Raw genomic sequence first — 60,948 nt, forward strand, 5'->3', positions numbered from 1 at the left:
CCCTCCTCAAACAGACAAGTCCCTTCCTGATAGCAAAATATACCTGGAAACTTCCTAAACCCTGTGGAAATTCTACCTCAGCCTAAATTCTGCTTTCCTGTGGATCTACACCCCCCCATCCATCCACTTTCTGTCATACCCTGTCCTGCTCATCTGTACCCCAGCCTTGAAAACTTGAGAAGGTGACCTAGAGGCATGACACAAGAAGTACAGAGTTCCCATGGGATGCAGTCCACTCTGTCACCTGGTACAATGGGAGGGTGTGAGCTGAAAGAAGAGTCATGGGACTCCCAATGTACACATTCCCACCCCTTTCCCATCCTGGCAACAATTTAAAAAAAGAGAGCCATGGGAACCTCACGACCACATCTTCCCTTAATGAATCAGGGCTTCTCAGGGACGTTGGAGCCCGGCTGCACCTGTGCCACAACGTCTAAAGAAGAGAGGACTCCCTGCCCATCTTTCTGTGGGCTGACTCACTAGGCTGTCACCCCAGCCTCTCCTTACCAGCTTGTTCCCCACTTACCAGTCCCCTTCATTGAGGAATTATTTGTAGCCCCCAGCCCATCACTGTGGTTGCCTTTGGTACCCTCTCATCTGGGCAGCCTTCCAAACTCCCTTAGTTATTTTGGACCTTAGCTTTCTAGCAAAGTGTTGTTTTGTTCACTCCTTCCCCACCAAAAAAAAGAAAAAGAAAAAGAGGAAAACCTCATAAAATATAGCTATCTAGAGTCTTTTCAGACAAGGATGGACAGTCCCAAGTTCAATGAAACATACTAACCTTTTTAAAGTTGAAACTAAATGTATAAATAACATATATCAGAGTATAGGTATTTGATTTAAATGTATCAAAGAAACTATATCTCTGTAGGCATGCTGAATATGAATTGTCACATTCAAGTAATTTGGATAAAAATGTTTTGCCTTCTTTTCCCAGTATGAGGATGTTTGTGAATTATGAAACTGCAGAATTTGTTCCAAATTGGAACGAGACTTGGAAAGGGAAAAACAGAGGGGCAGCAGGTGGGTGGAAGAAGCATTGCTACAGGAATCTTTCTGGAAACTTGTTTCCATTTTAACATGAGTGGTGGATGAGCACACACTTCCACCTGGTGGCAGGATTCTGACTCGCAGAGGCAGTATTACAAGGTTACAAAGCACCTTTTGAGGCTGCATGTGCAATATTATGATTATGAAACACACCCTATTAATGGCATCTAAGTTGACCTTTCAAGACAAATCTAGGTGAGTAACGACAAAATGCATGGACAAAAACTGGGACAAGAGAGACAGCCCACTTAGAACCTTCTGAGATGACAGAATGATATAAACTCATTTTCCAATGATGGACTTCTGCCTCTTCCATTGTCTTCAGTTCAGTGCAAAGGCAGACCTCCAAGGAAGCCCCAGTGAATGACCCAACGTGATAGCAGGGCCAAAGCAATACACTAGGCAAAGCAAACACCCCTGTGGATGTTTCCAATAAAACCCTTCCCAGAGACAGCTTTGTTTAAATAAATGTCACGTAATTTCCAAGGAATGCTGGTTAATGTTTAACAAGATATCCTTGGTCTCATTTTTTTTGTATGAACACATTGAAGTCAGGAGCTAGAGACTGAGGAGAGGAGATGGGACCGGGAATTGACTGGCTCAACACTGGTAGATTCTGGAGATCCTGCCAGGCCAAAATGGTGGCGTAGTAATGTCCAGTAGCAGGAATCCCCACCTCATGTTGGGAAATAACTTATAAGACTGACTGCAGAGAGCATCAGGGTTTTGTGCAAACAGAAGCTCCTTAAAGGACAAAGTCAGAGGTGCAGAAGTCAAGCTGAAACCCCCAGGGGTCTGGAGGCTAAGAACATGGACACCTCTGGCCTTGCTAGTTGTCACAGTCTCGCATTATCGTGATCAAAAAGTGATGCTGAGGAATGTCCTTGCCTCGGGGACATACAAAAGGGCTCACGTGGGCACTGACATTCTCATCATACAACCCATTAGTCAGCGTTTCTCTAAAGAATGTATGCTATTTCTCCAAAAGAATTTCCATGCTACTCTTTAAAGAATTAATATAAGGAGATTTGAGGTCATCTGGGTGACCAGTGACCGAATTTGCTTGTGTCCATGAATGCAGTGGTGCCAAAAGGAACAGGTTCTTAATTGTCTCAGAGCAGCTAAATAGAATGTAATACGTAAGTGATAAACAACCAAGTGAAGGCAAAACAAAGTTTCTGTAGTAAGGAGAGAAAAGTAAAATTTTACAAAAAGAGAGAGAGAAGGGGGAAACGCTTAGCTCGTCACACAGCACACAGTGATGCAGCCATGCCGATGCCAAAAGAACCACAGTGGTTCATACCAGGTTCATGCTGAAGCATTTAGAATAAGAGCTAATACGTGGTTTATTGTACAGTTAAATCCATCATGAACGCCGCATTTTTCAGGTCCTCTGTAGTATGAGGCTAAATTAAGCAAACGAGAGGACATTTCGACAAATGTGCAGGACTACCTAACATAGGACAAACACACAGTCTGACCTCCAGAAACTGGAAAACTGCTCGAAGCTCAGAAGGACCCTCTCCCTCCCCCATCTCTGCTCTGACCACAGATTCCTTCTCCCCTCTCTCTACAGATCATCTTCCTCTGCTCCCAGCCTACAGTGTGGGATATGATTGCCCATCACTTCCCAGGTTAAGTTAATAGGCCCAGTAGCATGAGGAGAATGCTTCTCAATTCCTGTTCTAAATTTCCAGTGAATGGATTAGGTCAATTTGGGTCAAATTTTTACCCCTAAGCCAAGCAACCATGGCTTTATGAAGAAGGAAGAGATATTTTATATCCACATGGCAGCTGGGAGCCCATGTCATGAATTGAGAGGGGGCAGTTAAGAAAGTTGCTGAAAGTTAGGCAGTTCTCTACAAATATATTCACAGTAAATAATATACAGGGGTTCTGATTTTTGTGCAGTGAGTGCATGGAGAGAAAAACAAAGCTTCCTCTCTGCAAAATCTTGGAAACACTACTTCTTTATAAGGATTGCAATGAACTCTAACCCTGTTTTCATTTGCTTAAAGGTTAAGCGTGAGTCCTCTTCAACTATATTTCTCTCTTCCTCTTAAATTTTCTGCTACATCTCTGCCATTTAGTTCCTTAGGAATGGCTTCTCTCTTCATCAGCACGATCCTGGAGCTGCCCCTAGCCCCTCTGAGCTCTGTCCCAGGTACTTCTGCGTTCTCCAGGAGCCACTGTGCTCTGTCTTCTGCCTCTGGCTTCCAGGGTCAGCTCCTTCACTGGACCTAGCCTGAATTAGGGGCCAGGACACCTCCTCTGTATCACCCACAAGATGCACAGTTACTCCAACCAACAACCACTCAACAACCTGTGGGTACCACGGATGCTGTAGATATAGGAAGCAATGACCTCATCTACAAATCTGCCCAGTCTCTTCCGTTTTGGATTGAGAGCAAGCCCCACAGAGCATAGGAGGTTGGGAGCATGTTTTTAAGCTTATGACTTTTTGAATTCACGCGCCACAGATTAAAGAAACTTTAAAAAGTAGAAAAGGGGGAGCAGTGTGATGTTTTATGCAGGTAGTCATTTCAGAATATTTTACTACAATTTCCGATTTCAATCGTGATGAGAATGATTGGTTCTGCCCTAGTAGCAGTGATTGGCTCTATATAAGACGACCAGATGGGCAATCTCCCCCACATAGAGCAGGTGCGCCTCCACTCTGTACTTCCCTTGTATAATATCTTGAAGTGTCTTGTCAGGCTGTTTTCTGCTATCCAAAAAGAGGACAGAGACCATGTCTTTTCCTCTTTTTATCCCCATCACCTAGAAAAGTTAGCAGCGCATAGCAAGTGCTATATATACATTTACTTGGTGAATGAAAAAAAAAACAACTACAAAAGGCTTCTATAAGAAGCAGGACTACGATCGCTAAACAGATGCAAGTAAAGTAAACCCCACACTTGGGACACATTTTTTAAAATGCACTCCCAGCCGCGTATAATTTGTGAATTTTGAGTGCTCTCTGACGGGTAGGAAGGACTGTGCAGCTGCTTTGAAATAATGCAGTGATCTAGATGTTTTTATAATAAGACAAGAATATTTCTTTTCACTGCTGACAAATGTTTACATTTTTCCACTGTGAGGTTAACCTAATCTTGTACCTTGTCATTTTTCCCTCTTTTGCAGAGCTAAACCCTCTGTCTATAAATGTATACAACCATAATCCCATGAGCTTCACAAAGACAGCTTGACAGTTTTGACTGAGTAACATAATATTTAGTAGCTCAAGGGGGAGCTGATAAAGAAGTAATTAAGAGAGAATAGATTTGCCCAAGCAGATAAAAATTCTTCCCATAGCGTAGTTTGCTAACTACAAAGGTAGGACTTAATAAATCCAGAGATAAATATTAGAGATAATTAGCTTCGGGCCCTTTCAAAAATAAGCTGAAAATAAATTTGTGCTTAAACCCACTGAACGTAATTAATGTCAGTTACATCTCAGTTTCCTTATTTCTAGGTATTTGTAGTTTCTTAAAAGTTGGCATTAAAAGATGATCAGAAAATGCTAGAGTATGTTTAACTTTGAAGCACTGAATTCTTTCAGTATTTGTGGAGCCTACAACATTCTATACACTGTCCTTGACCCTGGGGTACAAAAATGAGTAAGACATGGCCTCTGCTCTCAAAAAGCTTACAATCTAGGGCAGATGAGCTTGTGATTCTATTTTCTTTCTTCTTTTCTTTTCTTTTTTCTTTTCTTCTCTTTTCTTTTTTCTTTTCTTCTTTTCTTTTCTTTTCTTTTCTTTTCTTTTCTTTTCTTTTCTTTCTTTTCTTTTCTTTTCTTTCTTTTTTCTTTTTCCTTCCTTCCTTCCTTCCTTTCTTCCTTTCTTCCTTTCTTTCTTCCTTTCTTTCTTTTAAAAAAATTTTTTTAATGGAGGTATTGGGGATTGAACCCAGGACTTCGTGCATGATAAACATGCACTCTACCACTGAGCTATACCCCACCCCCCATTTTCATAGTAAGTATTCAAAATTGAGGGACCCTGGAATACCATAGACCTCTGGAGTTTATTCTCTGGCCCCTCACAGTTCTCATTTAAACCATCCTAAGTGTCTATGCATGCTTGTTTCTCTTGGCAAGAGCTTCGAAAGATATAGTAAATGTCTACTTCGGTACTATTACTAATATGTGTCTTTAATAGTCAGTTAAAAACATCAAAAATAAAAGCAACATCCAGTAGATGGTGAGTGTAAGCATGATCAAAAATTCACTAGTCTTTTATCAGTGACTCAAAGTTGATGTATTAGTAGCCACATTACAAATTTCCTTTAAATTTTTCTCAGAGAACTCACAAAATCCATGGGGTCTTTGAAGTCTAGCAACATTCCATCCTGGTAGGATGATTTGAGATATGAGATTCACTTTCCTTAGCAGGACTTTTTTTATTTCTGTAGCCATATGTAAGTGTCACAGCCACATAAAAATGTCTCATTCATAGTTTCTTTACTAACTGCAGCATTCCCATTGTCTCACGAAGGTCTCCAGGTAACTGTAATGGGTTAGAGTTGATTTTAGGATTTTTGCTGCTTTTCCCTTACTCCCAAAGCAAAAATGCTCCTCCAAAATACAAGATGAAGAAAGAGTTTTGATAACAGTGCAAAGCCACAGTCATGCTAGCATGAGAACTTCGATGAGTAAAGGTTAGATATTCCAAATATTCTTCTCAATACAGCAGGAGACCATCAGTCCTGCTGCTTTGGCAACTAGGTGTGGGCAAACCAAGATGGTGCTATCCAAGCAGTGCTTCCATTCTTGCTTCTGGCCTTTCCCCTCTTCCCAAGTCCTGGCTTTAGCCAACAGGTAAGGTAAGTGATAGGATAAAGGTTACAAAGTGAGGGAAGGTCTTAAAAGTGCAATTTCAAGAGACTCTAGGGAACTTAGAAAAATGCAGTTTAAAAATACTTCAGAAACATTCCATTGTGCCCACCAATGGGAGACCTGTGACTTTCCCTGGAGGGGTTGGGGGTGAGGAAAGCATATAGAGCAAAATAAGGAAAGTGTTAAAAGCACAAGGAAAAGAAAACATAACAAGATGACAGAAGAAACACAAATTATATAAATTAAGGTAAATAAATTAAACATCCACTTAAAAAAAAAAAAAAGGAAAATGCTTGTATTGGGTTAAACTGCAAATCCAGCTCTAGGTGGTTTAAAGGAAACATATCTAAAACAAAATGACCTGGAAGATTAAGATTAAAATAATTGTCAATGTTATAGCTAGAAAATATGAAAAAAATGCAGAGTTTACTTACATTAAAATTAGATTCAAAAGAATTTAAGGAAAAAAATTAAATGGTTTCTACTGATTAAACAATACAATTCAAATGAATTAAAACAGCCATGAAACTGAGGCTCATCTATTGCACTCCAGATGTGCTGACCCCTGCGATTCCCCCCAAATGTGGGAAACTCAACTGCATAATTTGTGGTAGTGGGGAACTGTGTTTACACTCCCCCCTGAAATTTTTGTCTTTCTAAGAAAGGTTAACTAGATTCTGTGATGTTTTTGGTGGCTTAGTAGCTTTTAATAGATTAAAGCTAATGCAAAGTTAAGGTAAAAAAAAATAGCCATGAACCTTTAGCTCAAAATTTTACTTTAATATATAAGGTAAAATAAGTTAGAAATCAAGGAAAACCTAACTAACACCTATTGCTAGTGGCTGCTGTTCACTATATCATGGTCTATAATTAATAATATCCCTAGAGTCTGACAAAATAATATATAAAACCAATCTGGTGAAAACATTAACAATCTAGGATACACAAGACTCTCAAAAAAAGTTATAAAATAAGCTTCACGTAAGATGATCTGACAATCAAAAACTATAAAACACATCAAAACATTCTGTCAATAAAAAGTATCAGAAAACAAAATAAGCAGTGTGATTAACTACCCAGGCTGTTTTTCATCCATTTTTCCATATTCAATAAATGTATATTCAGTGTCTATGACATGCTAAGCGTTGTTCTAGGCACTGGGGATCCAACAACAAAAAACAACAAGAAACATTCAATTGAGGTAGTCTATAAATAATAAACATTTAAATATATAATAGGATGTTACATGTTAAGGATATAAAAAAAGCAATGAAAGGACAAACAGAATGAGATGCAATTTTAGATTGGGCGGTTAAGGAAGAAGTCTTACATTAAGTTCACTCAAAAACCAGAGTCTGAGAGGCTTGTGTGCAGATGGCTTATCTGGGAGGTGATTCCAAGGAACAGGAGTGATGAAACAAAAAAAGCAGACACGGAAGGAGAAAAAACCCAATGTAAGTGTGTGTTATTGCTGCCAAGAGCAGCAGGGTTTTGCTTCCTCCCAGAATTCTCTGCACAAAAGACAGTAGCAAGGGAATTTATCCATCAGCTCCCATCTATCACTGACTGAGGGTTGTCCACGGCGGTGCTACTCCCAGAACTTCCACACTGTATATGTGTATGGGCCAAGTGTGCTAACACCAGAGTGCTAAGCATTGGAGAAGTCCCTGAACACAAAGTGAGCGACTTGATGGGTGAGTTTGAAGCCCAGACATACTGTCCACTATAGCTGTAGCTGGAACTAGAGATGAAGCAGAGAGGGTATGAATCAGAGCACCAGAGGAGTCTGCTAAAAGAGCCCTCCTTGAGTAAGTGACACCTGAGTAGAGACTTGAAGGAATGGAGGGAGGGAGATTCATGATATCTGGGGGAAGGAGAAAAGAGGCAGAAGGAACACCGGTGTGCATTTGTGATTATGGTGGAAAACATTTAAAGAGATGTGAAGAGGGGAATAGTATAACCCAACTCTCATTTAAAAATAATCATCCTAGCTGCTGTGTAGAGAATAGACAGAGTGGAAAAACAATCAGATAGAGACTCTAAGGTAAGTGTGCTTAAAACGATTAAAAAGAAAAAAGAAGACATACAACCTTTTAATGTCTTTTTTAGCATGATGTCTTTTTTATACATGAATGTATAAAAGACTCTGTTTTAAAAAACCACACAGATAATGGAAAATCAAAGAACATTATGATAATTGAAATTATTTAAGGAATTATTTAATTATTTCAATTATAATTGAAATTATTTAAACAGTAATTTTGACACAAAGAAGGCAGAATTAGAAAATTTAAAAATATGTCTGAGGAGAGGGGAAGGATATAGCTCAAGTGGTAGAGCTCATGCTTAGCACACACAAGGTCCTGGGTTCAATCCCCAGGACTTCCTCTAAAAATAAGTGAGTAAAGCTAACTGTCTCCCCCTATAAAAAAAAAATAATAACAAAATACATTAAAAAAAAGATATTTCTGAGGAAATTATTCAGAATGCAGCATGGAAAGATAAACGTTTGGAAAGCTAGGAAAGAGAAATTAAAAGGCAGGAAGATTGGAATAAAAAGGTCCAGCATATGCCTAATTGAGTCCCAGTGAGGAAAAATAGAGAAAGAGAATAAAAATATTTGAAAAGAAAATGGCTGAGATTCTTTTAGACTTAATAAATGATATTAATTCTTATATGCAAGCCACATACCCCAAGCAAAAATCTTAAATCCATGTAATTCATCACATTATCAGAATGAAGCAGGAAAACCTTATGATTATTTCTACAGATACAGAAAAATCATTTGCTAAAATTTAACATCCATATATGATTTTTCAAACTGTAGCAAACTAAGAACAAAAGAAAATATCCTTTTACCAAAAAAATAGAAATATGAAAAAACAATAGCTAAGCTTTTATTTTTTTAATGTTTTATTGAAGTACATATTTATCAGCTCTAGTAGTTTCTGTGTGGAGTCTACAATTTTCTCTACATGGTAATATGTCATCTGCATATAATGAAGAATGTCTTGTCTTGTTAAGCATGGAATTTAAATTTGGCACCATAAATGTGTTAGTATTTTATGGTTTCACAGGAATGAAAACTTCCTGCCATCTGTAGTTATTCAGTGACCAGCAGGGATGATGACCAAGGTGTCTGGATCCCTGGAAAGCAGGCTCTTTGAGCTCCAGCTCTAGCTGCTACTCACTTTAATAAATCTACAACTTAAACACTTAAAAGTTTTATGCTTCAGATGTGAACAGTTTGACAAATTCAGGCTAATTGCAATACCCCACAGGATGACTATTTGCAATGAGTGATTGTTGTAATTCATTCTCAATTTCTGCAACAGTGAAATTATTCTTGTTAACGATCTCAGATTTCTATTAGGTAAGAATAGGGGCTTATTTCTGTGTTAAATACATTCCATTTTAAAATTTCCTTCTTTATAATCATCTAAGTCCAATTTTCTGCCCTTGGGAATGTGGTAATGGATGTTTTGTGTCTACTTGACTTTTTTAATTTATGAGATGACTTTTTTTCTTTCTAGCCTTGATTTGCTTTGTTGTGTAGTCGTTTGCTATTAATATTTCACAATATTCTTAACAGGCTATCCCTAATGAGTAATACTTTTTAGAAACCAAATTATCCCTTAGCTATTCTTTTTGCATAAGGAAAATATAAATTGTGTAAATTAGCTGGAGAGATGTGAAAAATCTTAACCTTTAGCCATCTAGTAATTGGCAATATTTCCACCCTTACTAATAATGTTAGTGGCTCTCAATCCCCTTTATATCCTTAAAACCATTGAAGACTCCAAAAGAATTCTTTATGTGAGTTACACCTATTGATATTCCCATATTAGAAATTAAAACTGAGACATTTTAACAGCATTTACTTGTTTATTTAAGAATGACAATAAACTCAATGCCTATTAACATAGACCTATTTAATGAAAAATAAATACCTTTTTCAGAAGAAAGAATTTTTAGTGTAAAGAGTGGCATTCATTGTTTTTTCATTTTGCAAATCTCTTCAATGTCTGGTTGACAGAAGACATTCTAATACATGCTTCTGTATTTAGTCTGTTCCAGTATGTTGTTTTCATTGAAGTTTATAAAGGAAATGCAGCCTAGCTTGGGCATGGTTGGAAAAAGGAAGCATATTTTAATACTCCTTTGCAGATAATTGAAGCTATTCCTCTTTGATTTTAAAACAAACCCCTACAAGTGATAGCTCCTTACAGATTATTTGTAGCATAAAATCTGGAACTGCCTCAATGAGCTGTTTGTAGTCTTATTACATTAAAATCCTTCGGTCTATCTTGCACTTTGAACGCATCTGTTAACTATGTATACTTTTGTAGAATCATGCACTGGTTATTTAGAAAATACTGGTTTCCTGAGTTGTCCAGATTTTCCAAATGTTGACATTATATCATTATACAGTATCAAAGAATCACATTTCTCATCAGAAAAGCCTTTAAGTATTGGGAAGCTATCAAGCTTATAGTAACAAATACATGTTTTCCAATATTTGAATCTTTGCTTGAATGCTGTCACTTTATCATTGACAACAGAGGCTATCAGTTGTTTTCCTTGAATTGACAAGCTTACTCCATCCAGTTTTTAGAAAATATCTTCAGGCTATCCCTAGCGAATAATGCTTTTTACAAACCAAATTATCCCTTAGCTGTTTTTTGCATTTACACAATTCATATTTTCCAAGTCAAAACAACTGTAGTTTACATGTCAATTCTTCCTTCAAATAAAACTGATGTTTCAAACAACCCAATCCAAAAATGGGCAGAAGACCTAAACAAGCAATTCTCCAGTGAAGGCATACAAATGGCCAATAGACACATGAAAAACTGCTCAATATCACTAATTATCAGAGAAATGCAAATCAAAACTACAATGAGGTATCACCTCACAGCAGTCAGAATCGCCATCATTAAAAAGTCCACAAACGATAAATGCTGGAGAGGGTGTGGAGAACAGGGAACCCTCCTACACTGTTGGTGGGAACATAGTTTGGTGCAGCCATTATGGAAAACAGCATGGAGATTCCTCAAATAACTAAAAATAGACTTACCCTATGATCCAGCAATCCCACTTCTGGGCATATATCCAGAGGGAACTCTAATTTGAAAAGATATATGCACCCCAATGTTCATAGCAACACTATTTACAATAGCCATGACATGGAAACAACTTAAATGTCCATTGACAGATGACTAGATAAAGAAGTTGTGGTATATTTCTACAATGGAATACTACTCAGCCATAAAAAAGAATAAAATAATGCCATTTGCATCAATATAGATGGACCTGGAGATCGTCATTCTAAGTGATGTAAATCAGAAAGAGAAAGAAAAATACCATATAATATCACTTATATGTGGAATCTAAAAAAGATAAATGAACTTATTTACAAAACAAACAGACTCATAGCTATAGAAAACAAACTTATGGTTACCAGAGGGGAAGGGGAAGGGAGGGATAAATTGGGAGTTGGAGACCTGCAGATGCTAACTACTATAGATAAAATAGATAAACAACAAGGTGCTACTGTACAGCACAGGGAACTATATTCAATATCTTGCAGTAACCTATAATGAAAAGGAATATATGCGTGTATATGAATGACTGAAATATGCTACACACCAGAAATTAATACAACATTGTAAACTGACTATACTTTAATTTAAAAAATGACAAAACGTAAAGAATGTGACCAACGGTATTTTACTCCCAATTGTCTACTTCTTCTCTTGTAAGAGCACTATACTTCCAGGATACCTGATGTACCAACATGGGATCCTGCACAGTGTCACTGCAGACCAAGATGACATATCACCACTAGCCAGCTGGATGACCACAGACAAGTTACTTGCCCTCTCTGAGTTTCAATTACCTCATCTACAAAAAGAGGTAATTAATAATAATTGTATTGGTTATAATGCAAATAAAGGCATTAATATATAAGTGCAGTGAATTTTAGTTCTTTGTCCTATCTTCATGTTTTATTTGGCCTCCCCACCATGAGCTTTCAGGGAGGGGTGGTAGTAAGGGCAGGGCCTGAAGCCCAATAAATGTTAGCTGTTATACTGGAATCGTAACTTCTGTGAAGACTAAAACCAAATGCAACTTCATGTGCTGACTGATGTCTGGCATTCCACAGTTAAGGTCTCTCTTCCTTCATCTTGAAGCTAATGTAGGAAGATTCCACTTTGCTGAAAATGTTTGTTTCAATTGTTTGTCCCCAAAAGAAAGCTACTAGTATATATAAGATTATGTAATAAAATAAAATAGCTTTCAAAGTTGTAACCTATGGTTGGAGAGGAAATAAATAAAATAGAGACAAAAAAAAGATCAATGAAACCAAGATATCTTTTTGAAAAGGCAAACAAAATTGATAAGCCTTCAGCTAGGCTCATCAGGGAAAAAATAGAGATCCAAATAAAAATAAGAAATAAAAGAGTAGAAATTACAACCATACCACAGAGATATTTTTTAAATCATAAGAGAATACTACAAACAGTTATACAGCAACAAATTGGACAGCCCAGAAGAAATGGACAAACTTCTAGAAAGACACAACCTGCCAAGACTGAATCAGGAAGAAACAGACTGTCTAAACAGACTGATCATTAGTAGTGAAATTGAATTCATCATCTAAAAACTCCCAGCCAAAAAAAAAAAAAAAAAAAAAAAAAAAAAAAAAAAACCACATTCCTGGACTGGACTGCTTCATGGGGAATTCTACCAAACATATAAAGAACTATTATCTATCCTCAAACTATCCCAAAAAAGTTGAAGAGGAGGAAACACTCCCAAATTAATTCTACAATACCACCATTACTCTGATACCAAAACCAGACAAAGACACTACCAAAAAAGAAAATTATAGGCCAATATCTCTGGTAAGTGTGGATGCAGAAATCTTCAACAAAATATCAGCAAACCAAATCCAGCAATATATAAAAAGGGTCACATGGGATTTATTCCAGGGATGCAAGTCTGCCCTTATTACCTCTTTCTATACGGTATTTTTGTTAACACATTATAGTAGATATAACAGTTTTCAATACTTTTACTCTTTGACCTTTATCCTATAGCTAAGTGATTAACACACCATCCTATTGCAGATGTAGAGTTTTCTAGACCTGATTGAACGTTTACTTTTACCAGCATGTTGCATACTTTTGTATGTTTTCATGTCACTGATTAGCTTTTCTTCGTTTCAGCTTGAAGAACTCCTTTTAGCGTTTCTTGCAAGGCAGTTTAAGTGGTGATGAATGCCCACAGCTTTTGTTTGTCTGGGAAACTTTTTGTTTTTCCTTCATAACTTAAAGATAGTTGCCAGATAGCAAATTCTTGGCTGGCAATTTCTTTCTTTCAACACTTTGAACATGTCATTCCTCTGCTAGAGCTTCTGCTGAAAAATCTGTTGATACTTTAATGGGGATCCTTTGCAGGTTACAATATTTTGCCCCCAGTTTCTTTTAGAATTCTTTATCTTTGGTTTTTGACGGCCTCATTATAATGTGTCTTGGGGTAGGTCTTTTTGCACCGAGACAGTAGGGTTAACTGCTAGCTTTACACAGTTCAATTATCTTTAGCTTTACATAGTTCAGTTATTTCCTTAAATAAATTTTCTGCTCCCTTCTCCCCCTGTTCTCCTCCTAGAACCCCAATTATTCAAATATTTTTCCTTTTTTATGGATTCCAACAGATTACATAGGATTTCTTTACTTTTTCACAGTCTTCTCTTTTTCTTTGTTCACCTCTAACTGGGTTATTTCAAAATTCCTAGCCTCTAACTCACTTATTCTATCTTCCATTTACTCTACTCTGCTGAAGATGCTCCTTATTGCATTTTCTATCTCATTCATTGAGTTCTTCAGCCCCAGAATCTCTGTTTGGTCCTTTCTTTCTTTCTTTTTTTAAAAATTATATCTATCTCTTTGGAAGAAATTTCATTTTGGTCATATATTCTTTTTTGAGAACTTGTGGAGTTGTCTTTCTAAGTTTTATCACAGTTTATTAAGTTTCTTTATAACAGGTGTTTTGTATTCTTAACATTAGGCCACAAAATTCTGTGCCTTTGAGCTCAGTAACTGGAAAAGTATTATTTTCTTTTTGTGATGGCTTATTTCCTAGGTTTTTCATATTTCTTGTAGTTTCGTGTTGCTGCTTTTGCGTCTGAAGTAGCAGACACCTCCTTGATGTTTGCCAGTTGCTTTCAGATGGGCTATTCTGTTCACGTTGTTGTTATTATCTGGGGTTTAATCTGTTTTTGTATTGCTACACCTGCTCCGCTCTTCTTGCTCCCTCTTGTGGTAGGAGTACTTTTTATGTCTTCTTGGTTCTTACCAGTACTAGGCTGGCTACTGGAATCCTCTCTTTCATTTTCCAGAAGATGGTGCTATAGTTCAAGTTTGTGTTTTCTTGCCCACAAAGCATGGCCTGTTTTCTGAATTCTCCTTGTCTGCTGGAGCTCTCTGTCTCTCTGCCTCCTGTGTAAGTGCACACAAGGAGCCAGTGCAGAGTAGGGGAAGGTGTGGGGCCAGCACTGGAGCATTGGAAGCGCCCACAGATCTGGTAGAGAGATCCCAGGGTGCGGTAGACCCAGAGGATTGTGGGTAGACTTCCTCCTGAGTGCAGTCAGCAGGAATGAAGTCCCTTATCGGCCTCTTTCACAATCTCCTCCCTCCCCAAGTCATGGAGGTCCCACTTCAGAACTTTGGGTGCTGCTGGAGAGAAATGGGTTTCTCCAGTCACTTCCTGCACAGCTGGGGTAGCCAGGCACTCACACTCACCACTATCCTTTTTCCCCAAGGGAAAAGTCACCACCTGGATAGGTCTGCCCTTGTCCCCACCCCCAACAGCATTGCCTTCTAAGGGGTGAAGGGGCTAGGAAAGTTCCTCTTACCACCACCTACATTGCAATCAAACTCATTTTTTTTCTAGAATGGGATTCTGGAATCTCTCCTCAGGAAAGATGGACTTCTGCAAGTTCTCTTTCATGCGTGGGTATCTACCCAGGCCAGCACCCTCCAGGTTTTTTCCTGGCCATGCTGAGAGAGGTCTGGGCAGGTTTGCTGGCTCCCCTGGTTCCACAACTCATAGCAAGATCTGTGCACCTATTGCTGTATGCACAGGTGAGCAAGTCTCCTCCCAGATTCCTTGGCATAGAGCATTAGACCCCACAACACCCACAAAGGTGCTTTTGTTCATGGATAGATATCTATTCATTGTTTAAAAGGGAGGATAAAAAGGAGAAACGTTTTACACCATCATGATGCTGACACCACTCCAGGCAGCACTTCTGGTGTCTTGTGGAGGGACATTAACGCAGCTGCAGTCAGACAACTGGTTGGCTAGGACTTGGCTTTTTCCTGATGGCCTCATTCACAGATCTGGTGGTCAGTTTGGGCTGCCACACCTTGATTCCCCTCCACATCACCTCTCTAGCAGGATAGCACAGACTTGTTTTCTTGGCAGCTGGGCTCCAAGAGAGCCAGTATCAACACGTGAAAGCTTATCCAGCCTCTGCTTGCTTCAGACTTGCTGATGTCCCATTGGTCAACACAAGCCCCAGGGCCAAGTCCAGAACTGATGCAGAAGGAGACCACGTGGGGGTGGGTCCTGAGAGGCAGGATGCCCTGGGGGCCAGTAATGTAGCAATGTGCCATATTCGAGTATAACGCAGCAGGAGAACTGGGACGGGAAATACCCAACTCCAGCCCCGTCCTCCTGTCTCACTTAAGGGGGAAGGAGGAGAAGCTGAAAAGCACTTGTGAAGGTCAGAGCCCAGGAACACAAGCTCATTAAAAGGCTGAGACTTAATCACAGCAGCACGGGCTTTACTGATGCCCTTGATGGGTTGTGTCATAGAAGAGCATTAGGGGCAGAGAGAAAATAAGATTGGACAACGTTCAAAAGCAAAGTGGAACATGGGCAAAGGAGAGAGCAAGGACAGACAACCTAAAAGGGGCTTGTGGTAAAAGAGAACAGAAAAGGTACCTGGAGGGAAACATGACATAAAGAGAGGGTTTTTTTCTTTTAATGGGAAATATTGTAACATGCTTTTATGCTTATAGAAGAGACCCAGTAGATGGTTCATAGGACCTCTATTTCTCTATAACCTTTGAAGGACAACTGTTAACATCTGCTTTAAAGTTTCTCGAAGCCAAAATTCCTTTCCCACACTTGAAGTTTAGGATTTTAAGGATTCCACCAAGCACGTGCTGAAACGGATCCTAAAATTACTTCAGAAAGAAATGTCTGGCTTTGCCTGCAGGGGCCCTTCTCTCCAGGTCACTTAGTTTTTGTAATTTTGTCACTGGATGTCAACCCTGCGCCGTGCTGATGTGGATTCCAAAGCACGTGGACTCTTCCTGTTGGCAATAAAGACACCAGCATCTCAGTCTCTCGTTAGCAAACTGTCTCCTTCTGAGCTCCTAGCAAATCTTGGCTGGTAGTAGTGACATTCAGAGAAGACTGACCGACAAGTTAGCTTTCAGCTACTCCTCTAAATTCTCTAAATTCACTCCTTACATCAAAATTTGGACACCTAACGGATAAACAGTGTCATCCATTTATCACTTCACTGGATCATCTTTACTGAGTTACATTTCAGTGTTATTCCCTCCACTTTTCCTAAGAAGCAACCATATTCAGGAGTTACATGTGTGTCAGGAGAATCTCACGTGACTTTTATTCTTTCCCATGAGTCGAAATTTTCTTTTTCCCTCATAAGAAAAGAAGTTTTTGTCTGACATGGAATGGGCTTAGAAGTGGTTGTTCCTGTCCTCCCAAGAAAGAAAGCTGAATAGACTGAAAATCAACAACCTTTCTTAGCTCCGTGAGAAAACTGAGGTCACAAGGCAAGTCGTCACTGAAAATTATAGAGAGGCAGGTGAACACAGAGTCACAGCTTCCTGGGAGCAGAAGCCCACTGCTGGAGCCAGTATGGGCAGAAAGGCTTGCTGGAAGCGCAGTGTGGACCTGCTATAAGTTACAAATCCCAGGAGCCCCATCTTAGCGGAGCCTTAAACATTCATAAGATTTACCTTCAGGAGCCCCTCTGGGTCCTCAGAGTAGAGATCAGAGAAAATTACCCTCATGTTTCTCACAAGGGGAGAGGACAAGTAGCTATTTTGAAATAAGTCCATAGCATTCTGTTCCTTTTAACAAAATCCTGCCCTCAAGAGAAACTATTTAACCAGAGCCTAACCAGCTTAGGTTTTACCAGAGCCCAGCTGACCTGAGGAAAGGGAAATAACCAGCTCCAGCCTTCTCGTCCTGTGTGACTTCAGGGGGAAGGAGTGCGACAGACGCTGGGGAGCATCTGAGAGGGTCAGAGCACTCTTTTCACGGCTCATTAAAAGACTGAGACCTAATCGCGGGATCCTAGAATGCTTCTCCTCCCCCGGTATCTTAGCATCGCATCATTTGGGCTCCTAATAACAGAGTCAGCAGAAAAGCAAATAAAAAATAGGTATTTGTGATCAATTGCTATGAGTTATTGGTCCCAATTCTTTATGCCCCTGTGGTTCTTCACACTCACACGCTTGCTACGGCTTCAAGGTACGCAGGGTGCATGTGTCTCTGCCCCTTGACTTGGGGCTTGGCTACGTGACTGGCTTTGGCCAATGGGATAATAGTAAATAAGTGAAGAGTGAAATCTGCTTGTACGGAGGGTCTTGCCCTCTTGTGTTCCTGTCATCCACCACGAGAAGAGTTCCCTTCCGGGAGCTGCTGCCCCTTCAATCTGGAACCCAAAGCAAATACACATGGGCACACCTTGGCCTGGCCCATAAGCTGCAACCACGTGCAGCCAACCCACTGCCTGAAGCCCAGCTACCCAGGGAAGCCCAGCGGAGGTCAGCTGAACAATAGTTGACATGCAGGTCTGTGAGCATAAAAACTAATGCTTGTTTTTGCAAGACACTGAGTTTTGGAGTATGTGTGGTACAGCAAAAGCTGACCAATACAGAAGTTTGTAGCTAGAAGTGAGCTGCTGCTGTAACAAAAATGTAAAAATATATTTGGGACTGAGAAGCAAGTGGCCAAGAAACTGTTATAAGCTGGAAAAATGATGGCCTATGTTATGCAGTAGTAAGATATTTGATAAAATTGTCACCTGCAATTATTGAAACATAACGTACCTAATGAAATGAGGAACAAAGTTTTAAGCTGGACTGTTGGCTGTGGACTAGCCACTACTAGCTACATTTGACAAAAGTCCTAGGGCAAAGAGAGCTAGGAAATGAGCTTAGGGGGAAAAAAAAAACTGGCCAGATTTCAAGCAGAGATTAGAGGGACTATGGAGATCACAGAAATTGCAGAGTTGGGGAAATGGAACTATTTCTCTTCAAATCACAGGAGTGGCTATTAAAACACAGCCTTGAGAAAAGGACCAAATCAAAAGTATAGCTCTTTATAAGCCCTTGGAAAGGACTAAGGGAGCACAGAGCAGATCCTTCCAGCTGCACAAAAGGACCACTAGAAATACAAAAAACCTTGGCCCAGGAGCCTGAAGGGCCCCCAGATTTCCTTTTCCGTGTCTAAAGAGAGCCGTATTCCCAAAAGAGTGGTAGGTGTTGCTTTGGGCACATGATACAGATTGTAATCAAATACTTAGAAAACTCACCAAGTTTTTAGGAGAACTGTGTGGGCAAAAGTCACCTTACAAACCTGGACTATTAAAAAAAAATTCTGAGTCTGTTCAAGATGTAGAAGGATGTGTGGGAGTCTGTATTTTAAAGACAGGGAGCAGGTTGAGAAGGCTGCTCTGCCACCAAGAAGGGCATATTCCTCCATGGCCTCTTCAGAAGAGGCTAAGGAGAATGACGGACAGTCATTCCGTGAAGAACGTGAACTTTGGAGTCACTTCCAGGGGCAGAACCAAGGGACATTCCCTGCCCCCAGGACAGGGGGATCTGACAACACTTATGGAGGGGCTTTCAGAATTGCTAGGAATATGACGGCTCAGCCTGTCACTCCTCCTCCTTTCAAATCAACGTGTTCCTTGTGGTTATCCGGTCCCTGCGCCACCATCCTACCTAGGGGTGGGGAGAGGGATAACTTGCCTTCTGAGTTCATAGGTCTCCTGATCAAGTGGACCTGATGGAAGTCATGAAAATCTGGACTTTGAACTGATGTTGTGATTTAGATGAGACTTGTGAGGGATCTTGGAATGGGTGTGAGTGTATTTTGCATGAGGGAAGGTCGTGAATAATTTTAGATCGAATCACTGGTTCCAATTATTGACTCCCTTGTGGTAGTACCATACACTGACACCTACTATGGATTGACTTGGCCCCTAAAAATTCACGTGTTGAAGCCCTGACCCCCAGTGTGACTGTCTTTGGACACTGAGTCTTTGGGAGGTAATTAAGTTTAAATGAGGTTATAAGAGTGGGCCCCTAATCCAGTAAGACTAGTGGCCTTATAGGAAGAGAAAGAGAGGAAGAATTCTCACTCTCTATCCACATATAGCATTGAAGAAAGTCCCCGTGAACACGCAGTGACATGGAGGTCACCTACAAGCCAAGAGAAGAGGCCTCAGAATGAAACCTACTTTGCCAGCATCTTGATCTTGGACTTCCCAACCTCTAGAACTGTGAGAAATAACTGTCTTCTTGTTTAAGATATCCAGGCTATGGTATCTTGTTAAGGCAGCCTGAGCAGACTGAGACAACACTCTTACCATGGCCTCCTGGTGGGCAGAGAGTGTTTCTCCAGGTCTTGACTTTGGGCCTGGCCATGTGACTTGCTTTGACTAATAAGATGTTAGGGGATATCATATGAGTAGAGGATTGACATGTACTTACACAGCATGGCTTGCCTCTTATGCTCAAGTGATCCCTCCAGCCTGGTCCTTCCCCACAAAATCCAGTGGTTTACATAAAAAGTATTTAATTTCATGTTTACTGGTCTTTAGGTCAACTATGGGTCAGATGATCTAGGCTGGGCTCCACTGGCAGCTCTTCTGCAGGCAGAGAATTGGTTGGGAGTGGTTCCAGGCTCTGGGTTGAGTTAAGGTCAGCTCCCCACGTTGTCTGAAGACCAGGCTCAAGGAGCAGCTACCCAGGAGAAACTCTTCATAGCCACTCATAGAAGCATCAGAGGCAAGCCCCACTGTGCAAGCACAGGTCAATTCTCTGCTCACATTCCGTCCACTAACATCCCACTGCTGTGCAGCAAAAGCTGACAACGACATTACTTGAATTTTGAGACCACATTTCCTCAAACAATGCTGTTGTCCCTCTACCCTTGATATCTCTTCTTCGTAAATTTCTGTCCACTGATCCCCTCACTCTGCTGTGGGCTATAATTCCCCAGATCATCTTTGCCGGATTCAGAATTGAGCAGGGTAACTCTCCTCCATTGAGATGGTCTTGTCAGCTGTCTCAAAAATCCTGAATAAAGTCCTACTTTTTCGCTTTAACAAGTGTCAGTATAATTTCTTCTTTAATGAGTTTCCAACAAAAACCCAAACCCAGGATCTCGTTTCTGGAATGAGAAGGGCTTGAGGCCTTCTCCGCTCACTTTTATTGTATTGTCCACAGAGCTGCAAGCAAACAAATCCTTTGAACATTCTGGAGAAGACCATTCTATACAGTTACTTCCTCCACAGCATGACATTCTTGGGATGTAACAAGGCAATAACTAAGAAAAGCAGGAAGTTCCTTCTCCGTGTATATTACATACGAAGTTCTGAATATATGCCTGCCAGGATACCAGCAGGCTTCCCGAAAGATCCCAGACCCTTCCTCACCTTCCTCCACTCCTTCGCTGGTGATCTCTTCAGAACGCATTCCTTGAAGCGTGGCGAGTGCCTTGAGTGCTCAGCCAAGCAAGTGCAAAGCACTGGTTCATGCAAATGAGCACAGGAACGCGTACACCCAGGTTACACTCAGTTCAAACATAAATCCAGGCTCTTCCTGCCTCATCTATGCCGAGGTCGCACCGGCGCGCCGGACGCCGACAGAGAGGGAGCAGAGAGGGCAGAAGGCACGACTGTCCAGGCCGGCAAGGTGGAGCCGGGCGGAGGGTCGGGAGCTCCGCCGGGAGGAGCGCGCGGCGCAGACCGGCCGGAAGCCACGCCGGGAGGAGGGTCGGGAGCTGGCGCGGGCGCCGTCCCCCCGGCGCCGCCGAGGCCTGCTGACATCAGCCGCGCTCCTCCCCTCGCCTCCCAACACCCTCAGCTCCCGGCCGGACCCTCCCTCCTCCCACCACGTGTCCTCCCCGCTCCCTCCCGAGGGGCCGCGCGCACTGGAAGCCGGAGAGACGGAAAGGATGGCGCTGTGACAGCCGGGCCGGAGCCCTTGGCGTCTCCACCCGCGGCCCCGGCCCGCGCCCCGGCGCTCGGCCCGGCGGTGAGTGCGCGCGGGCGGGCGGAGCGGGGGCGGGGACCGGGGGCGGCGCGGCCCCTCCCGCGGGCCCTGGGCGGCTCGGCCGCGGCGGGGACGGGGGCGGGGGCGCCTAGGCTGCAGCTGCAACCGCCGCCGCCGCCGCCTTTGTTGCGGGCCCGCCGGGGGAGGCAGGCGGCGCCGGCCCCGGCAGCTCGGCAGGTGCGCTGGGGCCGGGAGCGGGCCAAGCGGGGAGGCGGGCTGGGCCGGGCGCGGGCAGGGGGGCGGCGGGAGCGCCCCCGGCGCGGGGCCGCGGAGAAAGGGAAATGGGACAAGATGGCTGGAGAAACCCGAGCGCGCCCGGGGGCGCGGCGGCGGCGGGCGGGGCGCCGGGCAGCGGGGGTGGGCGGCGGCGGCCGGAGCTGCGGGCACCTCTTCGCCGGCACCCACCTCCGCCGCGGGTCGGCGCGCCCCACCCTCTCCGCAACCTCCCTCCAGGGAGCCGGCGGGATAGGCCATGGCCAAGTTCGGCCCCAGCTTTAGAGATCTGAAGCCTGTTCCGCCCGCCCCAGACCTATTCCTGCCGCATTCGCCTGTCCTTCTTGGAAATATCGAAGAAGTGACTTTGAATTCTCGAAGGATTTTTCTTTGGAAGCCCCGGAGGATGCGGTCGACAAGATGCACATTCACTCCACACCCAGGAATTGCCCGTGCCCCTAGAGGGCAGGAGCGCGGCCCATTGTACTGGTCAAGGAGTTCAACGAAAGAGAATTTGCGGCCCAGAGGCATCGAGTTATTTCCCGGTGGGGATAGGCCCCCAGAGCCTGGCCCCAGCTGATTTGTGCACCTTCTTGGGTATCCAGGCGTTAGCCCTCACGAACCGTCACTGATTCCTGGGCTTGGAAAGTCACTTAAGGCAGAACGACTCGAACTTCTGACCAGGCTCATGGACAGAACCTTTGAATTTGGAAGATCCAGGGGATGGGTATTCTGGGCCAACCAACCTCCTGATGCTGAACTGGCCTGTAGGAACAACCCCGTTGTGCAAGTGCTCTGTTTTCAAACACCTTCCTTGATAGGAAGCCAACACCCCTGTCTAGCTGCTGATTCCATGTTTGGGTGGCACTAGCCGTGAAAAAGTTCTGCCTCCCCATGCACTCTTCGAAACCTCTTCTCGGAATGTTTACCCACCCGCCTGTTCTGCCCTTGGGTCTTTACAGAACCAGTCTGGTCTCTCTTCCCAGATGGCTTTTTAAATATTTGAAGGCAGCCAGGTATGCTATCTGCCTGCACCCCTTCTTATCATAATTAAATATGTCACCTTCCAGCTTCCTGGTGCTTTCCCCAGAGCCCCTACTCCCCAGGCCTGACTCTGTCCCCTTCCTTCAGGATCCAGCCATACTGTGCTTGGGGCTGAAAAGGTTTGTGTAGGCTGAGCTGCCCTCCCCTCGCCATCACAGACTTTGCAGATGAAGAGTTCACACTAGCCTGATTTTTCTGAAATGAATCTTGCTTGCAGAGATGGAGTCCACAGCCTACCCTCTTAATTTGACCCTGAAAGAAGAGGAAGAAGAAGAAGAGATTCAGAGCCGGGAGCTAGAGGATGGCCCCACAGACATGCAGAAAGTCCGAATCTGCTCAGAGGGTGGATGGGTAAGTAAGAAGGTTTGGGGTCCACTCTCGGCTGTCGGGCAGGCCTGGGAGCCAGGCTTGTGTTAAGTCTTCTCCTCAGGCAGACGTAGGAAGTAAAAATAGTCTAGCCCAGCCTGGTGTATGTGCATTCCTGAGAAAACAGTCCTGTAGCTTTAAAAGGCACAGTGAAGAATGGAGGAACTGGTTATGGGAACAGTCCCCCTTCAGCCACATAGCTTATCGCCAACAAGATTGGAAGTCCAGGAGGCCACGACTGCATCTCTCCTGTGCCCCTGGATTCCCTGTATCCTACTCAGTGCCAGGCATATCGTGGACACCAGCTAAATGTCTGCTGACCTATGTTAAAGAAAAATTACTCTGACACTTGTTCAGATGATAAGGAAGACCATTCAGGACTATTTGAGAGAGGTTTCAAGACTGTCACAATAAAGGAGAGAGGTGATGCGCAACAGTAAACACGAAGTGGGGATTTATGGCCAAAGAGCAGAGTGGAGGGCTCAGCAGGTGGAAAATTACCAAGAGGAGACATCAAGGGTGGGGGGTTCTTTCTAAACTGACTTAGGATTCTGGCTAAAACTGGGCTGGGTGTGCTGAGGACAGGAGGGGAGCCAAGATGGAGGCCTGGTGGAGAAGAGGACTCAGTGGAGCCTAATTAAAGTTTGGGTGAAGACAGAGTCTTTGTCACCTACTGCTGGTTGAAAGGAACCATTTAAACTATTTAAGGAAGGCTTGGTGCACTGAGCTGACAGGAGGAGAGGATGAGGCGAGGCCAGTGGTTATGTGTGAAAGCCTCTTACAATAGTTCACACTGGAGAGGGCTGCCATCCAGCTGGCCTGGCTGGAAGAATTGGGTAGTAGCAGCAGTGAATAGGGAGCATATCCTAACAGAATCATGTGATGGAGTAAGAGCAAACTTATAAAAATGTAAACCCCACGAGGGGCTGTGTGCTACACTGAGTCTGAGTTCTCTCCTTACATGCCGAGGACGTCACCCTCAGGGCCGCTCTTTCTAAAGGGCCCTAGGGTTCACTCCAGCCACCATGCAGAGGCCTGAGTGGCTGGCAAGAAAGCACAGGCTGGGGAGCCAGACTTTCTAATAACTCTGTGACCTTGGGCAAGATACTTATTAGCCTGGTTTCCTCACCCATAACATTGCGGGAGAAGTCCCCCATCGCTATATTAAAGGATGCAATAAGAGAATGCATTTAGCCATGCCAGAGGGAGCACCCTCCATGGTTCCTGGCACACGTCAGGCACTCTGTCGGTGCACTGGGACCAGCCTCTACCCTCAGATCCCTGCCGGCTTTACTGGGTAGGTGTGTGGCCTCAGCGGTGTGCCTGGGTGGTGTGTGAGAAGATAAGTGTTGGAGGGCCCGCTTGCTGGGCCGAGCACATGAGCTGAAGGGAGAACACCTATCTGATGAGGCCTTGATCTTCTGCGGGGAGGGCCTAGGGCAGGGATCCAGGGCCCCTACCTGTGAGGCTGAGCCAGGGTGTCTGGGGGTTGGACACTGCTGCCTGCTTTCAGAGTTTTGCCAGGGGCCGGCCCTGTTTACCTTCTGCTGCACTCGGCCAGATAAAAGGCCTCTGTGGAGAGAGGAGAGGCCTGCGCGGGAGGGCCTGGCGGAAGGCTCGCTGATTCTCACAGAAGGTGGCTGTGAGGGGAATTTCTAAGCCGCTGCCCTGTGCACCTCTGGAGCATAATGTGGGCTTGTCTGAGGACCCTCCATGGCTCGATCAGAAATAGGAGATGAATCCAGCCCTGGCCTCCAGCTGCCTTCTCACCACTTCAGGGCTGCTGACAGTGGTACCACGCCTGGGACGTGTTACCTTCTACAAGTATCCATATCGATGGCCCCTCTGAAATGACAGGCATAGCAGGTCCTGTGTCCTGTTTTATCAGCAAAGGGAAAGCGACTATAAATAGGTATGGCCTAGATCTGGAATTTCCTAGGGAGAGAAAAGGCCAAAGGGAGAGTTGTTGAAAAGCCTGGGAAGTGGGAAGGGGTGGGATGGAAAATTCCTGGCCGACTGGCTTTCCAGATCATTGAAGGCTGAGCAGAGCCCAGAGACCAATTCATTCGTACCTCTTGGTATGTTACACTTGGGATTTTTGTCCATTCTAACTCCAAAGAGCAGGCTCAGTTTTGTGACAGTTGAATTTTAATGATTATTTGAAACGATTCCAAGTGGAACAAGAGAAGGGAAGTCCAGAGATTATTTGCTTAAATCTTGTACGCAGAAACATGTTTTTAAGGGATTACTATCTACCAGAAGTGTCCTCGGCTTAGGGAAACAAAACGGAGTAAGCCCAGGTTCTGCCCTCAGTGAGCCTACATTCTGGTGGAAGGAGCAGATACATAAGGCAAGAGGCACCCCCACAGCATCGAGCCCAGGACATTTCAGGGCACGCGGCCCGGCTTGGGGTGGGCTTCCTGGGAAGCAGGACGTCTGGGCTGAGTCCAGGAAGGTGGGTGGGGGTCAGCCAGGCCAGGAATGGGGAGGACCTCTGAGGCAGCGGGGATCCATATGCGGAGACACGGAGGGTCAGAGACACGGAGATTTGTTCAGGGAACTGCGGGCAGCGGAGGACCCCTGAGCACGGGAGGTGGGAGTAGGGGCGAGAGCGCTGGTCACCAGTGAGACCACTCTGTCCTTGTAAGGCCGGGAGCCTTGAAGTTAGATAGCACTAGGTCCCAATCTCAGCCCTCCCATTTATTGGCTGTGTGACTTTGGACCAGAAACAGGACTGCTCTGAGCCAGTTTCCTCCTTGATGAAATGGAGTTGTTGGGGAAAATAAATGAAGTAGTTCCAGGGCCTTCCCTAGGAAGTTCTCCCTATGTGGAAGGGGCCGTCAGGGTGAGGAGGGACGAGGTGGGCTTGGGGAATCAGGAAAGGCCAGGACATCTAAATGATTGATGGCCAGATACCTAAAGAAGCTGCAGACTGTGCACTGAACTTTTCTAAGCTGATGAGAAATATTACTGTGATCCCCTGCACTCCTGAGTCAGCCACGGGGGATAGCTCTGAGAGCAGCCGTCCACTGATCCCTCACCACTGAACACGATGAGCTTTGGAGTAGGAATTTTTTTGTTTCCATGGAGGTACTGGGGGTTGAACCCAGGATTTTTAATGACCGAAAGAAAACATAGTAAAAAGAAAAGCAAATAATTGAGCAAGAGGAAGTTGGTCTGCGTGATTTGGCTGCATCCAGCCTCCCAGGTGCCCCCTTCCACTGGGGGCGGGGAGGTGGGGGGAGACGGTTAGGGAGAGGGGAGCAGAGTGCCCTTCCCTGCCCTTAGGGCTTTGTGCTGTGTGTCCAGGCATCAAAGCAAACCAGTTTGCTCTAGTATCTCATTACATAAATTCAAGCTCTAATTAGTCCTTCTCTCCTCCTACTCATGCTCTTGTGGATTGGAAACGGCCGGATGAGGCCCTTTCTCTCACTGGCTCCTCCCTGGGCAGCTTTGGGTTCTGAGTCCAACGCTGGGGCTAGTTCCCCCGGAAATGGAGAATAGTGCCCAGGAAACCCCACCCCCACCCCGGCCTGAGGGTCTGTGACTGAGGGGGAGAGCAGGGTAGGGATGGGCATGTTGCAGGGGGAACTGTCTCAGGGTGCTTCCCTGAATGTGGTTGGTTCCAGCACTGGATGAGGGGTGAGCAGTGATGAGCTCTCCCTGTGATGTGATGGGATGTGATGTCCAGTGTCTCCTTACCTGGTTTTTGGTGGTGGGGAGTTTTATTCTCAAGGTGCCGCTCGCATTTGTGAACGGACGGGCACTCAGCAGGGCACGGGGGGACCTTGCTGGTGTCCGGGTTTTGCCTCTCAGATCCCTGTGAGTGATGTGTTCCTGGGTCCCAGCCCCTCGCCTGTGAGATGAAGGTGTGTGATCTGTGTCGGTGTGTGCCTGCGAGTCGCTGAGAAAGGCCTGTTCACTGTTGCAGGTGCCGGCCCTATTCGATGAGGTGGCCATATATTTTTCTGATGAGGAGTGGGAAGTTTTGACGGAGCAACAAAAGGCCCTCTACCGGGAGGTCATGAGGATGAATTATGAAACTGTCCTGTCCCTGGGTAAAGCTTTGTTTTCCTTTGTCTCCTAGAAGCTCTGAGCCCAGAGAATTGTTTCCATGTCTTCCCTGGTGTATCCAACACCCCTCTCTCTGGAACTTGGACTCTGTCCCCTCAATGCCTGTGCCCATTTAATTTCCTGTTTTTGATTTAGGCAGGATATAAATATTGTGTCTTTCTAGTTGGCAACTTGTGCCAGCTCTCAGGCCCATCCTCATTCAATCCAGGCATTCACATCAAAAAAAAGAAAAATTAAGACATAATCTAAAAAATGTCACCACGGGTCTGAAGCTGTGCTTCATGTGTTCCTTAGGCAGGAAGGCAGGCCTCCTTATTACCCTGTGAGCCTCAGAAGCTTGGGGACATAATCCAAAGACTCCTTGCTTCCTTCCCCACATTGATATCCATATTATTAGAATGTTAACCATTTAGACGGATTTTCCCATTTGCTCATACAGGTAGCAGAACATTCATTAGATCAGTGGCTGCATCCACCCACTTCCCTGCTAGATGCAGTTCTTTTTTTTTTGGTTGTTGCAGGTGATCCATAAATTCCCTTGGACAGACATAGTCCAATCATAATTTTTCTTTAAGTATCCCTGAGCCCTTTCCCCTGCCTTTCATAAATCTCCATATTGAGAAGACCCTGGTGGGGTGAGAGTGGAGGGGAGGGTTCCTTAAGTATTATAAAGTATTTATTTTGGCAGTGCTCCAGGACCGCAACACACAGCCGTTACCTGTTTTATTTCCTATAAACAGAATTCCCATTCCCTAAGCCCGACATGATCACTCGGTTGGAAGGGGAGGAGGAATCTCATCATTCTGACGACTGGCAGCTCCAAGGAGGAACTTTTGCAGGTACTATGATTCACCCAATCCAGCATCCAGCCAGTGGGGAATGATGAAGATGGATTTTAAGTTTCCATGTACGTTCTGTGGGGTATTAAGAAGTTTCAAAATCTCTTTCCTGTGCTGTGTGACCTTAGGCAACTTCATCCACCTCTCTGAGCCTTCATGTCTTCATCTGACTTTGGGTAATATAAATCTCAACGTGCACCCTTGTGATGGAGTTGAAGCAAATTGAAGTTTGTATGGTGTTGGTCCAGCACACATCCTGGGTGCCTTGGTAGCATACTGTACACTTTGAAAACTAAGGGAGATAGTGTGGCAAAGCATGCACCCCAGGTTATTTACTTGTCCTGTCCTTTTCTTTTTGGATAGAAAGAGCAACAGCAGTTATAGTACACATTTGAGCAAATATGTCTAAGAGGCACATGGTCTTTTATCAAGAAACATAGTTATAAGGGTAGGAGTTGGATAAATACAGCTTCCAAACAGCCAGAGTGGTTTTATTTGCCTTCTCTCTGTGATCATTTAAAATGCCATATTTCATTAATTCTAAGACACATTTTTTTCCCTCACCATTTTAACATCTCTGCAATTGAGAATGCCCCTTAAAATTGATAGCATGTTTTAGTTTAATTAGTGGCATTTTTTTTCTTTTTGTTTGTTTTTTTAATGGAGGTACTGAGGATTGAACCTAGGACCTTATGCATGCATGCTAAGCATGCGCTCTACCACTGAGCTATTACTCTCCCACTAAATTTTTTTTCTGTAATGGCATACGGTGGTGCATCTTGCAATGTGTAGCATCTTAGGTTTGGTGAGATATGGTAATTTCCCTGAGACACGTTCCATTTCTGTGACCACCTTCTACATAGAAACATACAATGAAACCCAGCTCTAACACTGGTATGCAGGAACCAGTTTTCTGCCTTATAAGCTTTGCTAAGTGTGGTAGTACTGTAGATTTTCTTGGTTTAAAGGATGTGATTCATCCCATGATAATCCAAATTCTGTACTATTATGTGTAGAATGGGCTGTATTGGGCTTCTCATCCAGGTAAAGGTTATTTTGACTGAAGCATGGCCCAGAAAATTAGTATGAGATCCAAGCTTGGTGCCTGTGTTCAGTTTCCAGCTCTGCCATTTTCTGGCTCAGCCACCTTGATGCATTACTTCATTACCCTAGACTCAGCTGCAAAGAAGTAGCAGAGAAACAGTCGTGAGAATTTGATGTGGTAATCCATGGGAATTGGCACATGGGTAAGGATTTCGGAAGTGTTACATGTTATTAAACCTACTGCTTCTAGTAAACCTCAGATTAAGGTATTCCTGGTATTTCGAACCCCCCCCCCCCAAATCAGGGAGTGAGCTGGAAATCATTTTACTTACTGGTACTATCTTCGCTCCTCCTTGTCTGTCTGCCAGAAAACGAAGACTCCGACGTGAAGCCTCCAGATTGGGCAGGCCCGATGAACGCGGCCTCCCAGTTTCCCCAGCCTCAGCACCTGGACGGCTTTGGCCTCCGTATGCCCCGGGACATCACAGAGCTGCCCGAGTGGGGCGAGGGGTACCCCTTCTACATGGCCATGGGCTTCCCCGGGTACGACCTGTCGGCCGACGACCTGGCCGGGAAGTTCCAGTTCAGCCGGGGCATGCGCCGCAGCTACGATGCCGGGTTCAAGTTGATGGTGGTGGAGTACGCCGAGAGCACCAACAACTGCCAGGCGGCCAAGCAGTTCGGCGTGCTGGAGAAAAACGTCCGCGACTGGCGCAAGGTGAAGCCGCAGCTGCAGAACGCCCACGCCATGCGGCGCGCCTTCCGGGGCCCCAAGAACGGGCGCTTCGCTCTGGTGGACCAGCGAGTGGCGGAGTACGTCCGCTACATGCAGGCCAAAGGGGACCCCATCACCCGGGAGGCCATGCAGCTGAAGGCGCTCGAGATCGCCCAGGAGATGAACATTCCAGAGAAAGGGTTCAAGGCCAGCCTGGGTTGGTGCCGAAGAATGATGCGAAGGTATGACTTGTCTCTGCGGCATAAGGTGCCGGTGCCCCAGCAGCTGCCCGAAGACCTGACGGAGAAGCTCGTCACTTACCAGCGGAGCGTCCTGGCTCTGCGCCGGACGCACGACTACCAGGTGGCTCAGATGGGAAATGCAGACGAGACGCCCATTTGCTTGGAGGTGCCATCGAGGGTGACTGTGGACAACCAGGGTGAAAAGCCGGTCTTGGTCAAGACGCCCGGCAGGGAGAAACTGAAAATCACAGCCATGCTGGGAGTCTTGGCTGATGGGAGGAAGTTACCTCCATACATCATTCTGAGGGGCACGTACATCCCCCCGGGGAAGTTCCCCAGTGGCATGGAAATCCGCTGCCACCGATATGGCTGGATGACGGAGGACTTGATGCAGGACTGGCTGGAAGTGGTGTGGAGGCGGAGGACGGGCGCAGTGCCCAAGCAGCGGGGGATGCTGATACTGAACGGCTTCCGGGGCCACGCCACCGATTCGGTGAAGAGCTCCATGGAGAGCATGAACACCGACATGGTCATCATCCCGGGGGGCCTGACCTCGCAGCTGCAGGTGTTGGACGTGGTGGTCTACAAACCGCTGAATGACAGTGTCCGGGCCCAGTACTCCAACTGGCTCCTAGCGGGGAACCTGGCACTGAGTCCCACCGGGAACGCCAAGAAGCCCCCCCTTGGGCTCTTTCTGGAGTGGGTCATGGTGGCGTGGAACAGCATCTCAAGTGAATCCATTGTTCAGGGCTTCAAGAAGTGCCACATCTCCAGCAACTTGGAAGACGAAGATGATGTGCTGTGGGAGATCGAGAGCGAGTTGCCAGGAGGAGGGGAGCCGCCCAAAGAGTGTGACGCGGAGAGCCTGACCGAGAGCAACTGAGGGAAAGCCAAGGTAACCAGTCGGGAGTAAAGGCCCGGCGCCTTCCCCCAGGGACAAGTTGGGTTCCACAAACACCTTTTCTCTTGCCCCTATTTCCCTCTGTATCCTAGAACTCTTTGAGCCGGCAGCACAGTGCTGTATGTAACGGTCATGAGCGTCTTCTCCTTCATGTGAAACTTTGGCTGCTTCGCTTATTGCCTGGGTATTTTGCTCTGAGGCCTGGGCCCAGAAGCACTTGTATAATGTGTAAAAAGAACAAAGAGTGGGCTGCCAGAATGTTTCATCTGAGAGCCCTGATGCTGAAAGTATTTGGGCCGGGAGGAGCGTTGTCTGACATGGCTCCATCAACAAAAAAGTTTTGTCTGAATAGCCAGCTTTTTTCTTCCCCGTATAAATCTTGCTGAACATTCAGGGCCAGTGGGTGGGTGTACCTGATCCACGTGGAACAGTTTTGCCCACTTTGGCTGACCTGTAGGGCCGTGACATGAGGACAGGTGTGCCTTTGGACTGTGTCCTCTGGGTCTCAGGTCTCCGTTTTGGGGTCGTCTGCAGTAGCCGAGTGGGAAATGAAAGAAATAGCTTATGCTCGCTTTTCCCTAGGAATTCAAAAATGTTTTTTAAAACATTATTTTGATGACATTCACATGGAGTGAGCAATTATAGTAATTTCTCATAGTCCACAGACATCTGAAGGATGATATTATTAAATTGAAACTTTGCATCAAAAGACAAAAAACCACAAACCAGGGTGCTTATCCAGGACCACAGAGCGTAAAGTCGAGGACTGAGGACAATTAGGGTCTGGAATTTTCAAAGTTGAGTGTAGAAGGGCTTTAAAAGGAAGCGGGGAGTTGGGGACTAGCAGACAACACTAGAGCGTGAGCCTCCCCACCTTGCACACACCCCATGAGAGTGGAGAATGAGCACATACAGTGGGCGACATTCAGAGAGAACAGACCCAATTTCATTGTACCTTCTTGTTCTCATTTCCCTACTTGTCACTTCCTCCAGACACACTGTTTATTATGAAGAGAGAGCATTCCGTCTTTTATAGAGGACCTAAAGTATCTCGACACGCTTTTCTTTCCTTTAAAGTGTAATTAGGTGTTTCCATCCTACCCTCTCCAAATGAAGTGCTAAGAGAAATCTTCTGTCACCCCCCGCCTGTATGCTGTATAAGTTGAAGAGTGACTTTTGTCCCCTTCCCTGCCCCCAAATCAAATTGTACACCTGTCACTGAACCCTATTGTAATTCTGAGATCCCCAGAATTACGGAGTCAAGGACTGCTTACCATTACATTCAAAATTACCAAAAGTGCTTCTTTTTCCTCTCATGTCCTCTACTCTTTCACTCCATGAATTCAGCCTCCCTTTTGTGTTAAATATACTGCCTCCACTGGGTATCGAACTTTGAATTATAGTGAATTTTTATCTTTTTACTTTTTTTCCCCCCTCTCCTTTTTAGATAACATTTTTGTGCATTTTTAATTTTCTAAGCTATTTGCTACCCCCAAAAGACTGAATCAAAAACTGCCCAAAGAGGAAAGGAAAAAAAAACAGTGCTAGGCTGCAGCTGTGAACGTAGGCATGTCCATCCAGTCCCATCCATGAGCTTTGGCTCATCTTGACAGCCACAGTTCTCCGTACACCTGCCCTTTTTTTTAGCTGAGGAAGTAAATAGAAGTAAACAGGTATTCTCAGTGAACAAGACATTTAGGAGGAGACATATGGGTATAAAACTGCCACTTCTCATCTGTTTGGAAATTTGACTCACGGGATAATTATGTTTGTTTAAAGTTACACAATGTCTAAAATCCAAAGGTTAATTCACACTTAGGTTCTCTCTGTTTTCCAGTAAATGAACTGTGTCTGGAACAGCTGGGGAGGAAAATCCTCAAGAAGATTCCTCAAAGTGTGGATGCACAGGGAGCAACAGGAAAGGGCCGTGGGGCCCGGAACCGCCCAGGCCTGGACAGCAGCCTGAGCGTCCCATCCTGGGACACGGCCCGGCCCCGCCCCACATCCCTGAGGTGTCAGAAAAGTCCAGGACCCTTAATCTCATCAAAGCCGTGACTAGAAAAGAAACTGCTTCTGCCTCATTTCTTGTTTTAGAGATTACTCCATGTGTCCATCGGAAGAAACCTGTAAATAGGAATGAACAAAGGTATTTCCTGGCGAAGAGACCATTTGTTCAGCACCAACAAGCGACTCAGACAGGCCCAACTCCGCCAGTTCCTTTCTGTGGAGAGAACCCCAAGTAAATGTTTTCTTCTGCCCTTCAAAATGCTTCCATCCGTAGAACCTGTCCCCACACAGGTCGAGACTACAGAAAAGGCTTTGTGGACTTGGTCATTGATGCACACCTGCTACTTACACATTTTCTCTTTTGGAAAAATGAGATGCTAATGATCACAAAATTCAGACATACTGGCCTGGTGCCAGCAGATGGCTTTTCTAGAGACAGACTAGGTTAGTGTGGAAGATACAGGTTAAAATAAACTATGCTGTTTTATTTATCTTCCCAATCTGGTTGGCAGCTAGACTTTTTTAGGGTCTCACTTAATGGCCCTAATTTTCTTTATTATTATATTTAATGATAGGGTAGCATTTAGTGCCCAAGCTCTTCTGTTTCTCAGGCTGCCTGCAGAAGAAGTCACGATAAATTATCTGCTGTCTACATGGTACAAGGCTCATTGACTCATCTGATACCTGTTTTGTTAATTTCTTTAATATTTTTATCACAAGAGTGGTAAGAGGGCTTGGGCCTTCGGCCCTGCTGTTTCAAGACTTCTAATCTTCTGTCCTGCAGGAATAGGTGGGAGGTCTTTGAATTTTTACACTATAGTAATTTGCATTCCCACATAAGCTGGGTGTTAGGAAAACATTCCTTCAAAGCTATCTGTGCTACAGAAAATATGCCAGAACCTCATAGACAAAGCCATTGCTAGAAATGTCATTCCAATGTCAAATCTGGATAACAGGCTACCGTAACCACTCTTCCCTCCTGTAGACCCAGCTCATTTGTATAACATACTCCTTTTGGCATCTTGAAACACCTATTTCTACTCAGGTACTCATTTACCTATTAGTGATTCACCTTCCTCCTTATTTAAAACCAGTTTTTCTCCAAGAGGGGAAGTTTCGCTTAACTTCTGATATCTGAATAACTTTAGATATTTGAATTATTTCCCCACCTGCTTTTACTGTAATCCTTGTCATCTCAAGTGGCATCCAAATCCAGCTACTGTTCATTCCAGAAGTTTTCATTCCCTCCTGTTCCTCTTAATTTATCCTCCACTGTCCTGGTTCCTGGCCCTTTTCCTCTCTATGTCCAATTTTACTTGCTTTGGGAGTTTAAAGGACTTTTATAAGACCTAATTTTGGGTTCCTGCATTGGAGCCATAGTTATCTTGCAGAGAAGAGTAGAAAATGGGTTCAACTCCTGTTTCATTCCACTGACACCTCCTTGAGTCTCATCGTCAGCTGATAGATGATGCCTTACAGGTTGCATAGCACTGGAACTTCCCTAGAGTAATGGCTCCACTGTCAGGGTTTTTCTGGGCTCATTCTTCCACTGACTTAATTATGATCTATGCCTAACAGAGCCCCAGTACGACTATTTTGCAGAACGGCTATTACCCTAGAATTACTAGAGCACATATTGAAACATAGTTGTACTCCCCAGTAGGTAGGAACTGACTCCAACAATAAACTTTGTTAATAAAGACCATAGGCTATGGTGGTTTTATTTATTGTTTACCTGCTAGCATTGTAAAAAAGTCACATTTCAGACTCTTGTTTACACTTTATTCTCCACTCAGTTTGGTGCCAATAGATTGCACCCTTGAATAAAAGGTCTGTTATGGGATGACAATGTAAGTGATGTTTATGTCTTTAAAGACGAAGAAAAATGTTATTTGTGTTTTTAAACTGGCTTTTAAAGGTGAGGGAAAGGGACCTGGCATAAATAGCTTTTTTCCCTCAGTCATGTTTGGATGCTACATTACCAAAATCACACGAAGGAAATCCATAAAGGGATATTAATTTTATTTATTTATTTATTTTTAATTGAAGTACGGTCAATTTATAATGTTAATTTCTGGTGTACAGTGTAATGATTCATATATGTACATACGTATATATGTTCCTTTTCATATTCTTTTTCATTATAGGCCATTACAAGTTACTGAATATAGTTCCCTGTGCTGTACAGTAGGACCCTGCTGTTTATTTTATATATAGTAGTTAGTATCTGCAAAGCCCAAACTTCCTATTTATCCCTTCTCCTGCTTTTCTCCCTGGTAACCATGTTTATTTTCTATGTCTATGAGTCTCCTTTGTAAATAAGTTCATTTGTGTCTTTTTTTTTTTAAGATTCCACAAATAAGTGATATCATATACTATTTTTCTTTCTTTTTCTAGCTTACTTAACTAAGTGTGACAATCTCCAGGTCCATCCATGTTGCTGCAAATGGCATTCTTTTTTATGGCTGAATAGTATTCCTGTGTGTGTGTGTGTACCACAGCTTGTTTATCCAGTCATCTGTCTATGGACATTTAGTTTGCTTCTATGTCTTAGCTATTGTAAATAGTGCTGCTGTAAACACTGGGGTACATGTATCTTTGAATTAGAGTTTCCTCCAGATATAGGCCCAGGAGTGGGATGGCTTGATCACAGGGTAAGTCTTATTTTCAGTTTTCTAAGGAATCTCCATACTGTTTTCTATAACGGCTGCACCAAACTGCACTCCTACCCACGGTGTAGGAGGGTTCTCTTTCTCTATACCCTCTCTAATATTTATTATTTGTGGACTTTTTAATTATTCTGACTGGTGTGAAGTGATACCTCATTGTAGTTTTGATGTACGTTTCTCTGATAGTGACATTGAACATTTTTTCATGTGCCTATTGGCCATTTGTATGTCTTCATTGGAGAAATGTTTGTTAGGTCTTACGCCTATTTTTGGATTGGACTGCTTTTTTGTTGTTATTGGGTTGTTATGAGCTGTTTGTATATTCTGGAAATGAAGGCCTTGTCGGTTGCATTGTTTGCAAATGTTTTCTCCCATTCTGCAGGTTTTCTCATTTTATTTATGGTTTCCTTTGCTGTGCAAAAGCTTGTAAGTTTAATTAGGTTCCATGTGTTTATTTTTGCTATTTCTGTTGCCTGGGTAGCCTGCAACTAGGAGAACTTTGCTATGATTTATATCAGAGAACGTTTTGCTTATTTCCTCTTCAAGGAATTTTATGGTGTCTTACACTTAAGCCTTTAAGCCATTTTGAGTTTATTTCCGTGTATGGTGTGAGGGAGTGTTCTCATTTAATTAGTCTACATACGCTGTACAGCTTTCCCAGCACCACTTTTCTCCGTTGTATATCCTTGCCTCCTTTGTAGATTGACTATAGGTGTGTGGGTTTAAATCTGGGATCTCTATGCTGTTCGATTGATCCATATGTCTGTTTTTGTGCCAATACCACGCTGTTTTGATTACTGTGGCTTTGTAGTAGGGATATTAATTTTAAAAGAGTGGGAACATGCTAGCAAGTTGATAAACAGAGGACTTAGTTTTCCAAAGTATGATGAACCTGTGTGCCCCTTCATGGTGTGCTTTTAGTAAAATCAGCCCTGACAATTTACCGTGCCCAAAGATTCAATTAAATATTAGTCTGCTCTCCAAGAATAACCTAGACACTTTTCCTGTTTTAAGCCATCAGTATTAAATGCTGAACCAATCTGTTGATGACAGCATCCAAGTCTGAGCCCTAAAACCAAGCTTCCTTACCATTATTCAAAGTGGAGGCATTTTGATTTGACTCAAAAGACATGATGGAACAAAGGTATTTATCCATGGTCAAAGAGAGGAATCATTTAAAAGACAATTTATGAAATTCAATCAGGAACATCCTGATCACTTCAGGCAAGGGGAGAAGTGTTGGAAGAACTGTGTGCTTGGTTGATCCCAGCAATGGTTGATAAAGGTAGTAAGAATGTGTGCTAAGCCTGGTAGAAAATCAGCTGCGCCTTATCAGACCTGGCTGTGCACAATGACACACCTAGAGCTGAAAGTCAATCACTGAAACCCCTATGGGAAAAATAAGCTTTATTCTAAGTCTAAAGTTATCTGGTTTCTAACAGTTTTTTTCCTCATTGAAATAGTTATTTTTCTAAATGATGCTTGGTAATAAGCACTCGTGATTTCTTAAAAGCCTTATTGTAGAAGAGACTGCACCTAGGATCCCACAGTTGGCAGTGGTGCGAGAGCTGGAGGCAGCATCTGGTGGAACAGAGGTCTTTGAATCTCAGAGTCTCTCTTGAAAAATCCTAAGTATCACTCTTGCCATCTGCCTGCCCTGCCCTCAACTCCATCTCTCTGCTGCACAAAATGATTGAGGAAAACTGGCGTGTAGGCTCAAAATTTACAAAGTGAAGGGAGAGACCTCTGGTGTCCCATAATCCCACCAAAGTTGGTGATTCCAGAGATTTAGGCCAGGTCCTAGAGAGTAGTGAGGAGCTTTTCTGTTTGGAGGTTCCTCTGCTAACAAATTTCTATGGAACCTGCCACTGCAATGGGCAGGAGGACACATTTGAGGCTTTTAGCTGCCTCTCCAATCATGGAACATGGGAAATTTAGCACATACTTAGCATTAAGGCTCAGATACATGGATGATCCAAAGCAAAACCCTTATATGCAGTCAGATATCAGCTTAAATTCTTACAAACCCTAAAAATTCTTGAGTTATCTAACAAAACTAAAGAACTTTTCAGATTTGTGCCAATAACTGAAACTAAGCTGTTTTTTTTTTTTTTTTGTCTTAATCTACCTGTCACACAAGGAAGAAAGGGCACGCCTTAACTGGAACCTGCTTCTTTATCTTTCTCACCTAGTACATTCTTCTGAAAAGTCTCTGCTAAGATCTCATAAAGCAAGCTTCTTCATATTTCTGTAGAAGGCAGTATGTCTGGTACGTTTACTTTAATAAACAAACAAAAGTTTTCTCCCAGAAAGTTTATTTGTCACATTTAAAGTACAAAATGAAACACACAGATGCAGATACTGGACCATATATGCAGACCTATACATACGTTACTTAGACCTACTTAAACCCATCTGTTCAGCCTGATACAGCCACCAATAATCTCTCTTGAATAAAAAGCAACATATCTCTCAAAAACAAACTTGTTACTAGCAATGCTGTCTGTCACTTGAAACAATAGAAAAAGATATTTCATAGGAATAAGCAAATTACCAAGTATAAATCCAGTATGTTTACATGGACTTCTTTAAACATTCTATAGGAATAACACATGAACCTGCCAATCAAAGCTTTCAGGCATAATAACTACGAAAGGAACTTGCGTTATGAGAAGATATTTTATGAGGTTAATTACATTCTAAGCGATTGCTTTGATTCTGGCTTTTAATTTAAAGAAAGGACTTTGTCTAATAGCACAGCATTTCTAAGTCTTATTTTTTATGGAGTTGTAATGAATCTTAAGGCAACTACCTAAGTCTTAAAAATTAAACTGGTCACTAAAAATGATGACCGATTTTTAACTATGTGTTAAAAGCACAGTTCTTCAGGAAAATAGCAGAAAGTTTGGACTTGCCAGCTAGAGAATATGTGATGTCTCTGAACACAAAGACATCCCTGCTGATAATGGGGACTAAGTGATAACAGCTTCTTTGTTCTAGAATGTCACCTACCTCACATGCAGACCGTATGATACTACCCTAAGATGCCTAAACATCTCCATTCCAGGCACACAATTTTCTCAGCGCCTACTCCCATAACTGAGAGCCCATACATACAGAGATATGAGTCATTATCAAAATTAGATTTATATTAATGGCTTCACAGTAGCAACACAAAATGTACTCAATGTCACATTTCCATAGGAAAGGTAATATTTACACTAGACACTTCAGTCTTGAAATGTGGACTTGAAAACATTCAATCCCCAATAATCAATGAATTTGCTGAGGGTCCCACACCTCAAATCCTAATTCAGCAGAGCAAAAGCCCCTCCTTGGCTGCCAGGCGCTGGCGGTGGACTTTGTCTTGCTGCAGCTCCTCGTGATTTGGATGCCAGAGTTTCATGATGATCCTTTCAATGTTGAGCGCATATACGGTATGTGTAGGAATGACTTCCCTGTGTACCTGGGATTGAAAAATCAGCACATCTCCAATTATACTTCAGTATACTTATTTTTCCAACATACAAAATGAAAGTAAGGTTTATATCAACAAAGGCTCACACAAAAGACACACAAACCTATAAACTTTAAGCCAGAACCTACTGAATCCTGAATCAGGTAACACGAAAACAAGGATATAACAAGGCTCTAAAATAGCAAAGGGAGTTTTCTTTATTTCACTGGGGAGGTGAGGGATAGGGGAGTTTAGTTAGGAAGGACTCCTGGGCTCAGGATCTGAAAAATGAGGCCAGTATTGATGGGTTTAATTACAAATAATAAAAACTGAAAAACACACTCAAAAAAGCCAGGAAATGGAAAAGCTGGTGAATACCTTTGGAGACCTGAAGAAACTCTGAACCTACCCATAAATCGAGGTAAACCTTAAGGAGCCAAGAGTTACCTGCAGAGCTTCAAAAAGGTCGTACATGTTCACTGGAGGCAAAGACGCGGGCGGCGTGTCCCCTGAGCATGCCAGCAGGAGCGCAGCCTGCTGCTCGGCGTCGTCGGGGGGCGGGTGGGATGCCGGGTTCTGGCCAGCACAGGGAGCAGAAAAGGCTGGGGGGCTGAAAACAGAACATTTCAGAAATATTCCCCGATAACGAGGCTGGAAACAACCAAACAACTAGAATAGGGAAAGGTGGCTAGAAAACTTCCTATAAAATATATCTAAAAACGAATCAGAAATCCAACTATTTTTCAGCCAGTGTATACACAAACAGGCTGTAATTTTAATTTTTAAAGGCAGCCATCTGTCGGGCTGGAAATAAAATGTCATGCAACTGCCTTTACTCTCTCCTTCCCTCCTTCCCTCCCTCCCTTCCTCCCTCCACAATGTTAAAATATTTACTCAGTCAGGATACTGAGCCAAAATTGTTTCCTGCCCTTAAAGAGCTTCTAGTTGTTAAAAAAATTAAAAAAAAAACTTAATTAAAGGAAAATGGAATTACAAACAACTGATTTGGAGAGGAACGTAAATGGTACTGGAGACAATGGGATCAAAAACAACAAACATGGAAAGAAGATACAGCACAAAAGAAGCAACAGGCAGAAATGGCGGGTGGACAAAATCCAGATCTTGCCAATTTCCCAAATTAGAACCCAGATATAACATCAGCTGGGGAGCCAGGCATTTTTGCATCATCTACAGTAGGAGAAAACCTCTGCAATTGTGGAGAACACGCAGGAGAAACGACAGTGAGGAGGGAGCTGGGAGGATGGGAAGCACTGCCGGGGCGTGAGCAGTGCAGGCAGCAGACGGGCAGCTCAGCTGGAGACACAAGCCGGGCAGCGGGGGAGAGGCCATCCCAGGGAAGGGCCGGCAGGCGGAGGGCTGGAGGGCCAGACACCGCTCCAGCACTCACCCACAACCAGGGCCCACTTTCTGGGGTTTGTTTTTGTCTCTAGAGAAGAATGACTCCCAAATGAGAACAAATAATCCCAAACAGATATGCCGGAATGAGACCGAGAAAGGAAATCTTCACCTATGGCAGTGTGAATAGTGAACCCAATTTAAGGTGCTGCTCTTCAAAATGGGCCTTGTGAGCCGTGTCAAGGGCCTTGAAACAGGCACCAGTCCCACCCCTCCCTGTGGTGCTGGCGCAGTCAGCTCAGCCCTCTCACCTGCAGCCCCAACACTCTGCCTGCCTTCCCTGTCACCTTTTCCTCATAACTTTCATCTCCCTGTCATCTCTTTACCTTCCTTGTCCCTGCAAACAGACAACACAGAGATGAAGGTAGCCCAGGTCATCTCAGAGGGAGGACTCGGGACATCAGAGAGGTCCAGGGAGCCCTCAGTGGAATGCAGGCAGAGGGGTCCCAGACACTGGAGCTGAGAGACCAGAGCTGCATAAGAGGATGCCAAGAGCAAGCTGACAACACTCAGCACAGGCCACTATCTTAGGCTGCAGCTACAAAAGCCAGATGAGGACCTGGAGAAATACCCACCGCTCCTCCTCCCACCACCAAGAAACCCAGCCTTGACCCAGCAACCAGAGGCCACGTTTCTGAGTGAGCGCCAGCACGCCCCCACCATCAGGCAGGTGCTGTCCGTCAGGAGCCAGCAGGACGCACTGCCCCAGGGAACGAGTCCACTGCAGCTCAGAAAGGGAGGGGCACTCACATTAAACCACACGCAGCAGCCAAACTCTACAACTTCACTTCTGATATAAAGAGAACCAAAAGGGTTCACTAGTTATCAGGCAAGGATGCAACTTAAGAAAATAAAACCGCACAGCTTTCAGAGCTACCACAGACTTGTAGACACACAATAACCAATTATTTAACAGTGGTCTATTATGTAAGAGTGGTGTAACGGACTAGAAAGGATGGGTGCAAAGCCACAAGAAATGTTATATACCTTTCTATTAAGTTGTTGTAAGCTACTACACTATTCTTCAGGTATGGCTGGGGGGTCACGTTACTACCAAAGGCATATTTAAAATGACCATCACGTAATCGATAAGCTTTCCTTCTTGACACAACTGATGTCAATATATCTTTAAGGTGATTCTGTAAAAACAAGAAGAAAAAAAAAAGAAAGAAAAATAGCATGAACTCCTCTTTAAAAGCAAATCATAAAACTTCCATTGACCAAAAAATGTGGATTGGCATTTAGTGGATGGAGAGGTGAGACAAGCCAGCAAGTGCTGAAACCAAATGAACGTGAGAGCCACAGAGCCACAGAGCCACAGCAGAGCAGGAGGGTAGAGGAGGGGGCGAGACGTGCTATTTTTATTTAGTTCTATTTAAGACAGGCTTGCTCTACAAGAAATTTGTTAGTTTTTCTATCTCTATATTGACTCCTCTCTCTCAACAATGATTTTCAGATAGCTTTAAATAAAAGTACAAAAAAATATATAATTTTTTAAGAGGCAGACAACCTTGAAGCTTGGTTTAAAAATGGGACAAAAAGTTTCAAGATCAGGGATGCACTGGTTATAGCACCCAATCTACTAACATCCTTGCATGAAAAGAACCCTGGCTCTCTCAAAAGCCATATGAATGACAGGCACGTAGGAAATAAACAGAAAATTAGGTATGTAATATCTCTTCACCTCTGTGAGAGCCAAGTACATAGGAGAGGGTTAGAGAGTGTCTGTGAAAATAGGACAGAACTAGTCCCAGCCTAGCACTATTAACAGGGGAGCCAGGGTCGGGCACGGTGTTAGCAGTAAGATCATCTCAAATCGGGACTTCATGGTACAGTTTATAATTTCCACACACAGAAGTCACTTAATGTTTGTAACTTCATGAGACAGCTATTATTATCTTTGAGGTACAGGCGAGGAAGCGGAGGCCCAGAGAACTGAAAGGAGTTACCCAGCATCACCTAAAAGCCCCTGTGCACTACAGACCTGGTGCACATTTCATCATGCACCTCACTGCGGACAGTGAACGGAGGAAGGAAGCGTGTGCTGAGACAAGAATCCCACGGTTCAGACGCTAATTCTGATAATGCTCTTCAGTTCTGTGCCACAGCAAAATCAAGTGATTTTAATCTTTAGGATTCTCAGTCTTTTTTTTTTTTTGCTTAAAAATTGTTCTCTTGTTGACAAATTAGACATCAGATCAAGCAGAAGTGTCAGGCAGTAAGTAACCTGTCTAAAAAGCTTAACTAAAGGCAACTGTTTGGACTGTGATGTGTTTCTCCTCTCAAAAGAAAAGAACTTCAACTATGACAATTCTGAGATCAGAGTGACACTTTGGCTCTTTTCTTGCAGTATCAACTCTGAACAATACACACAAGCCTGTCACAACTCAATCTGTCAGGGTGTTTCTGCCACCAGCAAACTAACCTCCACCGCATAGACCACAGCGGAGACAGCCTCCTCGGTGACGTTGTCCAGCCCGTGCTCGTAGGCAGTCACTATCATCCTCCCTTCAAGCTGACCCCGAGTGGGAAGCATCATTGTGTGGGAACAAAGTTTCAAGTCATCATCATCTTGGGGATCCTTTGCCACAAACTGCTGGGCTCCCGAGAGGGGATTTTGAGGCTGGAATCTATGCTACGGGTAAGAAAACTTCTCAAATTATTCATTACCAAGGCAAGTAACAAGACACAAACAAAAGTCATCAGTGTACTAGACCTGAGATCCCACAAATTAATGCGACCAAAACCATACCACAAAGGTTTAAAAAAAAAAAAAGGAACTCATGCACAGATAATCAGATTCACACCCATTACATGGTAATAATGAAGACATGAATTAAGGGGAATTATGGTAGTATGTACAGTAGTTTATTCTATTCAGTTAATACCTTGGTAATCACAGAATATATGGCCCTGTGCTAAAAATAACAAGCAAGGAGAAGGAAAAGATATAAAACTATTTTCAAACAAGTCAGAGCATTTGAAGTATACTTGTTATGTAAGCAGATTCCGAAAGTATAAATATATAATTAATGCTTCAAAAAAGCTCGAAAAAGCCTAGCCAACCAATACAACAGATCTAATAACAAATATTCCAAGAGAACGTGGTGTAGTGTAACTCTTCAGTTACTATTATCTTCTACCTAAAATCATCAACACAGAATCTTTCTAAGACACAGTCTTTAGCATTTTTAAAAATAGTTTTTCCCAATCTTTTCCACTCATAAAACCTCAGCCTTCCTCTGGGAGATTCTGAGAGCCCATTTACATTCTCCATCATCAGCAGGAGATAAACCCCGTTAGCTTTTGTTTCAGCCCAACATATAAGATTTTTGTAGCAAACGTGGTTTGTCCCATTTGAAGTTTGTACTATAAGAGGAACACCTGTTGTTTTTCTGGTTTCCAAGTAAGTACAAAACAGTATTTTATATCGAATATGCCTTTTTAAGTCAAGTGTATGCCTCTCTGGAGATACAGATGCTCTGCAGAGCAAATATTACTGATATAAAACATAGAGCAAAGGTAAAAATAAATATTTGTTGATGTTAATCAATAAAGCTATCAATACCCAGTCACATCTATAAAAGGCACACTTTTGGGAAAATTGTTCCCTGGATATAAACTGGAAAAAGCAAGTTATTCTAACATGTTTACAAGTTTCACAGTGCAATGCCTTCAAGACTTCTCTGAGGACCCCCAGAAGGCTCAAGGCCCAGCTGGGCATCACCAGGACCCTAGGAGCAGAAGTCTCAATCTGAGAAACATTATTCATTCAACAAAAAAATTTAAGAGGAGAAAGATACACAGGCACAGTTTTTGAATCACTGAAAAATCATTAGGTACTAATGATAACATATTTAGTATTTATGCAATAACCAGCTGGAATTACAAAAATTCAGACATCTGGGACTCACAATCTTTGAAACCTTACCAACTTTAAATACAGAAACACCTTTTTCTCCCCAAATCATGCTCCTTTTTTTCAACGCTGCTACCAGTTATAACATTCATTTAAACACTAAAGCCAATTCCGTCATACCAGTACTTAAGTCAATCGTTACCAAGATCTACTGAAGAACAACCTACATCAAATTTCTGACGAACAGAAGAAAGCTTTTTCTTTCCCTTTGGTTTTCCAGGTTTGGCTGCAGAACCCCCTGTCCAGGGCAAAGATCCAGCACCCTCTATGAGACAGAAAAACAACAGTCATTAAGAGGAAAGAATGACAACTGGTAACTGCTAAGTTTGCTTAAGTGCTGAAAGTAATAAATGCTTAAAATTCAGGTCTTCTCTTTCTGCTTCTCTAAACAAAATTTTGAATTCTCTCAAATCGCATGTTTTTCTAGCTATAACCAAAATTGTTCTTTTAAGAAGACAAATTTGTTTTTCACATTTTTAACTGTTTATTGGCTGTTTGTTTGCTTACTAGTAGCAGTAGTAGTATAAAAGTAGGCCAGAATTTTCTAGTTCAAGATGGAGAAGAGGTATTTATCTCTCTCTCAGCCAAGACTTTACTAAAAACAACAGCAGAAAAAAGTAAATGGCACACATCCACAACAGAGATCAAAAGAAAAATGAGTGGTGGACAAGATGAGATCTCAACAAATTTCAAGGATGGGTGGAGAGGAGTCGACTTAAAAAGTGGACATATGATCTGTCCAAAGCTGTGATCTGAGCTAGGCAAAGTTGGTAAGTGAAGTGGAAGCAAGTCAACCTGCCCAGTAGAAATCCACAAAGAATCTCGATTTGGAGAAGGTGAGGGCAGTGGAAACCAGGAGGGACAGTATAGCTAAAAACAAAATTAATGGAAGATCTATACTGGAGAGTCATCCACACAAACCCCTTCCCTTGCCCCTAGGACAGGGTCCCTTGTTCAAAAGAATTTCAAGACAACCTCAGCAGAGCTTTAAACTAAGTGTGGGGGCCCTTCTGAGTTCATGGGCAGTTCCTGGCCCATGAAACCAGCCCTGCTCCCTCCCACACATGGTTTACGTATGTGTACACTATGTGTACCAGTGGGGGGAAGAGAATGGAGAACTCTTCCCTAGTTAAATAGAACAAAATTTCTGGGATTTACCAAGGTAGCTGGCATAGACGTTAGCACTCTAGAGCACAGCTCTCTGCAGGCTGGCAGCTGAGGAACCCCACTGCAATGGCTGGCCCCCTCCCCTGTCCGCTCACCCTAAAGCACAATCTCCAGGCAGTTTTATGCTTCAATCTTAAATATGAATCACTAGCCATCTGATGATAATCTGCAACATGATAGGGAAAACCAAGCTAAACAAACAAAAAGCAGAGATCCTAGAAATAAGGAATTCAGACAACACAAAGGACTTTGAATAATTTCTAACTCGTATCCTCAGAGAAGTTTGAGAAGACGTGTATCCATAAAAACAAAAAGAAGATGCTATAAAAACTGCTGAGTTAGTGAATGCATTGGACAGAAAAGCTGAAAGAAAGAATTAAGGAAATCTCACAAAACACAGAGCAATAAGACAGTGAGACAGATGTTTAAAATCAGTAAATTGAGAAAAATCTTTTAAGCCCACTATGAGGAACTATTGAGGTCCCACCAGAAAAACAAAAAACAAAAGCAGTTGTCTTTGTGAACAGGTCTAGGAGTGAGAAGCTTTTCATGACCTTCTATACTATTTTTTTAAAACTATGAACATATATGATGTTAAAAAAATCAAAGTAATACAAGCTCATTATAAACACTTGGAAAAAATACCCTCAAAAATTTTTTTAAGAAAAAAAATCACCTATCATTCTAGCAAAACATTATTTCATGTTGATGTTTGTGGAAGAATGAGTTTGTAAAGCTTTGAAAAAAAAAAAAAAAAAACTCCCAGTGCCTCAGTTAAAAAAGGACTGTTTGGGAAGTCAAGTTCCTCTTTTCCATCACTTTAAGTGTCTTCGGCACACCCAGATCACACCTGGTAAGGCCAGTCACTCTTAGGTGATTTCCCACAGAAATCTATTCCTGACGCATGGAAGTGGATGTGAGGTGATGCTGCAGCTGAGTGGCCAGACACTCTGGGTGAGGAAGCGAAGCACGGTCAGAACTGACTCCAACCCCAAGGGAGGACGGAGGGCTTTATGGCAGCGGTCAGATTTCAGTTTGGATCCAACCCTTCTACTAGCTAAAGAAGACCTCAGGTAAGTTCTCACTTTCTCTTGTTTTCTTCTCTCCGAAGTTTGTTTCCTAATCTATAAAGAGACTAACACCCTGAAGAGTTGTTGTGAGGGTTAAAGATAACGCACGCAAAGTGTCTAGGGCATTGCTGTTACTCAATAAATAACTTTATCTAAAATCCTCTTTCCTGTCTGGGTTAGAAAAATAGTAAGCAACCTGCCCACAATTATTAAAGTGCAAAAAACTGTATCTCTATGTTTTACTTTTAATAGAAATCACCTCTTTGTGGCCAGCAAATATGAATTTCGTTTTGAGGAAAGATATTTTGGGTCTTTGGGAGAAATAATCCCTCAAATTCCAATGTTTCTTTGTTTATTTTTAAATAACCAATAACAAACATTCAAGGACATCAAAGGCTTTATTTAATTAAAATCAGCTGCCTATACTTACTAATATCACTTCTTATTTGTTTTGGCATGTTTTATTTTAAAAAACACTTTTTACATGTTCATTCATCTGCTTTTTTATAACCCTGAAAGGTAGATATTACTGTCCCTATGCTATAAATGTGAAAGCTAAGAACAGTCAATAATTAACTACAGTATCTAAACAAGTGGCAAAACCTGAATTTGAATCCAAGTCTCTTGACTCTTATCAACCAAGGTTTTTATTCCCGAATATCCCACTTACTGTTTTGGGTGTGGGGCACTCTGGAATATACCCACCTAAAAAGTGAGATCTAATCCTCACAATGTTGGCTTTTCAGGTCAAATCAAATTTTATACAATGAAGTGGATTATCCTTATGATCTAACTGGCTAAAGTCCGCTTCTATTTAAATTACATAAAACATCAGAAATCTGACACAGTGTAAGACTCTGCAGAGAGGGCCTGATGAGGGCTGAGGAAAGCAGCCTCTCCTCTCTAACACCAGTCTCCACAAACCCTCCTGCCTACCACTCTACATACCCATGGCAACTTCTGTGAGTGGGGAGGAGCTGAGCTTCAGGAGAGCTTATCTGAATTCTCTATCGTACAACAGGGTTGGTACAAAATACTAGCCATTTCTAGATAAATGTGGGCTTTTAATAAATGATCATCAGAATCACCACAGGCCCTTTAAAAACAGCAACAAATTCACCTTAACCGACAGCAGGAGGAACTTGTAAATCCAACTGTTTAACTAGAGCCCCGGATAAGTTTTATTACGAGGCAAAATTTTAATGTATTTAATCACTTACTTTTGACTAACTGATTAAAATAAGATGGCTGAAAGATGTGACTTGTACCACTTACGCTCCAAACAATCAGGGGCAAAGAGGTCATTCTGTCTACACCTGTTGAGGCTGAAGTGACAGACTTAGCTCCCACACACCTCCCCAACATGCTGCTGTTCACTCCCTTTGTTCTCCACCAACAATCTGCCAAACACACGCTGAAGCTCTAACCTTCCAGTGCTAATTTCTCACTTAGGAATACGAGTGAAAGTCCAGGTTCTCAACATATGCTGTGGCTTCCCCTCCCTCTAATTCGTCTTCCCTCTGTCAATGGAAACCCTCTCCTACACCAAACGCCCTCTCTTCACTCTCCTCAGCATCTTTATCCTGATCACCGACCCTCCTCACCACCTCTCATTTACTTAAGCAATCTAAACCCTGCTGACTGGGGAGTAAAGCCCGAAAGTCAACGTAAGGACAAGGAAACCACCTGCTTTAAAAAGAACCTACGGGGGTGGAGGGAGGGTATAGCTCAGTGGTCGAGCACATGCTTAGCATGCATGAGGTGCTGGGTTCAATCCCCAGCACCTTCATCAAATAAATAAACCCAGTTAACCCCACCCCCCAAAAAAAGAATTAAAAAGAAAAAGAATTATAAAAAAGAAAGAAAAAAAATTTTTTAAGGTTCTATAAAAGAATCTGTACTACATAATAAAATGTTTCTTCTGAGCAGTTCAGAGAACATGTCATTGATAAGCAACCCAAGTGTCTGTTAAATGAAGCAAAAGCCGAGTAAGCCTGGTGCTCCGTGGCTTTGCTGACTGACATCCCCGGAAGCATTTCCACTCCCTTACCTGGTGTAGACACCAAAATCTGACAACGCGTGAGAATAGCCAGGAGGAAATCGTTGTGAGAATGGACTGAAAAAGGGAAGAGTGTCACAGGTCAAAGACAGAATATTTACAACATAAGGAAACTACTGTTTCAGTCTAGTTTTTAAGGACTTTCAATATCCCCGACTCTGCCATTCTTTTCACTTAATTTTTAATATCCACATCATTTAAATGACCTACAGACCACTCAAACCAAAATTTTATTTTTTTAAGTGAAAAGAATTTAATTTACTGCAAATCTGGGAAAACTTCAGAACAGTTAAATAACTCCCCAGGTAACTCTTTTACCATTATCCTGTGTGAGAAGTCTATGAGCTTCAAGGTCAAACTCTTCTTTGCTGATCTTCTGCTTGAACCACAACTTTAAGTTAGCCCAGTATCTGCAGAGGCAGAAACAATATTAAGAACCACAGGTCTGTCTTCTTTCCCCAGTTCACCTTATCTGCTTCAAATCCCAGGGGAGGAAGGAGATGTTTGCACTCCCTAGTGTTATGGGCTCAGTTGTGTCCCCACAAAATTCTGAAGCCCTGAGCCCAGTAGCCCAGATGTGACTGTATTTGGAGACAGGCCCTTTAAAGAGGTAATTAAGTAAAAATGGAGTCGTCAGGGTGGGGCCTAACCCAGTGTGACTGGTGTCCTTATAAGAAGAGATCAGGATACAGAGAGACACCAGGCAACGGGCAACAGGAGAGGCCTCAAAAGGCAACAACCCTGTTCACACCTTGATGTCAGAACTTTCAGCCTCCAGAACTGTGAGAAAATAAATTTCTGTTATTTAAGCCACCTCATCTGGTCTGTGATATTACATTATGGCAGCCCAAGCAAACTAGCACACCTAGGAATCAGAATACCATCGGAGCAGGACAGTCCTCTCCAAAAGGGACTTGACTGGTAGTCACAGAATCAGACTCATGAGCCAAGGAGCCAAAAACCACAGCATCACCTCTCCTTCCTCACCATCGTTTTTCTAAACGACCTCCTCCCCAGGAACCTACAATTAAGATTTATATTTTAAAGTAGTATTAAAATGATCACATACTGCATATTTAGAAATTGCTAAGAGAGTGAGTAGATTTTAAAAGTTCTCATCACAAGAAAAAAATTTTAAGTATGGTGAGAGATGTTAACTAGACTTACTGCGGTGATCATGTTGCAATACATACAAATTTCAAATCACCTGAAATACAAATACTGTGTCCCTGAAACTAATACAATGTTATATGTCAATTATACCTCAATTAAAAAAAGATTTTAAAATGTGTGTTTCATGGGTTGAGGAGTGAACATTAATACTGAGTCTGGGTGACCTCTTTCCTTTCAAATGAACTGGAGTTTTTACTCTGGCTGAAGTAATGGGTTTCACCTCACCACAAAGAAAATACCTGTGCATATGAGAAACTTGGTGGTTTTTAAAGTGAAAACCAACCACTAATCATAAAAAGTTACTACGTGACTGGTAGAAGAAAAAGATTCAATCTTTTATACCCTAACAACATTATCAGAAATAGGAATAAAATAACGTGACTTTTCACGTCCACACCCCTTATTTCAGTCCTTAAGAAAGCTGCTCCTTGTTCATGAAACAGAACTAAAAATTACTCAGTACATTTCTTACAATCACTTTCAATTCATGATTAGCTACTTTCTAATGCTCATTTGAGTTTCTAACAGAAAATAAAAACAGATTTCTAAACGAGAAGGTTTAATGCTCTCACTGTCTTATTATACCCCTGGCAGGGTTCCTCCTGTACATAGCAAAAGTCTGGCTAAGTAAATATGTAATTGCTTGGGTTCATATGCTTATATCTTACCCCCTCGGAGAAAATCCACAGCTTTAGTGGAGTTTTAAAGTTGCCCAAGACCCATTTCATTCAACAGCAAAACTTGTTTAATTCGTTCTAGAGCGTGGCACCACTTCTCACCTGATAGTCACACGCCTATTAGTCAATAATAACTTCCAACAGTGAACACTTAAATGACATCCCTCTTTTTTTTTTTTAAAGACAAGAACAATTATAAAATGAAATAAAGTTCCGCAGAAAAACAGAAGTCCTTTCCCATCCCTTTCTATACAACAAAAGAGGATAGTAAGATGACAAAAACTTCGTTATTTAAAAGCCCTGTGTCCCTATTGTACAAGAAAGTCACAAGTATCTTCATAGAGTGTGTGAACTTGCTCCAGAACTAAGGCAAGGCTCTACCAGGAAGCTCTGCCAACATGATGCTCTGTCTTCTCCAGTGGCAAACTTTCTAACCCAAATAGCAAGAACTGGCTCTCGAGTTGAAGACTTGCTCCCCAACCCCGGTCCCTATATCAGCTTGCTGTAGAGCCACTGATAAATGACTGTTTTCCTCAAAAATACCAAAAACAAAATCAGTCAACCTCTATGTAGGCAAGGATGATGGGTGACGAGTATAAGTGGGTCAGACAAGGAAGCACTGGAGATGCCTGGAGAAAATTAAATAACACATGGCTAAATCATCAAAAAAAAAAAAAAAAAAAACAAAACAAAACCCAGCTAGGGACCCATTTGAAACTGACACTCTACTGGGTACTTTACAAAGTGAGTTAGCTAGCAAAGCTCATGTCTTTCAAGAAGGTGACATGGGCACATGACCTGACATAAAGGACATGCAGACTACTGCATAAACAGAAAATGACTCATATCTGAGTTCCTTATATACCTTTTATGTTTTACCTACAACCGAGGACCCACTGAAATGGTCCGGTTGTACAAACCAAAGCAAACTACTAATCAAGGAAATGTGAGAAATGACTACACAGCAATATCACAGATTGTTCAACCAAGAAGCACTTTTTATGGAGCAGGAGGGGAAAAAGACGATGAGAAAATGGGAAAAAACTGATATAGAAGAACACTGTACCACTAACCGCTCCTGGCACAAAGGCATATTTTGACTGCATTGTTAATGGAGATTCAGCTACAGATGCACCAAACTTAGCTTTTGCATCTGTATTTGACAGCACTGACCTTTTAAAGACCAAACGGGGTATACTAACTTCAACATTTCTGGCAACCCCGCACCTGTGTGAAGAGTGTGGGGTCACAGTGTGGGGTCACAGAGGTCACCATAGCATCTCATCAGTCAATTATGCACACAAGCCAGGCCCTTCAGGTTTACTGGGACATGGAAACCTTCACTTCAAAATATTTGTAAGCATCCCAGATATAACAGTGAAAAGTCCACTGTGCTTAAAAATGTAAATTTTAGCAATCAGTATTACAAAAATAAGCCATAGCAATTAATGAAGATAAAAGCTGTCAATTTTACCTATTAAAATAGTTAAGAATTTTTAATTAAGGAAAGAAATAGACTGAAAGTAAACATGAATATTAAAACATAACCTTAGAGAAAACATTTTATCTTTAGGAGTCAATTAGTGTTTACAAAAAATTAGATAACTATGCCAAAATAATAGATCAGGTTATTAGATTTTAATTCTAGTCTTTGTAGTTTTATTTATTAACGTTCCTAATATCAAAATAATCTTTAAAATTTATACTTTGTTTTTAGTTACCCCATTTCGGCCATGAGTATTTCAAGAAGTCTTACGTGGGAATTGTGCATATCTTGTTAGGATGAAAAATATACTGTCAATTCTGCCACCCCAAAATTTCACAAGAACTCCAAAACTCACGTATGACTTCTAACCTAACTTCAATCCAGTATGATAAAGAATAGAAAGATGAGAAGGTGAAAGTGTTGGAGAAAAAGAAAAGTATTCCCCAAACAAAAAAAGAAAAGCTCCTCGAGAAACATCATTTGAAAGTGCGCGTCTACTGAGTAATGCAAATGTGTAGAAACCACCTAGCAGCGCCAACACACGCATTGTAATTTTAAACGTTTAAAATTTGCTTCTTATACTTTTGAAAAATAAAGTTGTAATAATAAGACTGTTTTGAAAATTTCCAAACTCGTCCCTGTTATCTCGGAGGGTTTTTTCTATGACTTCGGCCTTGGCTGAATTATTGATTCAACACTCGGCCATTTCAGCAACGGGCCCGACTGTGTACTGGGTCCCCTGCTATAACCTGGTGAAAGTCTGGCTGAGCGCCTCTGGGGTCCTTTGCAACCCCCTATAAGGAATCAGAGACAGAAGTCAGACGCGAGGGTCCCACTCCTAACGTGACTTTTGAAGTTACTTAACCTCTCACGATCTCAGTCTTCTCATCTATCAAAAGGTAATAATAACTGTACCTATCTCACATCTCCCTCGTGAGGGTTAGATGAGATAGTACATTTAGAGCACTTAAAAGGCGTTTGATAAATGTCCGCTACTGCTATTATCACTGTAACAGCAGTAGCGTTCGGTGGCTATTTTACCGATGGGTCTGTCGGCCTTCCGAAATTGCTGTCCACGCTCTTGCAGACAGTGCCTGCACAACACTCGAGCTCAACAAGCCTCCGCCTCCAGGAAGCCCTCCTGGAGCGGCCGCCCTACGCGGTGCCAGCTCGGACCTGGCTGCTGGCAAGCACAGGGTCCCACACCCTCGCGCCGGGGCCCGCACCGGCTCTAAAGGCCCTTGGGCGTCACTGAAGGCGTGGGGTGAGCTTTTCCCGCCCCACCCAGGGCACAGCCTCGGGCGAAGGCGCCCGCCCGGGTCCCGAAAGAACCCAGGAGGCCCGGCCCCTCCAACCCGGTGAGGCGGGCTTGCCCGCCGGCCCCGGGCCGGCCCCGGGCCCGAGGAAACCCAGAGGCCCCGCCGCCCGCGACGCGAGGGCTGCAGAGGCCTCGCGGCCGCAGGGAAGGACTCCGGGATGGGTCGTCAGCCCGAGGCCGGGGGAGCACCCGCGCGGAGGCCCGGAGCCTGCGATCAGACAGCTCTTACTGTTTCACGTTGTCCCCCAGGGCCTCGCTCAAGTTCTTCTTGGCTGCCTCCAGCTCGCTCACAAAGGTCGCCATTGCTCCCCACTCTCAGCCCGACCTCAGACCTCTCGGCCAACGCGACCAGCAACCGAAAAGCCAACTCGGCGAAGGCTTCGGCTCCGGAGGCTCCGATGCTCCCGTCTGCCCCGCCCCCAAGCGCTCAGAAGACGTTTGTTTTTCGGCTCCGCCCGCCTTCCCGAAGAGAAAGTACTGAACCAAACTCCGTGTTTTCGCGGTCCTCCTCCTCCCGCCCCCTCGAGTCACGTGACCGCCTGACCTCGCGCTCTCGCGCCCCACCTAAACGCGCCCGCCCGGCCCGTGCTGCAGCGGCACCTGCAGGGCTGGCGCATCCCAGCCCGCTCAGTTTACCGCTGGGCAAGTTTCGAATTCGGCCCCGTATCCTTTTACCTGGATGAGTATCTTTTCCCTGCAGGTGGACAAGCAAATGTAGTATTGATTTTATTCTCTTTCGTTGCCTTATTTTTTTGCCGATCACTAATCATCTAACATGCCATTTCATTAACTTGATTATTTTCTGCCTTCTCCAACTAAAACGTGTAAGTTCCTTGAGGACAGAATTTGTGTTTTATTCACTGCTGTTTCTCCTTCTAGAGCAGTGCCTGGCACATAGTGGCCTCTCAGTAAATACTCACTGAGTAAATGAAGTAATTATGAAAAATAGGGAAAATACACAGAAGGGTAAAAGGAAAAGAAAGAAAAAATGTTACCAACCACCCCCGGACAAACTCTTAACTGAGAGAGATTCATCCTCCTCATAATTTATAATCATACTCTATCTAAAGTTGTGCATCTTGGTAGGATATTTTGTTTTTTCCCAATATAATAATATAAATACTTTCCCCTGGTATTACATTATCTTTGTAATAATAATTTTAACGACAGCATATTAAATACCCCACAGGAAGAAGGCACACAATAACTTGTTTCCCAATTGTTAGACTGATTATTTCCATTTTTCTATTAAAAGCAATATTGTAATAAACTTTATGCATAAAGGTTTTCCTTATTGAGGATTATTACTTTAGAACAGAAAAGCTTTACTCATAAAGTTCCTGTTTTAAATGATAGAAATGTTTATGAGTCTCGGTGCATATTGTCACATTACCTCCCCCACATTTAAAATTATCCTAAATGGCTTTCAAATCTTGTGTCATTTCTTCACAGAGATCCCTTCAAGTGTCTTCGTTCATTCAGCAAATATACTGTGAGCTCCTGTTATGTGCCTGCCACTCTTTTGGGTGCTGGGGATACAAGGATGAACAAGACAGGTAATGTCTTCCTATCTGTGTCATAAAACCCAAAGAAATGTTGACTTATGCTTTCCATGGCTCCCCACTGACTCCTGAACAAATTCCAGCCTCGCTAGCCTGGCATTCACATTTTCTTATGACCTGGCCTCAGCCCAGCTGTCTACATCAGCCCCTTAGAATGCACTCTACATTCTAGTTACTTGAGTTTCTATAACAAACCACATGATTCAGCATATATATATATATCCCCTCTGCTAGTTTTGAGACCTGTGGGTGGCTCCCTACATTTTTTGCAGTCAGGTTCAAGTATAAAAGGGCCCATTCAGCAGGAAGAGGAAGGGGCACAGAGGTTTGGTTATATCTTCCAGAAACAGTCCCCACTTCCCATTTCTATCACTACCTATCCACTAAGGAAATGATGACTCATCTCTTGGAGTCCATGCTTGAAAACGTGCATACCTCTACACGTCTTGCTCAGTTGACTAATTCTTTCTCTCTCATCACTTTGTATACCTATTAGCACTAATTTCAGTGTAATTAATTATTCAATGTTCATTTAAACTGTAGGGTTAGACAATAGAACAAAGACAAACAGACATCTGACCAGTGTACCTCATAGAAATGAATACTAAAACCATTTGTAATTTGGTAGTTTAAAGAAACTAATTTTAAATCTTCTTTTGGTTATAGCAATACTTGTAAAAATACATACCTCTTATAGACAACTATGAAATAGCTTCAGAGAATGTGTGTGAAAGTCGTTTATAAAATGTGAAGAATTCTACAAATGTTAGTTTAATCTAGTTTTTTTTAAATTGAAATATAGTTGATTTACAATGTTGTGTTAGTTTCTGGTGTACAGCACAGTGATTCAATTGCACATATATATTCTTTTTCATATTATTTTTCATTATAGATTGCTCCAAGTTATTGAATATAGCTTAATCTAGTTTTTTTAAATCTGGCTTTTTATTATTCTATAGCAATTTTCTCTTTCCCAATTGCAGGCTAGTTTGAGCGTAAGTAGTAAAGTCAACTCAATAGGATATTGGGAACAGACAGTATGAAATAAGAATTTCCATAATTTACATTCTCCATGTCTTTTTGCCATTTCATTAAGTTGAACTGCTGAAGGGTGATAGTAGTATTTATATATTGCCTGTTTTTATACAACTTCTTACAATATATAATTATAAAAATTATGAATATAATTGTGTACAAATACAATACAAAGAACCCTCCCCCCAAAAGTCTGTTTTCATAGCTATTTTACTTACGTAACCATGAAAGCTTGCCCTCTGCTTGCTTAATTCTTCCCCAATTCTGTATTTTATGAAGCACTGGTTTGTTGTTTTGGCAGTAGGATTTGGTGTTGATGGAATTGTGAGATGTCTTGGCTCTGGGGAGGGTAATGGTGATGGTGATGATAATTTCTCCCAGATATGATATTTAGGTACTTTAGACCTATTTATAAATCACTGACTTCTTCTTTACACTGGCTAGTGCCTAACACAGCAGAAGTATTTGATTGACTTTCTTCCTCTGCTCATTGGCATTGATTCATTAACTTTCTTCTCGAAGCACTGTCTGCAGATATGTGAATTGTTTCCATCTCAGACGTCAGCAACTCTGCTTTACTGGAAGAACTCTTACAGTTCAGCTTTAAAATATTATTGATAATATTTTTAGTTGCCCTATTGAAATTACCCTTACAATCTTCATGGTAATTGGTAATACTTATTATGTAGTATACTATGATATATATGGTACATGCATATGGTACCTACATGTACAGTTATACTATAGAACATATGTTGAGTGTCTATCTGGTAGAATTAAATATTTTAGAAAATTCTGTATCATATTCTTCCTCATCTGTGTCTATATTGATCTACAGATTTTATTATGGTTAAAGGTTATAGGCTAGAATGTACTAGGTCCTAGTAAAATTTATGGTTGAAAACACTTGGAGAATCATGTCACATTGACACCACATATATTTATTTTACGTCTGCCAGAAGAAGGTAAGGAGGTTCTTAATCTTTTTTTGGTGCCACAGACCTCACTGACAGTTTGTTGAAGGCTTTTTTAGCTCTTCTCAGAATGTTTCTAAATGCATGAACTTCATAGGATTACATTTAAAATCAATTTTATTGAACCACAGTTCTATCCATGCACCCCAGCTTAAAACCTTCTGAAGCTTTATAGGTGCTTAGGGCACTCAGGCTGCTATAACAAAATATCCCAGACTGGGTGGTTTAAACAACAGAAATTTATTTTCTCACAGTTCTGGAGGCTGAAAGTCCATGATTAAGGTGCCAGCAAGTTTGGGATTCTGATGAGGGCTCTCACCTAGCTTGTAGGTGGCCACCATCTCTCTGTGTTCTCACATAGCCTCTCCTCGGTGTGCGGGGAGAGAGGGACTGAGAATGAGAGAAAGATAGCACTCTGGTGTCTCTGCTTCTAAGGACACCAGTCTATTGGATCAGGGCTTCACCCTTATGGCCTCATTTAATCTTAATTACTTTCTTAGAGGCCCCATATCCAAGTACAGCCACACTGAGGGTTAGGGCTTCAACATACGAATTTTGCAAGAGTTGGGGATGCAAATATTCAGTCCGTAACAGTACTACAGGGAGTTAACTCTAGATTCTCTTTCTCTTTCTCGGAAGCTCTTGGAGGTAAGTTTAGGACTCTGAGAAATGGACGGCATCTAGGGATTCTCGTGAATAAAAGACACCTAAGGAACCTCCAAGAATATTGAAAAGTGAGCATTGTTTTTACAACGTATTTTGGTACTATCGTGGTTGTAATTAACTTGATTAAAGCATTTTTCCTGGAGTTCGTCTCACAATAGAAGAACACACATTTAAGGAATAGAAAGACGAGGTATGATCTGTAACATAGATGGAAGATAATTAGAAGCCAGCCAACCGTACAATACTTTGTACATTGTAAAATGTAAATAACTCTAAAAATATTAGCTTAGTCATTTTAATCTCTTCTTAAAATTACCCTATAGCAATTTTTCTTCCTCCAGTTGGAGGAGTATGAGTAAAAGAGAAAATATTGTTGCAACTAAAAGAAGATTTAGAATTAGGACAATCAGCTGAGAATAGAGGTAGAGTTTACCTTCAGCTCAGAGGGCAGAATATGCAGGAGAGCTGGACCACTAATTGGCTTCTGAGGACACAAAGAGGCAGCCAACAACTGGCACAGCCTCACAGATCTCCCAGAATATTTCTGTGCCTCGAGGGGAATCTGAGAAGCAGCTTTTCATTCTCTTACCTCTTCTCACTCTGGGAGCCTGACAGCCAAGACCCCCTTGGTCCTATGATAGTAGTAGGAACGCTACAGAGAGTCTGTAATGAGATAGAGCTCCTATTAAGAATGAAGTCAGTCCTGGGCATAATAGCAGAGGTATTTATGGGACCATTCTTTAAACTTTTCAAAACATGAGTTGTGAAATTGCATATGTTGAAAAGGAACTCCTTCAAGCCTCTGTAAACAGCTAGCTGAACTGAAGTTTGGAAAACTTCGCTGAAACCTTTGGCCTCAACTCAGAATGTGGATAAGAACTTTTCCAAGGTGCTAAAACGTATTTTTGGGTAGTGATGGAGGTCAGACATTACAGAGATCTTTGGCACTGGGGGCAAGAAGAGATTCCAAACTGAAGCACTGTCTCTGGGGTTACTCATGACATAGGGAGACTATGCCGGATGGAGATTAGGCTTCACACGTCACCCTCTGGAAGGAGGGAAAGCCACAGTGCTGATCCAGAAAGATGTCTTGCTGTCTGCTGTTGCCCTGAGAAGCCTGACCCCAGGGATAGAACTTGATAAGTGAATTTTAAAAGATTTGGCCAGGGTTTGTTGAAATCCGGCAGGTGATTTACTGACTGCAGTTGTACCAAAGACAGCATCCCATCCATCCACTTGCTGGAGGCTTAAGCTGTGCCTGTCTTGCTGGGGTCAGGATGGGCTCGTGTAGGTGGATCAGTAACACCTTGATTAAAAGTACTGTCCTTCCTTGCAAATCTGTGAGCACTAGATACATTGTTACTATTTTCCTGACACCTCAAAGAATGGCTCCCACCTCTGGCCTACTTTACTCCAGAGAAAACTCAGGAAGATCACGTGATGAAGGAAAGGCCAAATTGTGGGTCCTCTAATTTTGCGTCCCAGATTTTCCACCACTTCTTGTTAAAGAGGCAGTTTAGGTTCTTGGATTTGCAGATTCAGTTTGGGTGCCTGTCTCCTTCGGGCAGCCGGAGCTGTCTTCCGCCTGGGAAGCCTATGTTCAGCGCCACCAGTGTACCGGGTCAAGGCCGCTCTAGAGCAGCCCCAAATGATTTATGCACCTGGAAAGCAGATCCGCCATCCCGGAGCGGGTCGCGGTCCTGCCTCTCCCCAGGAGGCCTAACAGTGGTGGCGCGCGGGCCCGTGAACGGAAAGCGACATCGAGCGGGTTTGGGGAGCCGAGACCGATGTACTGCCTCTCGCGCGGGCCAGCACGCCTGCTGGCATCGGTCCTGGCACCCTTGGCCTAAGCTGAATCGCGCGGGCGGCGACCAGGTGCGTCCTGAGCGCCCTCAAGTTCAACAACGCACCCGCGTGCCCGCGCGAGCGCCGCGGCCGTCCCCCGTATGACGGAAAGGACCTTCTGTGCTGTCACTCAAGTCCCGAGGATGGCTCGAGAGAGCCCAGGGTCCCGGCGCCCCGCGCACGCCCTTTGGATTTCAAATCCCGCCCCCAGCAGGAAACAGGTGTAAGTGGGGTCGTTAGGCAGCTTTGGGCGGAGGGATCTTTCTGCGGAGCAGGGCAGTGCTGGCACAGCACCGAGAAGCAAGGCAAGATTCAGAGCTGGTCCCTGCCAGCAGCCAGCAGCCCGCCTTCCCTAGAGAAACGGGGAACGGCCCCGGGCGCGCTGCACCTCCACGCCCGCCTGATGTCTGCGCTACCGCCACCAGGGGGTGATGCGCCTTCATCCTTCCTCCAGGATGCAGTGGCTGACTGCGAAGACAGTCTGAGACATCGCAGCGCCAAGTTTCAGCTCTGGGTGCTACGATGGGCCACTGGCCGGGCTCAGGTGGTCACTTAACCCCGTGCGCATTCCTCCTACAGATTAGAAGGAGGCCCTGGGAAGTCCTGGACTCACACACCTCGGCCGTCCAAAGGTGAGAATTCTCAGACCTTCCAAGAATGTTGGAGAGCGATGCCTGCTGGTGTGTTCAGGCTTGACTGGTGGACAGTGACTGTGGCATTAGGCTATCATAAGGTTCCTGGCAGGGAGGGGCTCAAAATCATTGCCAGATTCCGGACAAGGTTGTCACCTACAGAAAGGATTTGATGAATTGCCACATTTGGGAACAATCTGAGAGCTGAGGACCAAAGGCACCTTACAGCATGGTGAAGCCAGGGGTATATGGGGCCACAGAGGTTGCCCAATCCGGAGAGCTTGGGCCCGGAAGAACAGAGCGGAAAGTCCATTGTGAGATCAACTTCTCATCCGGCCCTAGTGAGTAATGATGGCTGTCCTTGACCGACTGCCTACCAGGAGCCAGCTGGAGCTACTGCGTTACCTCCTTTAGTCCAAACCATAACCCAGTGAGGTTTGAGCTGCTGCTGTCCCCATGCCATGGGTGAGGAAACTGAAGCTCAGGAAAGTTGGGTTGCCCTAAGATACACAGTAAGTGGCAGAGTTAAGACTGAAATCCAGGTCTGACTGACACCAAGCCCGTGTGCTTATCCCCTTTGCCATAATAATCAAAGTCAGCTCCACTGAGCATTTCATAACGGCCAAGCAGTGTGCGGAATGTTTTTGTAAAGCTTTATTTAATCCTCACAGCAACCCTGTTATCATCACAGTACCTTGTACAGTTATCCCCTGCTTTTTGCAAGTTCTCTTCACAGTCCTTGGCTTTTATGGAAGACTTGCGTGAGTCCCTGTTTTTATTAACGGAAAGAAATTGGAAGAGAAATTGTCTCCTTTACGCAAAAAGCAACAATCATGTTCCGAATGTTTTGCAGGAGCCCTTATAGGGGCAGTGCGCTCCCCAGGCAGTGAGAGTGGCACCGCCAAACTCCTTCCCTGGGAACTACGCTCAGCATCAGCATCAGCATCATCTCAGCATCAAGCCGCTGAACTTTGAACTGTGTCTGTGAGCATCTGTGCTTTATCTCGATTTGTTTTGCATGTGTGTTAGCAAGATGCATCCTAGGGTGATTGCTTTTTCCCTTTACACCATTTCAGCTTACAAAAGGTTTCCTAGG

General features: G+C 43.3%; 2 protein-coding genes and 1 pseudogene across 5 annotated transcripts; 2 read left to right on the forward strand and 1 right to left on the reverse strand.

Moving 5' to 3' along the window:
- Positions 1-6,353: 6,353 nt before the first annotated feature.
- LOC123616558 (U1 spliceosomal RNA) lies at positions 6,354-6,529 on the forward strand (annotated as a pseudogene).
- A 14,583-nt stretch (positions 6,530-21,112) lies between these two features.
- Positions 21,113-34,429, forward strand: POGK (pogo transposable element derived with KRAB domain). 3 transcript variants are annotated; one of them, XM_074349748.1, is made up of 6 exons: positions 21,113-21,264; positions 22,757-22,890; positions 26,837-26,963; positions 27,720-27,818; positions 29,231-30,714; positions 32,558-34,429. In XM_074349748.1, exons 2-5 carry the CDS (start codon positions 22,759-22,761, stop codon positions 30,700-30,702), a joined length of 1,830 nt encoding a protein of 609 aa, XP_074205849.1. In that variant the 5' UTR covers positions 21,113-21,264; positions 22,757-22,758; the 3' UTR covers positions 30,703-30,714; positions 32,558-34,429. The 3 variants fall into 3 exon arrangements, with proteins under 3 accessions (XP_074205849.1, XP_074205850.1, XP_074205851.1); XM_074349749.1 differs by lacking the exon at positions 21,113-21,264 and adding an exon at positions 21,312-21,459; XM_074349750.1 differs by lacking the exons at positions 21,113-21,264; positions 22,757-22,890; positions 26,837-26,963 and adding an exon at positions 28,934-29,065.
- A 3,265-nt stretch (positions 34,430-37,694) lies between these two features.
- Positions 37,695-53,656, reverse strand: TADA1 (transcriptional adaptor 1). Of its 2 annotated transcripts, none has more exons than XM_010953802.3 (8): positions 53,368-53,656; positions 48,803-48,894; positions 48,476-48,541; positions 44,356-44,453; positions 42,695-42,904; positions 41,257-41,408; positions 39,301-39,463; positions 37,695-38,862 (listed from the first exon to the last, which is right to left on the reverse strand). In XM_010953802.3, the coding sequence occupies exons 1-8, from the start codon at positions 53,439-53,441 to the stop codon at positions 38,710-38,712; spliced, it is 1,008 nt and encodes a 335-aa protein (XP_010952104.1). In that variant the 5' UTR covers positions 53,442-53,656; the 3' UTR covers positions 37,695-38,709. The 2 variants fall into 2 exon arrangements, with proteins under 2 accessions (XP_010952104.1, XP_045371811.1); XM_045515855.2 differs by having other exon boundaries at positions 42,695-42,899; positions 53,368-53,414.
- Between the last annotated feature and the right edge of the window lie 7,292 nt (positions 53,657-60,948).

Source organism: Camelus bactrianus, chromosome 21 (assembly GCF_048773025.1).
Source record: "Camelus bactrianus isolate YW-2024 breed Bactrian camel chromosome 21, ASM4877302v1, whole genome shotgun sequence".
In the NCBI taxonomy this organism is placed as follows: Eukaryota; Metazoa; Chordata; class Mammalia; order Artiodactyla; family Camelidae; genus Camelus; species Camelus bactrianus.

What these genes read in the sequence shown, in the direction of transcription:
- POGK (XM_074349748.1), top strand. Translation starts at nt 22,759, where the DNA reads ATGGAGTCCACAGCCTACCCTCTTAATTTGACCCTGAAAGAAGAGGAA. An exon ending in TGAAACTGTCCTGTCCCTGG is followed by an intron (nt 26,964 to 27,719) that starts GTAAAGCTTTGT and finishes TCCTATAAACAG; the next exon opens with AATTCCCATTCCCTAAGCCC. An exon ending in CCAAGGAGGAACTTTTGCAG is followed by an intron (nt 27,819 to 29,230) that starts GTACTATGATTC and finishes TCTGTCTGCCAG; the next exon opens with AAAACGAAGACTCCGACGTG.
- TADA1 (XM_010953802.3), bottom strand. Translation starts at nt 53,441, where the DNA reads ATGGCGACCTTTGTGAGCGAGCTGGAGGCAGCCAAGAAGAACTTGAGC. An exon ending in TACAACAACTTAATAGAAAG is followed by an intron (nt 39,464 to 41,256) that starts GTATATAACATT and finishes TTCTGTTTTCAG; the next exon opens with CCCCCCAGCCTTTTCTGCTC. An exon ending in ACCTTTTTGAAGCTCTGCAG is followed by an intron (nt 38,863 to 39,300) that starts GTAACTCTTGGC and finishes TTTCAATCCCAG; the next exon opens with GTACACAGGGAAGTCATTCC.